This window comes from Prunus mume, linkage group LG2 (genome assembly GCF_029339155.1).
Source record: "Prunus mume cultivar Tortuosa linkage group LG2, ASM2933915v1, whole genome shotgun sequence".
NCBI lineage: Eukaryota > Viridiplantae > Streptophyta > Magnoliopsida > Rosales > Rosaceae > Prunus > Prunus mume.
This window is the reverse complement of record NC_142699.1, coordinates 39,511,683-39,574,344: the sequence shown is the minus strand read 5'-3', so window position 1 is coordinate 39,574,344 and position 62,662 is coordinate 39,511,683. Positions and strand designations below refer to the sequence as shown.

Sequence of the window (62,662 nt, the reverse complement as noted above, 5' to 3'; positions counted from 1 at the left end):
AAGTGAAACTCGAGGCGCTTCAGATCTTAGCCACCTACAGAACGACATCACTTCGATCAATGAAGAGAATTAAACTACCACCAACCAACAGAAACAGACCCCAAAACAAGAAGTCGACGATGAAGAAGAAGAGCATGATCGAAACCCTACCTTCGCAATTGCGGGCACATAATAATAGAGATCTTTTGCAAAATCCCAACAAAAATTCTTGTTGATGCTCTTTTTGGGAGGTCAACTTAGAGAGAGGTGGATCGTCTTCAGCAAGGTAGAAGGTGGGACCTTCAGACAAGAGAATAGCATGGAGAAGACAAAGCGAGAAGCATTGTTAAGCTCAACACCAGGTGGTGTCTGCGGAAGGCTCTCCGATGCTTAAGTCAACTAAGAGTAATAACTTTGGCAGAGTAACAATAAAAGTAAAAAAGTAGTTACCCCTTTTACTTGGGTATTATTCCCTATTTATAGGGAGGTGAAAGTGGGAGGTTTGCACAAAGTTTCGATGTGAGACTTTTGTGCAAGTCGCTGTGGTAGTGACATGTGTCTTGGAGATTAGGTTCGAGTTGGGACCTTCGGCAGTCGGGAGCTTCGGCAGGTGCTTGGCATCCTTAGAAGAATGTCTTCCTTTGGCAGGGAAGAAGACGTATCTGCCTTTGGTGCTAGTCTCTTTGAGGCTGGATATGCTCGGTTGATTATGGTGTAAACAATAATCTCCCAACACTCACACAACAAAACATCTTCCATGGTTGTCCACAAGCTTTCGGCTTCGATGGAAGATGTCATTTGTATATTTACACCAATGAAATTTGGAAAGTTAATAAAATTTGGTGTGGAAAGTGAATAATATTGGAAGGAGAACAAAATGTACGAATATTTTGTGTGGAAAGTGAAGAATATCGGTAGATATTTATAGAAAAAAAAATCGGAAATTTTTTTTGGTTTTTTTTTTAATTTTTAAAATTGAATTTTTTTTCAAATGTTTTTTTTTTAAGCACAAAAATTGGCAATTGTTGGATTGGAGGAAAAATTAGGATAAGAGACACCAAGACATGACACGTGGCTTGTAGCCATTGGTAGAAAGCAAGGCTGACGCTAGGATGGTGTCAGCGCATGCGATTTTGAAATTTCCATGCGCCAACGGTAAAAAAAATTGAATCATGTGCGTTGATGCTAGCCTGGCATCGGTGCTAACGTCATCAACCTTGAGCATAAGCTCGGGCTCGATTTACCTTTGAGCTTGCCTAATTTGTAGGTCCCCCCTACCAGCAGCCCGTTAGAGCATCTCCACCCACAAAGGCTAAGTCTAAGGCAAGAGCAAGTAAGGGCTGCCATTATTCACGTGAATAGTGTCAGCCTTTGCATTTGTGGTTCCACCCATGAGGGCAAAGTCTAGGGCAAGTCTAAGGTAATTACTATTCATTGTACTTTATTTCCTATTTTTTTATACTTTAAACCATTAATTTTGATAATCTTTTGTAATTAAATTTTCGGATAAGATTTTCACCCTCTAAAATTATGTCATGTGTCCCATGTCAGATACGATTTTCATATATTTAAAAAAAAATTATAATCTCAGATTTCAGATAAAATATATATTTTATTATTATTATGCTTTTATGTATGGTTTGTTTTGTGTGTTGTTTGCAAAAAATGAAGGTTTTTTTTAATTAATATTTGTTTTGATGCTCAAATGTTTTTAATAAATAGTCATTTTATTTAATGCTTTTTTTATTGAATAAAAAGGAAACAATACAACAAATTAAAGGATAATACAACAATACAACATATAGCAAAGGTGTTTCAATACAACCTAATGGTTTTCATCATTTAACCAATCCGTATTGCTAGGTCCGTCGTCATGGAAAAGTTTTCTTCTCATCACATCTCTTCGTCGTAGCTTCCAATAAGCCTTTGTTTCGGGAGACATATGGCTCGTATCCATGGCCATGATTTTCATCTCTCTATCCTCTATGTCTTTTTCTTGTGCCTTTTGCTGTTGAATAACAAATGCTTCCTCTCGTGCCACGTCCATTTCATCTCTTTTCAAGTCTTTCTCCATTCTTAGTGAGGTGCTCTTAGCTATTTGCTCTAATAATTGTACACATTCATTGGTCGAAGTGCCCCCTCTCTTGGCCTTTGCCGCCTTTCTCCCAATAGGTCTCGGCGGACGTGGCACAAATGGTGACTCCGTTTCCATTGGGGAGTCCAATGGAGAATCGGTTGATGTCGAATCGTGGAGTGGCGTCTCATTTATCACAACCGGTGGACCGGTGGGAATAATTTTGAATCTCGAACAATCCTTCACAATTTCCCAACAATGGAAATGCACGAAACTTTTTTTGCCTTGCCCCATGGCACCGAACCACATTTGTGCTTGTATCATCTATTAAAAATAAATAATTGGAAGTGCAAGAAACAAAAATTAATATGCAAGAAAATATAAACTATTTTGAAATGCAAAAATAAAATTGATTATGCAAGAAAATATACACAAATTAAAGGTGCACCAAGAAAAAAAAAATTATGCAAGAAAAACAAATAGAATATGAAATAAAAAAAAAGTGACATTGAATTGATTAAAATGGCAATTATAAATATTTTACCTCATCGGTCAAATTTTGACCGCTTTGAATGTTCGCCTTTCCTTTTGTTAAGACATTTCTCCATTTCCCTAACTCTTTATTCAGAAGTTTCCATCTACTAGACAAAGCTATTTCGGTCCGAATAAAACCCGATCTTTGACAAAATTCTCCATGAATTTTGCTCCACATGTGATGAAACTTCATCTCATTGCCCGTGATAGGGTCATGACTAATGTTCACCCAAGATTGACACAACGCAATATCTTCATTCGTTGACCACGAGCCTCCGACTTCAACAGAAGATGCCATTCGTTTTTTTATACAAATGGAAAGTAGTAGAAAAATGTGAGTGGAGAGTAAAAAATATTGGAAGGAAAAGAGTTTGTATGGAGAATTGGTGTGAAAGTGAAAAATGTGAGTAGAGATAAAAAAATATTGGAAGGAGAAAAGTTTGTATGAAGAATTGGTGTGGAAAGTGAATAATGTGAGTGGAGAGTAAAAAATATTGGATGGAGAAGAAATTGTATGAAGATTTAGTGTGGAAAGTAAATAAAATGGTTAGGTATTTATAGAGAAAAAATATAGAATTTTTGGGTATTTTTTAAAAAAATTCAGAATTTTTTCGATTTTTTTGCAATTTTTTAGCCAAAAAAGCGAGGACCGTCGGATTTCTAGAAAAAGCCATCCGAGAGTCCTGTCACACCACGTGGCAAACGCCCGTTGGAGGATGTCGGTGGTGACGCTAACGCCGTGTCACGCGGAAGTCAATTTTTTATCGCATTTGAGTTACCGTCGGCGCGTAGCGCTGACGCTACTAGACTCGGGCTTCAGGCAAGACTTGCCCTTGGGCTTCCTCGCTCGTGGGACCCACCATGAAACCGCTGGCCCTCGCCTGAGCCATCTCGGGCTCGCAGCCTTTCACCCGATTTGGGTTGGGGACTTGCTCTTAGAATGCAAAGGACCTCAGGCCCTTCGCCAGCTAGCCCAAAGCGGAAGTGCTCTTAAGCCTAGTTTGGGATTGCTATCACTTTTTAAAAAGTTGATTATGCGGTGCTTTAAAAATAATTAGTAAAGTAAACCACTGTGTTTGATAAACAATGTTTTTAAGTACTGTTAGTACAAAAAGCAGTGTCAAAACCGTTTAGTAAATTTTAATATAAAAAGTGTTGTAACTGTGAATAATGACTAAAATAAACATAATGTTGAAAGTGTTATGTACTAATTATGTGGTGGTAGTGGTAATGACGGAGTGGAGGTGGTGGTAGTGATGGAGGTGGAGTTGGTGATTGTGGTAGTGGTTGTGGTGGAGATGGCTGTTGTGGAGGTGGTGGTGGTGCTTATAGTGGCAGCATGGAGGTGGTGGTGGTGTTGGTTGTGGAGGTGATGATGGATGTGGAGGTTTTGGAGGTGGTGGTGGTTGTGGTGTTAGTGGTGGTGGTGATGGTGGTGGTGATGGTGATGGTGGTGGTGGAGGTGGAGGTAGTGGTTGTGGTGGTGATGGTGGTGGCGGTGATTGTGGAGGTAGTGAATGTGGTGGTGTAAGTGATGGAGTTGGATGAGGAAGTGGAGGTGATGTCATTTAACAAAAAATTAATGATGATATTTTGGGAATTAAAAAAATTTATTAACGGTGCATTTGGATAAGGGAAATAAACTTGAGATTTTGACAAAACTCATAATTTCTAAATTGACATGAACCAATTCCTGTGTTTGGATAAAAAAACATAGACATTTAGAAATTCCACGTGGGAAAAAACATGGAATTTGAGGGTCATAAATCTCAACTTTAAATTATATCTAAAAGTCGTCATTTCTAAAATCCTAAGAGAGATTGAGTTTTTAAAAAAGATAACTTTACAAATAAAGGTTAAATTCCGTATTTTAAATCTATCACCCAAATAAGAAACTTTACAAATTCTATAACATTAACTTCCGTCATTTTAAATTCCATCATTTATGAAATCCTTTGTACTTTTAAATTTCCTCATTCAAAAGCACTGTAAAAATTCATCTATACTTTTTTGAAAGCACTTTGAAAAGTAATGTAGAATCTGTTTTTAAAAGCTGCTATTAAAATACCAATACTTTTAAAATAATTGGGATATTTTATTTTCACTAAACAACTTAAACTGCTGGTTAAACAGATTTGAGCTAATACCCATTTTAGCTCATTTCAGCTCTTCGGTTCTAACGAAGCTTGCGTTGAAGAAGCGTTCTTCAAGCTCAGACTCTGAGTCTCTGAGTGAGGTGCTTCTCCGATCTTAGCCAGCCTACCGAAACGACACCGCTTCGATCAATGAAGAGAAATAAACGACCGCCAACCAACAGAAACAGACCCCCAAATCAAGAAGACGACGTCGATGAAGAAGAGCATGATCAGAAACCCTACCTTCTTCATTTGCCAGAGCACATAATAATGGAGATCTTCTGCAAAATCCCAACAAAAACCCTCATCCAATGCAAGGGCGTGTGCAAGTGCTGGCGTTCTTGGCTCTCAGACCCTCAATTCACCAAAGAACTATTTTCACGAACACCCGCTTGCCTCTTGGTCACTGGCGTCCGCTCGCGCTGGGGCCACTTCTTGGTCGACCTCGACAGGGCCGGGTGGCAAAACGACGTCGCCTTGAAGCTTTTCAGTATAAGAAGTCTCCGAACTCTTTGTATGACCATTGTAGGCTCGTGCAATGGCTTCCTCTGTCACTACGAAGTCCATTTTGACTTGAGCCGTCATCTTCACATCTCCAATCCAGTTACTGGTGAGTTTTTATCTCTCCCAACACCTCCAAATCCTGATACAAGTGACTGTTATGGTTTTGGGTTCAGCCCCATCAGTGAGGTCTACAAGCTAGTTAGGGTTTTGTCTCCATACGGAAAGCCTGACCAAGTAATGGTTTTGACTGTTGGCTCTGGCATTTGGAGAAACATTGGGAATCCTGCCTACTCTTTTGATGGTGTAACTCCTCATGGGATTTATATCAATGGGTTTCTTCATTGGACTGGTCACAGTAGTAGTGACTGTTCCCGTTTGGTATGTGCCTTTGATGTCGAAAGCGAGCAGTTCCAAGAGTTGCCACTGCCCCCTTGTATTTATGATCTGGATGAAACTTATTTTAAGCTCGGAGTATTGAAAGGTTGGCTCTCTGTAATTCTTAACTTGAATGATGATATCATTGTCTGGGTGATGAAGGATTATGGAGTGAAGGAGTCTTGGACTAAAGAGCACGAGTTTAAAAATCCAGTTGGTTTTTTTGGCATTTCAGTATTGAATTTTACTGAGGAAGGGCAAGTCTTGGCGTTACATCGTAATCAATTGCAGGCTTATGCTCTGGTAACAAAGGGCCTTGTGAGGGTTGAGGTTGATCAATTACCTTCAGTGGTTTCGGAGGCATGGGACCTTGTTCCGAGCTTTGTTTCACTTAAGGATGTCGCCAGAGGGTTACAGCTTGAAGGTACTATATGTAATCCTAAGGCATTTTGTATTTCTTGGTCTGTGCAATTGAACTTTTCAAAGTCATTTTTTATTAGTGGTAGTGATAGAAGGCCTAGTTAGTGTAGTTTTGTTTAGTTTTTTCCATTTAGTTGCACATCACCCCTTCTGTTATTTTGGATCCATCCAATTACTGTTATGTCAGTTGTTACTGAGAAATGGCTCAACATTCTAACTTGTGACACATGTTATTCTAGATAGGAAAGGTGCAGTGTTATAATTAATTTTGCCTTCTTAAGCTAGATGTAGTTTGTTGAATTAATGCTCTTTCTCTTCTGCTGTTGGTGGATTAAATGTCCACTAAACTGCAGTTTTCTCTTACAAAATAAAATCTTTTCCTCTAAAAAACACAAAAACAAACTTCTGACAAATGGTAGTTTGGATCTTGTAATTTGAATTGGTGGAGAGGAGAGTATTTTGGAATTGTTTTCGTTGCCCTTGTTCTTTAGAATTGTGGTGGAAATTGTTTAGGGAGATGAAGGCCGGTTGGGTTATCCCTAAGGGGTGTTTTGAATTTCTGAGCACCAAGTTTGAGGCTTTGGGAAGGGGGAAGAAAGCCAAAACATTACGGTGGTGCATGTTGTTGGCATTTTCCTGGAACAATTTAGATGGAGTGCAATGAGAATATTTGAGGATTATAAGGGCGCGAGGGTAGATGAACTCTGGGACAGAGTGAGTTCCTGCGAAGCTTTAAGGGCATCGCTTTCAGCTGAGTTTATGGATTATTATCATTCTTCTATAATGTTGGATTTGTTAGCAGCTGCGAAGTGATACTAGATCTTTCAAATTTTGAGGTTTTTCTTACTTGCCTTTTTTTAAGTGGTCTTTTTTTGTGTTTTCTTTTCTCCCTTCTCTTTATATTGTGGATTCCTCATCCACTCTTTCTAATCAGATTTTCTATAATAAACTGTTGTTTCTCGTCAAAAGAAACAAAAAAGTTCTTTCAACATCTAGTTGATGGGATTATTCATACATTCCTCCGTGTTAGATTATAGTATCTAATATTAAAAAAATGGGATATGAAGTGTCACAAATGCTTATTAAATAATACCTGGAAATTTTGGTTGGGGTGGGAGCACCTGTAAATTTATTGTTTTAAGTAATCTTTTAGACCATTGCATTCTAATATTTTCATTCTATTTCATGCAGGACTTCAGGGTGTGCATCGTGAATGAGCGAGCCCTTTACGGTAAAATATCCATACCTGCATTGTCACACAAGGTATAGATGTGACCGTCTGGTTGATTAATAATACCTTGTAATTGCAGATCAATAGTGGTTTAATGACTCCAACTATGAAAGTTCGAAGGAACAGATTTGTTGCTCAGTACGAGGAGAAAATAGAGAATCTGTACGAGTAAATTTCTTATCCAGGAATTAACAGAAGCATTTTGAAGGGCAGGCAATTTGAATGAAGTAAGTATTGCAAAGCATAGGTAGGTAGCCAGTCCAATAGTTTTTCGATTCTCCTTTGTTTTTTTTTTTTTTTTTTTAATGCCTCTCATAATGAAAGGGTCGATAAATATCTACAAACTCACACACACGTCGATGCGGGGGGTCAAGCCTAGGACTGCTCCTAGGAAGGGGCAAAGCCCCAGCCACTGTACTGTGGTGCCCATTCGCTTGATTCCCTGTTTAGGCAAGTTCCTTGCTGTCCTGTCTCTTCAAGCATAATATACTATTTAAATTTTTTGGATTTATAGTCTGTAACAGTGACGGGCAAGAATTCTTGAAATTTGTTGTATTTCTTACTTCATTCCTGCAAGGAAGGTAATAGTGTGAAGCAGCAGTTGGGCAGTGCACACCGCATAAGGTTGTAATATTGTCTAGGATTGAAAGTTCAAGTTCGTGTCGTGCTTAGCCTGCTTTGGCTCATTCGAGTTCCAACTTGAGAGAACCAAATGAAACATGAATAAAAGATTAGGCTCGGTATTGAATTTGGTATATTCAGCTTCTAAAGCTTATGTATAGCCCATGAATAAAAGGATGAGGTGAAGAGAGAAGGTGTATAGAGAAAGATGAGGCAGATGGAGTGGGAGGAGACTTGAGCGAAAAGTGTTGGACAAAAATGCTGTTAAAAAGGTGATAATGTTGTGTCATCTGTGAAGAATTTTAACATACGATGGTTTTATTTATTTATTTATATATATATATTTTAAATTTTTTATAATTAAAATCAATAAGAACATATTCGTAACTGAGGAAAGGAAGCTGATTCTATAAAGTGATATATTTATTTAATTTTTTAATCAAATGATAGGGAGATTGAATTCATAAATTAAGATTTTTAATCAATAAGAACATATTTGCAATTGCCGGTCAGTTCCTCAAACTGCAAATTACGATCAGTTTTTCCGCATGTTCGGTTCAAATGCAGTAATACCTCAGTAATACCACGGAGGGCCTCAGTATCTCCGCAGCTGCTTCTACAGGCCGTATTATTACATCGATCTGCTTTTATTATTTATTATTTATTATTTATTATATTATATATATATATATATATTTTTTTTTCTTCCAGTTTTGCAGTTTTTTTTTCTTCCAAAATGCCACCCCTAGTAGGGGTACATAATTTGAGTAAAGTTTATTTATTCCTTTCTTTGTTGTGTAAGATGTGGATTCCGTATTGTTGGTTGGTTATTTATTTATTTAATGTTACAGTATTAAATTTATTTTGGTACATGTGATTGGGAAAATGAAGTTTGCACAAATATTCATTCGGTGTTTTGGTTTTTTAATCTCTACTTGTAAGAGAGTGAAGGTGAAATAGCTCAACCAAATTAACTATACTCACTAGTATGCTACTATCTTAAATTTGAGTACATATAATATTTTCTCAAATTTCTCACTATAAAAATAAGGGTCATGCTAGGGAGATCAACTTTAAATACCAACTTATGTACCATCTTTCTAATAGAGGTGCAACTCATCAATACAATGGGTCTCATACTCTATTAGAGAGATGGTACACAAGTTGATATCTAAAGTTAGTATCTCTAGCATTTTCCTAAAAATAAATCGCTGGAATATACATAAAAGATTGAGGTCCGCATTTTTATGGGACGCCAAGGGCGTCCAAAAGCACCTAGTAAATAATATACTAGACCGGCCCATTGGTGATGCCCATTTTGGTTGTTTTCAACTCTTCGGTTCAGCTTGGCTTGAATCTTCAAGCTCAAACCCTGAGACACTTCTCCGATCTTAGCCATGTACCGCAATAACAATGATTCGATCAATGAGGAGAATTAAACGACGCCACCGCCATCGACCAACCAACAAAAACAGACCTCCAAAACAAGAAGACGACGATGAAGAAGAAGAAGAGCATGATCAGAAATCCAACATTCTTCAATTGCCAATCCACATAATAACAGAGATCTTTTGCAAAATCCCAACAAAAACTCTCATCCAATGCAAGCACGTGTGCAAATCTTGGCGTTGTTGGTTCTCAGACCCTCAATTCACCAGAGAACTATTTTCACGAACACCCGATTCCCTTTGGGTCACGGCCACTAGCCACTTCTTGGTCGACCTCGACAGGATCGGAGCCAAAGCGACGTCGCGTTGCAGCTTTTTAGTAATCTCAAAGCTCTTTGTATGACCGTTGTAGGCTCGTGCAATGGCTTCCTCTGTCACTACGATTTCAATTCTGACTTTACAGTCATCTTCACATCTCCAATCGTTACTGTGAGTTTTCTCTCTCCCAATACCTTCAAATTGTGATAATGAAGACTGTTATGGTTTTGGGTTCAGCCCCATTAGTGATGTTTATAAGCTAGTTCGGGTTACGTCTCTAGGCGAGAGCCCGACCAAGTAACGGTTTTGATTGTTGGCTCTGGAATTTGGAGAAACATTGGGCACCCTGGCTACTCATTTTATAGGGTAAATCCTCGTCATGAAATTTATCTCAATGGGGTTCTTCATTGGATTGGTCGCAGATGTAGGGACAGTTCCCGGCGTTTGATATGTGTCTTTGATGTCGAAAGTGAGCGGTTCCAAGAGTTACCACTACCGCTTTCTTCTGATAATATGCGAAGAACATATTTTAAGCTCGGAGTACGTATTAAAAGGTTGGCTCTCTGTAATTCATAAAGTAAATGATGTTATCAGTGTTTGGGTGATGAAGGATTACGGGGTGAAGGAGTCTTGGACTAAAGAGCATTGTTGATGCTCTTTTTGGGAGGTCAACTTAGATAGATATGGAATAGTGAATGATGGGTGACTTCATTTCCTGTGCAAAGATTTGGACAAGCGATAAATATACAGAAGACGCAATATACGTGGTTCACCCTTAATGAATGGGCTACGTCCACGGAGAACGATATTCTCATTATGATAATATTTGTTTACATTTGTACAAGGGGTTGGACCCAAATATAAAGATAACAAATGAGAAGCTCAGCCCAGTCTTGGGATCCAAAAGAGAGAGTCAATTTCTCAGGGAAGAGTAGTCTTCTTTTATAGGTAAGGGGGAGTTTTCATCTCTTGTAGTTTTCCGATGTGGGACTCCTCTTACTTTGCTTAGAGTTGTGACTTGTGGTAATGCTTCTTTGGCTAAGGTGATGACCTCTCAAGGCATGGCACTTGGATGATTTAGCCTAGCTAGTTGCTCGGTCAGTTACGGTACCAACAGTAGTTCCCCAAGTTCGCGAGTAAGAAGGTACTTCTTGATTGGGGGCTTGTAAGTTTAAGTCCACTGGTCGAGCAACACCATAGTTCCTCTTCCAAGCTGTATAATGCACTGGTCGAGTATCACCATAGTTCATCTTCCAAGTTGTATAGTGCATTGTCCATAGTTCCCTAAGTCCCCGGGTTAGAAGGATATTTGGAAGGGAGAGAACTTGGCACGAGGGTGCCGAAGACATAAAGTTGCATGTCGTAGGGTGATGTGGTGGGCACGAGGGTGCGAAGGCATAAGAATTGCATGTCGCAAGGCGATGGGCCTAGGCACGAGGGTGCCGAAGGCGACACAAAACTTACATGTCACAAGACGATATAGCTAGGCACGGGGGTGCCGAAGGCAACACAAAGCTTGTATGTCACAAGACGGTGTGCTTAGGCACGAGGGTGCCGAAGGTATAAAACTTGCATGTTTGCAAGGAAATGCAGCTAGGCACCGGGATGCCAAAGGCAAAGGGAGATGTCGAAGGCACAAAGCTTGCATGTCGCAAGGCGATGTGCCTAGGTACGAGGGTGCCGAAGGTGACACAGGCTTGCATGCCGTAAGGGGATGTGCCTAGGCACGAGGGTGCTGAAGACGACACAAAGCGTGCATGTCGCAAGACAATGTGGCTAGGCACGAGGTGCCGAGGGCAAAAATATGTCTGAAGGCGACACAAAGCTTGCATGACACAAGGCAATGTGGTTAGGCACGGGGGTACCCAAGGTGACACAGAGCTTGCATGTCGTAAGACAATGTGGCTAGGCACGGGGGTGCGGAAGACGACAAAAAGCTTGCATGTCGCAAGACAATGTGGTTAGGCACAAGGGTGCCGAAGGCAAAGGGGATGCCGAAGGTACGAGGGTACTGAAAGGAAGAAATGCATATGTGCATTTTTTATTATTATTTTAAGAAATAATAATAATAATAATATATTTTTTATTCTCTTTGTGTTTAGCAAGATCTTTCTTGGAAGGAGGTTGGGTTCGGGCCTTTGGTAAAAAGGAGGCATGGCGCAACTCCGTGGGCCTCCAAGCTTGTGTATGGAGCTTGGCCTTTTGTTGGGCATCTCAAGCTTCGGTAATGAGGTGCTAAAATGAGAAAAAACATGGCCCAAGAAGGTTCAGCATGGCCCTTGCCATTCAGCAGGGGTAAATTGGAAAAAATTCGGTCGTGAGTCCGCGAATTCTTCATCTCGGGATGTCGTTCAGTCACTCGGCAAGCACTGTTAAAATTCTTAGTTTGTATATGTATTTTCAGATTAGGAAGAGATGTATTTTCTGGAGATTTCAGCTAGAGAGAATGAAGAGAAATGAGGAAGGCACTGTTCTATTGAATTCTTACAATCTGCAGCTTACATAGTGTGTCTGACAGAGAGAGAAATGTGATTCTCTTCTAACAGAATTACAACTATCACCCTATTAGGTGCTTACACGTGTCATACCAAATCTAAGCTAGAGAATCCACCTAGACTATGATCTAATGGTTCTCATTACATCATTTAAAATAGACATAACAGAAAATAGAAAATGACTTCTGCTCTAAGAAATCAAAGGCAGATTATATTTCAACACTCCCTTCTAATCCTTTAGTGATTTCACTCCAAGCAAGCTTCTCAACCTCACAAACTGATCCTTAGGCGAGCCTTAGTCAAAATGTCGCTATCTGATCTTTTGTCTTGCAGACACCAGTTCGATTTCTTTTGCTTGAATGGCTTCCCTTATAAAATGAAATTTCCTGCTGATGTGCCTTGTCTTTTGGTGATGAGCTGGATTCCTTGCCATTGCAATTGCAGAGGTGTTGTCACATAGAATTGGAGTCCCTTCTACCTGTTCTTCACCAAAATCTTCAAGCACAAATCTGAGCCACTTAGCTTGTGAAGTTGCTTCTGCACGCTCACATACTCAACTTGGCTGTAGATAAAGCAACTGTGTTTTGCTTGATGGAAGCCCAAGAGAACATGCCTGAGCCTAGTGTGAAGGCATATCCTGAGGTGCTCCTCATATCATCCTCACTCCCAGCCCAGTCACTGTCACAATACCCAATTAGAGTAGCTGTTTTCCCCTTTGCAAACTCAATTCCAAAATCTAATGTGCCTTGTATGTATCTCAGCACCCTTTTAGCAGTTCCCATGTGTTTCTTTGAGGGATTGTGCATAAACCTAGCAAGCAAGCTAGATGCAAACATGACATCTGGTCTTGTGGCAGTCAGATAAAGCAGACTCCCTACAATCTGTCTGAATTCATTTTCATCTGCTGCTTCACTTCCATCTTCTCTACACAATTTCTCATTCATCACTAATGGAATTGCCACTGACTTGCAGTCTCTCATTCTAAACTTCTCAAGAATTTTCATGGCATATTTCTTTTGATGAATGAAAATATGCTTATCAGTTTGTTCCACTCCCATGCCAAGAAAATGGTGCAACATACCCAAGTCTGTCATCTCATAGTGTTGCATCATATCTTGTTTAAACTCTTCAAGCATTTTAGGACAGCTTCCAGTATATATAATGTCATCTACATAGAGTGAGACAATGATAATACCTGAGGTGTCACTTGTTTTGATATAGAGAGTAGCTTCACTTAAGCTCTTCTTAAAACATGCAGTGTTGAAATAGGCATCTATTTCATCATACCAGCCCTTGGGGCTTGTTTCACCATATAGAGCCTTGTTCAACCTGTACACCTTGGTTTCCTTGCTCTCTTAAACATATCCTTGAGGTTGTTCAACATAAACTTCCTCCTTTAGAATGCCATTGAGAAAGGCGACTTCATATCCAGTTGAAATAGGTTCCATTCCTTTTGTGCTGCAAGGGCTATCAAGGTTCTGATGGTGTCAAGTCTTGCCACAGGGCAAATGTCTCATTATAGTCGATTCCAGGCTTGTGAATAGCCTTTAGCCACAAGCCTAGCTTTATTCTTCCGCACAGTACTATCTAGGTTCGTTTGACCTTGTAGACCCACTTAACACCACCATCTGGGTTTGTCAAATGGCCTCAACTAATTCCATGTATTGTTCTTCTTAATCATCTCGAATTCAGCCTCCATTGCACTTCTCCATGATTCATCCAAATCTGCTTCTTCAAAGTCTGTCAGGTTCTACAATGCACATGTTGCATTGTGTCATGATGTCATTAATACTCCTCCACTTGTGAGGTGTGTGATCAACCCTTTGAGTCTCATCAAGCATTTCTTCCCCTTGAGGTGCAATTTCTTCTTCCATCTGCATTTGAGTATCCAAAAACTGAGATTGTTCATCTAATACCTTCTCGTTTCTGCAGTACCTTGATTTCCATCCGCATAGGCATTCTCACATCTGCATTGCTAGGATTCTCCCATGTCCATGAGGCTTCTTCATCAAAATAGACATCCCTAGACAAGATAATCTTTCTAGCCTTAGGATCATACAGTCTATAGCCTTTTTCACACAATCCATAGCCCACAAAAATGCATTTGTGACTGTTTTCTTCCAACTTGTGTCTCAAAACAGAAGGAATAAGCACATGACATAGGCATCCAAACACTTTCAAGTGTGCAATACCTGGCTTTCTTCCTGTGAAGGCCTCAAATGGTGTCATTTTCTTAAGAGACTTAGAAGGACACCTGTTGAGAAGATAGACTGCTGTATGAACACTTATGCCCAAAACTCATATGGAAGTCTCTTTTCATGTAGCATAGACTTTGCCATCTCAATTACAGTCCTGTTCTTCCTCTCAACAACTCCATTTTGTTGAGGGGAATATGCTACAGTCAGCTGCCTTTGTATTCCAGCCTCACTGCAGTATGCAAGAAATTCATTTGACATGAATTCTCCACCTCTGTCACTTCTAAGTGATTTCACCTTGTGTCCACTCTGCAATTCTGTCATTGCTTTGAACTTCTTGAAACATTCAAAAGCATTAGATTTATTTCTGAGAAAATAAACCCAAGCCATTCTTGTATAGTCATCAATGAATAACATGAAATATCTGTTTTCTGACATTGATGCAATCTGCATAGGACCACAGATGTCAGTGTGGACTAATTCAAGTGGAAACGAGCTCTCAAGTAGATTCTGCAGAAATGAGTCTCTATCTCGCTTTCCCACTTGCAGCCTTCACAAAGCTGCAAAATCCTTCTCCGGACTAGGCAGTCCATGAACCATGTCTTGATTTGCCAGCATCCTGATGCTTTGATCATTAAGATGGCCCACCTTTTATGCCAAGTCTGCAAACTGTGAGTCACACTTGCTCTCAAGGCACCAACCGAGTAGCAGGTACCATTGTGAGAGAGAAACACCTATTGATAATCATTGGAACCTTAGCTATAGGATTTTGCGGTGACCAATCATCAAAAATTGTCACCATTCCCTTTCCAAATACTAAACAATACCCATGTTCCATCATCTGACCAACACTGAGCAAGTTCTTTTCTAAACCAGGCACCAACATCACTTCTTGAATGTGTTTTCTGCCTGTCTTGGTTTCTATCACAAGTGTGCCTTTTCCTACAACTTGAACTGTCTCTCCAGTCCCCATTTTCACCTTGGAAGTTACATCCCTTCGAATATCTATCAATAGCCTTTCATCTCCAGTCATGTGGTTACTGCAACCACTGTCCACATACCAAGAATTGTTCAATTTCACATCTATCACGGCATTGCATGCATAAAACAATGTTCCAGATTACTTCAGCCTGATTAGCATAATTCACCTTCTGCACAGGTTGATTTTCATGGCAATTTCTAACCATGTGACCAAACTTTCCACATCCTCTGCATTTTGGTTTTCCTTCAAACCAGCACTTGCCATAGTGCAGTTTTTCACAGTGCTTGCAAGGTGTTTTAGTTCCATCATTTGATGCATTTGGTTTGGGATTAGAATTGGACTTGTTATTCCAATTCTTCCCATTTCCCTTCCAGTTCCTCTGAGACTTGTTACCTCCAAGAACTTCCATTCTTAGAGCTTTTACTCTCTATGTTCAGGCTAGTAAAAGCCTTTTCTGTGGAATTTTCAGTGTGCCTATCCAACCTGAGCTCAAAGTTCTTGAGAGACGCAACCACTTCTTGAATTTCAAGAGTGTCAAGATCCTTTGAATGCTCAATCACAGAACATATAGAGTCATAAGATCTAGGCAAGCTAATAAGTAATTTCTGCACAACTCTTTCTCTAGGTAACTCTTCACCATAACTTTTCATTTGATTAATTAGATCAAATAGTTTAGCAACATAACTAGAGAATGACTCACTATCCTTCATACGAGTGTATTCAAACTCTCTACGTAAGCCTTGTAGCTTCACACTTCGTACCTGTTTATCGCCTCTAAACTCCTGCTTGAATATCCCATGCACCTTTTGAGGTTTCTTCATTCACTATTCTGGGAAAAATTTGGTCTAAGACTGCACCTTGGATCAGTCCAAGTGCACGAGCATCTTTCATCAAAATCTCAGCCGTTATAGACTTCTCTTCTTCAGCAGCTTTAGATCCTTCTTCCTTTCCTTTTTTTCTTTGGATCTGAAGCATCAAAACCATTTTCAACCAAATCCCACAGTCCATGAGATTTCAGAATGGTCTTCATTCGAATGCTCCAAAACTCATAGTTTTCTCCATTGAAAACGGTGTAATGGCTCGAGAAGAGCTTGATCCTGCCATGTTAGACATCGACGCAACTAGAAAAGCTTCGTGAAATTTTGAGTGAGCTCAACGTCACCAAACACCACGATCTTCACAGATTCACGCCCAACAAACAATCGAACCTGGCTCTGAGGCCATGTTAAAATTCTTAGTTTGTATATGTATTTTCAGATTAGGAAGAGATGTATTTTCTGGAGATTTCAATTAGAGAGAATGAAGAGAAATGAGGAAGGCACTGTTCTATTGAATTCTTACAATCTGCGGCTTACATAGTGTGTCTGAGAGAGAAATGTGATTCTCTTAATGAATTACAATCACACCCTATTAGGTGCTTACACGTGTCATACCAAATCTAAGCTAGAGAATCCACCTAGACTATGATCTAATGGTTCTCATTACATCATTTAAAATAGACAGAGCAGAAAATAGAAAATGACTTCTGCTCTAAGAAATCAGGCAGAACAGGATTATATTTCAACAAGCACTTGAGGAAGTCTACTGGAGTTGGGCTTCGGCAAGTCTCATTGACGCAGTTGGTTGCTAAGGTTTTTGTTAGGGGGAGTAAGTCGGTTTGAAAGTGAAAGCTATTCGGCAAGGCTATTTAGAACGGGGCGTGATGTTGCTGAAAGGAAAAGCTTCAGTAAGCAGAGAGTTTCACGGCCTCGTAAGCACAGCCGTTGAATAGTTTGCAGCACAGTCCCTGCCGAACGACAGGGTTGGTTTGGAAAAATTGGAAGCCTCCCTACCTCCTTCGAAACTAGAGAAAGCTGTCCTGTTTCGGCAAGAGTGGGGTGTGATCCGGAGTCGTCCTAGAACGCTTGGAGCAGCAACTTGAGTTCTCGGAGAATAAGATCCGGCCTCGGCAATAACCCTTGCCATTCGGCAAGGGAATTTGAGGGAGAATTTTGTAGGAGCCCATATCCACAGCTCCGGTAGGGTGGCTTAGGGAGTTGAGGAGTTGAGCCGTTGGAGCTGGAGTGCGGGTCGGGTCTCTGCCGTGGGTTTGGACAGCTTGGACTATGGTAAGATTTTTGCGGAACTGAAAGCATGCTTCGAATTTCACACGGCCCTTGCCATTCGGCAAGGGTGATTGTGGTATGATTTTCCATGAATCCTTATGTCTGCGGCGCAGGTTTAACGTGGGGAAGAGGTGGATCTTCAATCTTCAAGGAGAGGCGGTGCTTCTAATTCTGCGGGTTAGCAGGGAGTTCGAATTGCTTAAGTTCCTTCGGCTGTTAGCTTCGGTGGAGAGCCGTGAGTGGGTGTTGTGGTGCGTGACTTGGAGCCGTGACCTTGTGAGACTTCCTTGAGTTCGGAGGACTGGGTTCGAAGGGGATTGCTGGCAGGTTGCTTGCTTCGGCAGTGCTTGATTTCGTTCTGCAAAACTACTTTGCTGTTTTTTGTGAGTCCCCCTTTGTTTGAATTTTGTCATAATTTAGGAAGGTTGCATTGCCCTCCATTTGTTTCTGTACAACCCTTGCCGTTCAGCAAGGGTGGATTTGTAAGTTTAAAGACTTCTTTGCTTGTGCAGGTAGGCTGTGCACGTGGGTTGCCGTTCGGCAGTGTCTTTGTGCTGAGGTGTATGTCATCAAGCTTTGTTGCTTCGGCAGAGTTTGTGAGGGCTTTTTGTTGGGCTTGCTTCTGCAGCTGAAGTAAGTGCTCTTGTGAGCCTATTTTCTTCACGCACGGCAAGGCCTTTTGAATATACTCTGACGATTCTCTTTTGACAGTCGGCAAAGAGGTTGGGCATGTGATGTTTTGGCGTAATTTTGGAGCTGAGCCCCCCCGTTTTTCTGCATAGGCTGGTTCGAATATATTGTATGATTGTGGGTGCAGATGCTTTGGTATGGTGATTCTTGAAATATAAGACAGCTTCATTATTGTATGCTGGAAGGTGTTTACGTGAGCGCTTGCTGCACATTCGGCACGATGCTTGCCGAATGGTAGGGGCGGTGCTGTTTGGTTTGGATGGATGTGTTGTGCTGCACTGTTTTGGTTTCGAATGGCTTGTCTCTTTGATTGGGTGCCCACTGTCCTGCCTTTCGGCAAGCAAATAGGCAATCTTAGTGGGGCTTTGTGAAGCTTTTGCGCATGATGGCTGATGGTTATCAATTGTTGACGCAGAAAAATAGTTCGGCCATTTCCCGTGCAACTTAGTGATATTGGGCCTTCGGTATGCTCTGGGCCTCGGTAGGGCGTCCGATCCGCAAGATAGCAAACGCTCGGTAAGACCTAGGGCACCGGTGTGGTACCGGCCGAAGGCTCTCCGATACTTAAATAAGTACGGATTTAGTAAGGTTGAACTACATATCAATAGGCAGTATGCCGTAAGTTCTGATTACCTCCATTTTGGGATAGTTGTTCTCTTTTATTGACCTTGGGAGGTGTGCATATTGTTGAGAATTTCGATGTGGAACTGTGGACACCAATTGTGGGACTGCCACGTGTCCCTGGGGGAAAATTGCCCTAATTGCGGGATTAGTAGACTGGGTACCGAAGGCTATAAAGCTTCAGTTTGGTCCACGTGTCCGACGCTTATTGGCTGTCATCAATAACATTCTGTACTCCCAAATAATAAGAAAGTTTGCACTCTATTCATCAAATAATAATAAAGAATAAGCAAATATTCATGTTACTTATCTTTTGTAGATTGTGCACGTGACCTAGCCTTGGATTCCTTAATTCGAATGGTGGTCCACTCCTTCCAATATTAAAATTTAGCAAATGATGAAACGGTGGCTTCCTTCCGGGATTTGAGTCTTTTGTAAGACTTTGACAAAGTGGGTGTCTTCAGCACGTTGAATCCCCCTTTTTCTTTTTTTCTTTTTTTTTGTGTAATTGGCTCCAGCACATCCATGGGGAGTTGGTTTGTTGTTTAGCACTTGCAAGAAGGCATGGGTGTATTGATAAAATTCTCTGTTGGAGGTACCGAATGGTGAGAGGCTTCGACAGGGTGAGCTGAAGGGAGGACTAGTGTAGCTGCTTCCTTCTTGTCTTGCTGATTAATAATTTGCATATCAATTGGAGGTCTAAGCATATCACTTGGCTCAATCCTATCCTATCGAAAGGTAGGATTTGTGTCGTTGAGAGGGTGGTTCCCAGATGAGTCATGCCCAAAGTTACCATTCGGCAATTTAGAAGTTCTGATAGGAGACCACACCTTATGATGATGAAGATGACATGCGCGATACCTCCTTGGGTGTCTTGAGAAATTTTCCAACAAGTAGATGTGGTTTTGACAGATTAGTAAGAGTAGTGATTGGTGACAGATGTTGGCCATGCAAGCATTCCTCAATAAAAGCCAAGAGAGATGGTCTCTTAGGCAAGCATGGTATACTTGGGGCTTTATGATTGCCTGGAGATAAAAATCACATGTTTTTTTTATTGTCGTTCAGCAATTGCAGATGAGGTGGTGTTTGGTGATTTGCATGAGATTTGCTTCAGATGTATCTTGTCTAAGATACTTGGATTTGGTTGTGCCGAAAAGGGTTTGGGCATTGGGTGTTGTACAGCACTTGCAACTAGTTGTTTGTCTCTTGGAAGTGAACCACCATCTCTTGTAGTTTTTTGATGTGGGAATCCTCTTGCTTTGCTTAGAATTGTGACTTGTGATAATGCTTCTTTGGCTAAGGTGATGACCTCTCAAGGCATGACACTTGGATGATTTAGCCTAGCTAGTTGCTTGATCAGTTACGATACCAACAAGCATGAGTTTAAAGAACCAATTGGTTCTTTTGTCACTTCAACAATGAAATTTACTGACCAAGGGCAAGTCTTGGGGTTACATCATAATCAATTGATGGCTAATACTCTGGCAACAACGAGCCTTGTGAGGGTTGAGGTTGATGGATTACCTTCATGGACATCGCCGGAGGGTTACAGCTTTGTTTCACTTAAGGATATCGCCGGAGGGTTATAGCTTAAAGGTACCATATGTCAATCATAAGCATTTTGTATTTCTTGCTCTGTGGAATATGAACTTTTCAAAGTCATGTTTTATTAACAGTAGTGATAAAATGCCTAGTTCGTGTAGTTTTGATTAGTGTTTTTCCGTTTAGTTGCACATAATCCCTTGTGTTATTGGATCCATCCAATTACTGTTTTGTCAGCTGTTACTGGGAAATGGCTTAACATTCTAACTTGTGACACTTGTTATTCTAGATAGGAAAGCTGCAGTGTAGTTTTCTCTTACGAAATAAAATCTTTATCATTTTGAAAAAGCAAACTTCTGACACAAGTTAGTTTGGATCTTGTAATTTGAATTTGTGGAGAAGAGAGTAGTACTTTGGAATTGTGATGCGGACATCATTAGTTAGTTTCCTTATTTATTAGTTTTCCTAGATTCTAGGATTTGAGTTTCCAGATTTTAGTAACATTTGATAGGGTGTATTCAATTGAGATTTTGATAGATTGTTTTGAAGCTTAAAAATCCAATGGTATTTAATTAGGATTTTTAAGTCATCAATAAAAATATGTTAGTGTTCAATTAGGATTTTTAAGTAGTTAATAAAAGTATTGTGGTATTAAAAAACTTACCGATTTTGAATTATTTCATTAAATGGTGTATTGTGCGAGATTTTAAATGGGTAATATAGATACTAAATCTCATAACAAATCTCACCCTCCTATGCATGTTTCTTAAGTTCTTTTATTTTTTCTTGTGGGAGAAAATGAACAGACACCGTGAATGTTGTTGGTGGGTTCTTAACACGTTGTGGCCGGAATTCTACATTGGAAGGCATTTGTTCTGTGCCTTTGATCATATGGCCACTGTTCGGGTACCAATTTTTTATTATTATTGTTTTGAATTGGAATATTTCATTCATGAAAGACCATATTAACCCACGCACTGCCCCCAGCAAGAACCAATCTAAAAAGAACCACTAACACACATCAGCTAACCAATTGAAAAAATGACACCAGACTAGGCATAAAAAACAAAACGTACATCTTCAGACTGGAAGCACGTCAAATCACCTAGTCCAGCAAACTAACTCCTTGGGGGCATGGGAGTCATTGTTTTGAAGGACAAAGACCAACAAACTTGGGGGTCTGGTTGCCTAGACCTCCAAGTTATGAATTAGAAACTTGTTGAACAGATTCTAAAGATTACAGTGAGAGTTGGTATGGAATTTCAAGTGAAATGGGTTGAGGATGAGAAGATTAGGGTGGTGGTTAGAAAGGAAAAGGTGAAGGAGGCCATAGAGAAATTGATGGATGGAGAAGAAAGCCAAGGGAGGAGAGAGAGCTAGAGAGTTAGCATAGATGACAATATTGAAAGAAGAGAAGAGATAAAGGTGAAGTATAAAGGAGTACAGGTCCAAAAGTATCAGTTGCCCTAAAAAATTACAAGCAAGTATGAGATTATGCATAATCTTCAAACTCAGAGGGACCAAATTCTTAACAAAAAACCCTAGTAAATTCCTCCTAATTAGGATAAGTATGAACACAGTCGAGCCATCAAAACCACTTCAACTCTTCATTCTCCATATGAAAGGAAGCCATACAAACTTTCTAATTGTTCGGAATAGCAAAATAATCTAAATAATGCTCCCTTTTGTAAATCCACCCCAATGGACTGTCACCATCACAGAATTGAGGAAATTCGATCTTCATCAATGACGGTCGCATGGGGCTTGGAATCGGAAAATCATGAGGACGATCACTAATGTCGTCATTAACAGGCGAGTGCAAAGTGGAATCGAACGCTTGGAGAACTCCTTACAAAGCCGATCATACTCGAATCCAAAGAATCGAACTGGTTCAAAATCTCACCAACAAGGGCTTCAGTGCTCTTAATGTGATTATCCATGGAGTTATGGCGAGTCGACGCCTTACGAGTCATACACAAGCACGAGAAGGGAACGAGATTTCGACTAGGCTCTGATACCAATAATAGAAACCCTTCAACCCTAACCCAATGTCAAAGAATCAAAACTATTATTTCTTATTGAAACTGGATTTACAATTACATGCCTTAGAATGAGCATAAGCCCACTAATATAATCGCTTCCCAATTAAGCAAATAACAAAACAAATTGTCAGCTAACTAAACAATTGCTAACAAAACCTTGCCACCTCAACTAACATACAAAAAGACCATATTAACCCTGAGATTCCTATCAATTATCTATTAAAATCATAGGTAAAATTCTGTAAATTCAATCTATTAAAATCTTGTAATTACAAATCCCGCTGAAATCCATTACATTATAATCTTATAATTATAATATATTAAAATCTTAATTGATACACCCCCCTAAGGTTTCCAAGTTTATTTGAATTAGTTCCCTGGTGGATTAGGATTTCTGTTTTAGTAAAGGATTTTTATCCTATTGTCTCTAGGTTTTAATTTGCTATAAATATCCCTAATGTAGTTCTTTAAAATTCAGTTGTTTTCTTGTTCTTTACGCTGTTTGTCGAGTGATGGCTCCAACTAAGACTGGTAAGATAGACCAGCCAGTGATGGGACCTTGAGCGGATTGCTCAGATGATGGAAAATATGACAAAGCGGATGATGGCAGAACTAACCACTTGTCGTCAAGAGCAATCCACAGTTGGAACTTTTTATCTTCATTTCACGGACTTCGAAGGACAATTCGGAGCCATTGATCGTGCTAATTAACATGACGAAGCAAGTGTGAATGGTGGAATGATCGAGACGCAGAGAGACATCATGATAGGAGGCATAATATATCGAGACAAAAAGGACAAAATTTTCATCGTGGCTATGAGTAAGACCCTGATAAAAAGGTGATGAGATTAGTGAAACTTGGCGCTCCTAATTTTGATTGTGAGCTAAATCCTAAAACATTCCTCGACTGGTTAGCGACCATGGATCGCTATTTTGAGTGGCATGACATGTCAAAGCTCGAAAGGTGAGATTTGTTAAGATAAAATTGGAGGGTCAAGCTAGATTATTTTGGACCAATGTTGAGCACAACTAGAGAGAGCTGGTGAAGAACCAATCGTCCATTGGGATGAGATGAAAGAAAGGAGGAAGCAGAAATATGTACCATTATCCTATCAACAGTGTTTTGTTGGATAAGTGGTGTTTATACCATATTTGACCAAGCAACTAGAAACAACTCTAGGCAAAGCAAAGAGTCCCACATTGGAATATTACAAGAAGTGAAGGCTCCCCCTCACCTATAAAAGGAGACCACTCTCACCTTAGAAAAGGATCCCTTGGGCTGGGCTTGATCTTTAGTCATGACCTTCCTCTTTCTTACATTTAAGTTTGGGCCCAACCCCATGTACAAATGTAAATACACAACATTATAATAATGAGAATATACTTCTCCGTGGACGTAGCCCATTCATTAAGGGTGAACCACGTATATCTTGTCTTCTGTATGTTTATCGCTTGCTCAAGTACTCACACACTTGGTGAAGGTCCTCACCTTCACCCATCATCCATCACACCTCATCACTAGGTTGGCCTCAAAAGTGCTGAACCATTTTTGAGCGTCAACAGTTTGTGCCGTCTGTGGGAATCGACACAAAAAGCTTCATCATTCTCCTTCCTCGGTGCCCTTCGGCAGTGCCCTTCGGCACCCCTGCAATCAGCATCTCCTAAGTTGCCGTTCGGCAATCCCATGCTGGAGCAACCATGAATGATAAGGCAACAAATTGCAAAAGATGATATTTCAAGGAAAAACCAATCAGAATGTGGATGCCATTTTGCATAGCTTGCATGCCTTGCATGACCAAACCACCATCTCAATTCAAAGTGCCATTCGGCACCCCCTTTGAAGAGAAAGTTTGGCAACCTTGAGTCGCCAAGGCATCAAGATGTCGAAGATACTATTGCCGAAACCTCCGTCAGATAAGTGGCACATTCATTATTTTTATAAGTTATTTAATATGGAAGGAACTTGTTATTCTTGGGATCAAGCAAAGCCACGTGCATTGTTTCTAAGAGATACATCACATTGCCTTATCTTATATTTTAGTATATTCGTAAGCATGCAATTCAATGATTGCATATATTATTCAAGTGGCTTAATCGGTGGCCTAGCATTCATTCATTCTCATTTTAGTGCTATTTTGTCCTATTTGCCATATAGGAAAGCCTGGAACAATTTCAATGGCCAAGCCAAACGGCACACCCATATAAAGGATATTGCTCAAGGCACCCAAGAGCTTTGAAAGATCACCATCTCCATGCCACTTGACCAGCTTCCGAACGTGGCTCTAGAAAGGCACATGCACTTGGAAGTGGGATGGCAATAAAACATTGCTTCTGGCCATTTGGCAAATATGAAACATAAGGTATCTCTGCAGACACCTAGCTACCGTCCTGCGTCATGCTCCCCTTAAATACTAGTGGAAACCAAAGCTGCCGTTCGGCACCTACAGACTGAGTAATTATTCAAGTCACCCTGGAGGCACCTCATCATCAATGCAAAGGCTCACGGTATCGTTCGGCACCTCATCCTTCAAGCCAACTGATATTCCCAAACCTCCACCTTACTTATTTTTCATAAGCTACCGTTCGGCACCCATGCCAATAAATACTCAACACACCCACCTTCAAATCGGTGGCTATCAGAGACCACACATGTTCTTATCGGACGACAAGAATCACAACAATCACAAAGCAGCCTTAAGACTCTCACTACCAATACATTCCAGCTTCTACAATAAAAGGTGGGACCTATGACACACGGTTCAAAAGATGAAAATATGGGAGAAGCAAACCACACATGGGATGAAGAGAAAGCCAGCACAAGTGTTGATGCCTCCCAATGCATCATCTGCAAAGATAAGAAACAATCGTGGCTTAGGTGTCGTTCAACACCTGTCAATTGCCATTCTGCAATTTAGTAAAATCAGTATGCAACAATGAAGAGGTCTCATACCGTTTAGCCCAATCACGAGCTCCATGACCTTTCATCTTGCTAGTTCTTCGTCGCACCATGAACGACATTGCTGATTCCGAAGGGTTCCAATATACCAAACGGCACCCATGACGAAGATCTTATCAAGACACCCATGGCGCTTCCGTGTTGGCACCTACTCAGGCATCACCAACTGCTCTGCTTCCGCATCGACATCTTTTATTGAAGCAAAACACCCTCCGAATCTCCTTGCCGAACGACAACAACAGCAGAGAATGTGGCTTGAAATTTATCCACGTTATACAACAAAGCGGACGGTATCAGCTCAAGACTTGGAACGAGCTCAAAAAAGGTGAGGTACAATTTGCTCAAGGCACCCTTGCCGAACGGCAAGGGTTGAACAAACAAGTTTCCTCCACGGTGCTCCTGCCGATCGGCAGCCTTAAGCCAGTCCTTCCAAGTTTGCACGGAACCTGCCAATGTTTGATCTCACAAGCCCACCATGGTTTCAGGCAACACTTCCGAACACCACGTGCATAGCCTCCCCTGCCGAATGTGTGGCTAATGCCTCCCAACTTTCAAGGACGAACTCACCCTTGATCCTCACCCTTGGTTTTCTAGGAACCTTGCCGATCGACAAGTATGCTGAAGAGCCGTGACTGAACTCTTGTCTAAACTCAACCTCGCTGAAGGACCAGCTCAAGGCCACTCCTCCCCGACACTCGAGGACCCGCACCCCTTTCGAACCTGTCTTGCCGAAAGCACAGGGGGACTTCCAAGAAATTCTCAGCCCACCCTTACCGAACGGAGAGGGTTATGCTGAAGCAAAGAGAACCTTTATGAACCTGCCGAACCCAGCTTCGAATTCTTGGGCAGAAAATCAACCCAAGCACAAACTGCCGAACGACAGGTGTTATGTAGGAAGGACTCCACCCTCCTCCCAAATCCTAAGGCCTTGCCTAGGCCCAAAAGCGGGCCCAGCACATTGACTTCACAAAGCTCCCTTATCCAAGCCGCCCTTGCTGAATGGCAATGGCCATATCAAAGTCAAGACACTTCTGGAGGCCCACGAGTTGCTCCCCGGCTGAATCATTAAATCTCAAAGGCCCACTTATGGCCCTTGACGTTCATGCCGACACAACCCAAAACAAAAGAAAAAACCCAAGATTGTTAGCCATCGGCAATAACGATTGGAAAGCTTGTTCTACAAGATGAGAGCGATGCCTTGGCATCCGTCATCATCGACAAGCTATGCCTTCGCACCTGTCATTGTTGGACAAAGAGAGTTGCCTTGGCACCTGTCATCATTTGACAAGAGAGATGCCTTGGCACCTGTCATCATCCGGCGAGCGGCGCCTTGGCACCCGTCATCATTTTGACAAGAGGCGCCTTGGCACCTGTCATCATCCGGCGAGCGCGCGCCTTGGTACCGTCATTTGACATAGAGATGCCTTCGGCACCTGTCATCATCCGACGAGCGGCGCTTCGGCACCGTCATCATTTTGACAAGAGAGCGCCTTGGCACCGTCATCATTAGGCGAGAGCGTGCCTTCGGCATCCGTCATCATCGACAAGCGTTGCCTTTGGCACCTGTCATCATTTGACACGAGAGATGCCTTCGGCACCTATCATCATCCGACGAGGCGATGCCTTGGCACCCCATCATCACCTTCGGCACCTGCCATCATTTGACAAGAGCGCCTTGGCTGTCATTATTTGATAAAGCGATGCCTTCGGCACCTGTCATCATCCGACGAGCGATGCCTTGGCACCCGTCATCACCTTCGGCACCGCCATCATTTGACAAGTGGCGCCTTCGGCACTCTGTCATTATTTGATAAAGCGATGCCTTTGGCACCCCATCGGCATTCGCCATCGACCGACCATCGGTACCTTCCATCATTCGGCGCGTCGATGTCTTCACATCCCCAATGATTGAATCGGCCTTGACCTTGGCCGTTTAACCTTGGCCATCGACCTTGGCGTTGGACTTGACCATCGACCTTGGCCATCGACCTTTGGTCATTCGGCCTTATCGGCCTTGGCCATTCGCCGGCCATCGGTACCTTCCATCATTCGGTGCGTGCGATGTCTTCACATCCCCAATGATTGGAATCGGCCTTGACCTTGGCCGTTTAGCCTTCGGCCATCGGCCTTTAGCCATCACCTTGGCGTTGACTTGACCATCGGCCTTGATCATTCAGCCGGCCATTCGGACTTCGGCCATCGGTCTTGATCATTTAGCCCGGCCATTGGCGTTCGGCCGCCGGTACCTTCCATCATTGGCGCTTGCGTGTCTTCACATCCCCCAATGATTCGGAATCGGCTTCAAAGGCATTCGGCCGTTTAGCCTTGGCCGTTTAGCCTTCGCCATCGGCCTTAGGCGTTGGACTTGACCATCGGCCTTGGCCATCGGCCTTGATCATTGGCCTTGGCCATTCAGCCATTCGGCCTTCGGCCATCGGCCTTGGCCATCGGTCTTGGTCATTGACCTTCCGCCGGCCTTATTCCGCCGGCCTTGGCCATTCGACCTTGGCCGCCGGTACCTTCCATCATTGGCGCGATGCGATGTCTTCACATCCCCCAATGATTCGAATCGGCCTTGACCTTGGCCATCGGCCTTCGACCGTTCAGCCTTGGCCATCGGCCTTAAGCGTTGGACTTGGCCATCGGCCTTCGCCATCACCTTGGCCATTCACCGGCCATTCAGCCTTCGCCATCACCTTGCCATCGGTCTTGGTCATTGACCTTCGGCCATCAGCCTTCGGCCATCGGTACTTTCCACCATTAGCGCGTGCAATGTCTTCACATCCCCCAATGATTCGGAATCACCTTCACCTTGGCCAATCAGCCTTCGCCATCGGTACCTTCCATCATTCGGCGCGTGCAATGTCTTCACATCCCCAAATGATTCGGAATCGGCCTTTCACCTTCGGCCATCAGTCATCGCTTTCGGTACTCCGTCATCATACTACTTGGAAGAAGACTAAGGTGTTGCTCGGTCAATACATTGAAAATTGCAAGTCCTCAACCAATGAGTACCTCCTTGCTTGAGAACTTGGGGGACTTCTGTTTGTACCATATTTGACCAAGGAACTAGAAACAACTCTAGGCAAAGCAAAGAGTCCCACATTGGAATATTACAAGAAGTGAAGGCTCCCCCTCACCTATAAAAGGAGACCACTCTCACCTTAGAAAAGGATCCCTTGGGCTGGGCTTGATCTTTAGTCATGACCTTCCTCTTTCTTACATTTAAGTTTGGGCCCAACCCCATGTACAAATGTAAATACATAACATTATAATAATGAGAATATACTTCTCCGTGGACGTAGCCCATTCATTAAGGGTGAACCACGTATATCTTGTCTTTTGTATGTTTATCGCTTGCTCAAGTACTCACACACTTGGTGAAGGTCCTCACATTCACCCATCATCCATCACACCTCATCACTAGGTTGGCCTAAAAAATGCCGAACCATTTTTGAGCGTCAACAAGTGGCATATCCTATCAATAGTGTTTTGTTGGATAAGTGGCAAACTCTTCGTCAAGACAACATGTCAGTTGCTGAATATATTGCAAAATTTGAGGAATTCATGTTGCGATGTGACATAAGGGAAGATTGAAGGATGACTCTTTCTCGGTTTAGATCAGGTTCGCCCAGAGCTTCAAAGAGAATTAATTCCTCATAACGTGAATACTTTAGAGCACTATCTAAAGTCCTCCAATGTAATCAAGCAAACTGATTCTCAAAGATCTGATTTTCATGTTGGCACATCTATGACTAATTTAGTAAAAGCTGCCAAAGGAAAATGAGTGCTAGTTGATACACGTGGTGGTGGAGCACAGAGATGTTACAAATGCCAAGGTTTTGGACACTTTGTTGTCCAATGCCCAACGAAGGTGAGGCAATAAGAATACCTTGTAATTTCATATTGATAGTGGTTTAATGACTCCAACTATGAAAGTTCGAAGGGATAGAGTATAGTTCAGTACAAGGGAAAAATAAAGAATCTGTGCAAGTAAACTTCTTGGCAAGGAATTTAGAGAACCACTAGTGCAGTCAATTTATATGAAATAAGTGAAAGTTTTTGGGTTTATAGTCTATAACAGTGAGCAGGGTGGCCTTGACTTTTGGGTGTCCCAAGGCTAGAAATGAAAACGAGACCCATTTCTCTTTCATTCTCGGGAATATAATAAACTAACATGATTTTTTTTTTATGCAATTAAACACAATTTGGATAAATAAACATGGCTTCTGTATTGGTCATATAATCTCTGCCCCAATCTGAAAATAAACAAGAATGAGGATACAAATAATTTGCACTCCTTCATATTTCCTCGCTATAAAATCTACTAACAAGAATTTTTGGATAAATAAAAGAATTTCTAGTCCTTATTGGCTTTCTTTCATTGATTACTACTGAATTGTAGTTTTCACTTCCCACAACTCTATACAAATTTCTCTCCTCATATCATGTGAATAGTTGTTGTCATGGCAATTGGTGGAAACACCACAACCTTTTGCAAGGGCAGCAACTATTCACGTGAATAGTAGCTGCCCTAGCGCAGTCAATTTATATGAAATAAGTGAAAGTTTTTGGGTTTATAGTCTATAACAGTGAGCAGGGTGGCCTTGACTTTTGGGTGTCCCAAGGCTAGAAATGAAAACGAGACCCATTTCTCTTTCATTCTCGGAATATAATAAACTAACATGAAATTTTTTTTTATGCAATTAAACACAATTTGGATAAATAAACATGGCTTCTGTATTGGTCATATAATCTCTGCCCCAATATGAAAATAAACAAGAATGAGGATACAAATAATTTGCACTCCTTCATATTTCCTCGCTATATAATCTACTAACAAGAATTTTTGGATAAATAAAAGAATTTCTAGTCCTTATTGGCTTTCTTTCATTGATTACTACTTAATTGTAGTTTTCACTTCCCACAACTCTATACAAATTTCTCTCCTCATATCATGTGAATAGTTGTTGCCATGGCAATTGGTGGAAACACCACAACCTTTTGCAAGGGCAGCAACTATTCACGTGAATAGTAGCTGCCCTAGTGCCGCCCCCCCCCTTCCTTGCCATGGCAAAGGGCAAATAGGTGGAGTTGCTCTAAGTGACAGACAAGAATGCTTGAAATTTGTGTGCATTTCTTACTAAAATCTTGGAAGGTAATAGTGTGAAGCAGCAGTTGCGCAGCACACCCTGCATAAGGTTGTAATCGTGTCTAGGATTGAAATCTGCTTCATAGTTCAAGTTCGTGCGTGCTTAGCCTGCTTTGGCTCATTCGAGCTCAAACTTACGAGAACCGGATGAAACATGAATAAAAGATTAGGCTCGGTATTGAATTTGGTACGTTCAACTTCTAAGGCTTATGAATAGCTCATATTGAACTTTAGAAATGGTTTGGAAGGAAGGAACAAACAAGAAAGAACCAGTGCAGGGAAAAAGGATGAGGTGAAGGGAAAAGGCGTATAGAGAAAGATGAGGCGGACGGAGAGGAGAGAGTTGAGTGAAAGTGTTGAACAAATATGCTGTGGAAAAGGTGATAATCATGTGTGTCATCCGTGAAGAATTTTTACAAAATTTCAGATGGAATGTATATGCATATGTATGTAAATTTGAAGGTTTCGTAAATGATATATTTAAAAAATGTTTTTCTTGGTCAAATGGTATGGAGATTGAATTCATAAATTAGGGTTTAAGGAGATTGCATTCATAAAAATAAACATAAAATAAAATGAAAAAAGAAAAAAGAAGGAAGGAACTAAAGAAAATAGAAAACATAGATTGCTATGTGCCCCTCCTCCAAATTGAGAGTAATGGGTGTTTTGTCCCTGATTTTCATCTCGGATTTGGAGCTTATGTCTCCTTTTTTCTCTTTGCTTTCACCTTCTTCAGTTTGCATGTACTTATTTGATTATGGTAGGACTTTTTGCGTGGGTGGTTTGTCCACCACTATTTCCTATTCAAAGCATTAGTATGTCCGAGTACTGGTTACCCATCTTTTGTGGTTGTGCATCTGCAATAGCGGCGAGGCAAGTGGGAAGTGGGTGCAGCAGCTCTAGCTTCTTAGATTTAGGGTTTTTTCCTTTGTGTTATATTGGGCTAGATGTTTCTATTTTGATTTATGTTGGGCTGAGGTCTTGTACTAGGTGATGAGCTATTTTTACTTTTGTACTTTTTCTGGCTGGATAATGCCTTTCATTGGAATGAATTAAACTACTTCGATAAAAAAAACAAGAAGAAGACAGTTGTATTCATAAATTATGCGACACTAAAAACTACCCACAATATAGAACGAGGCTTTATAAATTTAAAATGAATAATGCTACTCTTATCACATTTATATATCATATTCTTACACTATTTTATGTGGCAGATGAAGTGGACATCCATATCAATTAAAATTAATTTGATATTTTATTTTCTTTTAAGATATTTGGACACTTTTTAATTGATATGACTGTCTACTTATCTGTTACGTAAAGTGGTATGAAAATGTGGTATACAACTTCAATTTTTCTTCAGACAATAAAAAAATCTATATTTCGAAAAAAAATTATTTATGAGCAGCAATAAATAAAATTTTATTTATTTATTTAAATGAAAAAACGTTAAACAGAAAAAGGTAGAAAGTTGGGCTGAAGTGGGACGGGTCACTGGTAGAGCAGCTTCTTGCTTCTGCTCCAGCGAGCACTTCTAGCTTGAACGCTCCTTCTCTACTACAAGGAGGCTCTTCTCCGACCTAGCCCTAGTCCGTACAGAAACGACACCGCTTCAACGATGAAGAAAACTAAACTGTGCTGCACAAACAGAGCCCCAAATGATGAAGAAGGAGAAGAAGAGCACGATCAGAAACCCTACATTCTGCAATTGCCAGACCACTTAATGGTGCAGATCTTCTGCAAAATCACAACCAAAACGCTCATTCAATGCAAGCGTGTGTGCAAGTCTTGGCGTTGTTGGCTTGCAGACCCTCAATTCACCAGAGATCTACTCTCACGAACGCCCGCTTCCCTTTTGGTCTCTGGCTACCGCACACCCACATCCACGGACACTGGGCACTTCTTCATCGACCTCGACAGGGCTTCGACCCTGAACCGGGCTTCGAGCGACGTCGTGTTGAAGCTTTTCAGTATAAAGCCAAATGTCCAGAGTAGTAGGGGTATACACATTGTGGGTTCCTGCAATGGCTTCCTCTGCCACGAGTTGCTTTCTCACGTCAGCAACCAACTGTACATATCTAATCCCGTGACGGGTGAGTCTTTATCTCTTCCAGAACCCACTAATCCTTGTAGAACTTCTCCTGGTAAGTATGGATTTGGGTTTAGTTCCATCAGTAATGTGTATAAAGTAGTCCGGATTATGTCTCCAATCAAAGGGTCCGAGGTGCAAGCAATGGTTTTAAATGTGGGGTCTGGGATTTGGAGAGACATTGGGGCCTCTGTCAACTCTTTTGGTATAACTGGTAATGGGATTTATCTCAATGGGTTTCTTCATTGGATTGGTCGGCGGCGTAGTGAGGGTTCTCTTTTGATATGTGCCTTCGACATTGAAAGCGAGCACTTCCGAGAGTTGCCACTACCGCCTTGTTCTTTGGACCTGAAAAAAACTCGTGTTCAGCTTGGAGTGTTGAAAGGTTGGCTCTGCCTCATTATTAGCTCCAGAGTTAAAATCAATGTTTGGGTGATGAAGGATTATGGTGTGAAGGAGTCTTGGACTAAAGAGCATGAAATTAGAGACCCACTTGGTTGTTTTGGTACTAAAATATTGAAATTTACAGGGAAAGGGAAAGTCTTGGTGTTACATTTGTCTCACTTGCACGCTTATACTCCGGCAACAATGGGACTTGTGTGGGTTGAGGTTGATGAGTTACCTGCAATGGTTGTGGAGGCATGGGACCTTATTCCAAGCTTTGTTTCACTTAAAGATATTACCAAAGGGTTAGAGCTCCCAGGTACTTTATGTCAAACCTTGCTATGTGCATTTTAAACGTTTCAATGTTATTTTTATCATTGATACTAGTAATAGGATGCCTAGTTAGGGTTTTTTTTTTTTTTTCTCTCCATTTAGTTGCAGATAAACCCTGGTATAAAGTTGTCTCCAGGGTTGATTGTTCTTTTTGTCTTCTGTTACGAATTGATTTGTATATTTCTAAATAATAACTCTGTATTATGAAAGTTGACTCACAAGTCAGAATACAGTGATCATTAATTGAAAGAAAATCATTTGTAATATTTTTAGAACCATGGATTTTGAGTTCTCTTTCCATTCTGCTTGCAATTTGTAGGTTTAATTCCTCTTTTTTTTTTTATTGGAAACACAATAGTTGTACTAATAAGGTGAAGAGTACAATCAAAGTGGACTAGCAGCCCATAGAAAGTACCCTCAGCTTACAAGAACAGAACATAAAAACTAGTAGACATGAACAAAACTGTTAAAGAGCCAAATATCAGAAGCAGGAAAACTAGAACTTAGGAACTGCAGGTTTCCAAGATACACTCAGTCCAACACTCCACCCTCCATCAAGAATAATTTTTTTTCCTTTTTTTTTCAAGAGGGATCAATAAGAATTTCTCTAAGGGAAAAGTCTTCAAAATGTTTAGGCAAAGATACCCACAGAGAAGCAAAGCGTCTAATCGTCTCCCAGATTGGCTCCACAACCTCCTCCTTGGCTTCAAAGATTCTGTTATTCTGTTTCAGCCACACACACCATAAAAGAGCCAAGATGGCACATCTCCAAAGAGCGTTCTCCTTCTTCTCAGTGCCTTCACCGATGAAACCCCTGAAAACACACATAGCAGTTTGTAGTGCCTGTAGGATTGATATTTTGTGTTTCTAAATCTAATAAAGGTGTCTTTGTCTTGGAGGTTATTTTAAGGTATTTGAGGCCTTGATGATACTTCTGTAATGATGTTTTTTGGTATCTTTGAGTTGTGATTTTTGAGCCCCGACTCTAGCATTGTCTTTATGGGTGATAGGAATACATTATATGGGAATTGTACATAGCTTCCTGATAAGAATTAAATCTTAGCAATGAAGTTACCAGATTTAAAGATCTTGAATGCCAAATTTTTTATTTACTTCCCACAATAAAAAGTTGTAATCTTATTTTCACAGGCACTTCCCCTTTGTATGGTTACTGAGGATGGGAATTAGAGGACAAATTTTAAATTTCCCCCTCTCTTTTTATGCACTCTGCGTGGCGAAATTAGTCTTTTAAGTTTGTTCGTCTCATATGATCCTTCATTGTGGCCAAAGAATGCTCACACCACCCTTGCTTGATTAGTCTATTAGATTACAATTATCGTACATATTAAATTTTTATTTATCATTCTGTTATGGACAAGTTGATCCTAACATATGCCCCTTTGTTTGTTTTTGTTTATGTTTTTTTTGGGATTAATGCAACAGCGGGGGTTTCGCAGACAATGTAGAATCACGGTCATACATTATTTAGCTCTGCTGGTGTTCTGTTGATGCTAATCGAAGTGAGTGTAGGTAAAAGAGAACGGTAGTTCTTCATGCTTGGGACAGTATGACATGGTAATAGTTTATGAGGAAGATGCTTCAGCTCATGATGTTGCGGTTATTTTACTTAAATGTATTTTTGAGTTTGCCACTTTGTTTATATTCGAACAGATCAGACGCGGTGTGTTATTTGCAGGCGTGAGACTGATGGACAAATGAAGATTCACATGTGAAGCGTGCATTCCGTGTTTTCTTAACTACTTTTAGTTTTATGCTTTTGTTTAGGCTTAACGATTGATTTGCCCCCAATTATAACTTCGTTCTCATTTTGCCTCAATTAATCATCCTGAACGGATCTGAATTCTCAACTCGATTTTCTCTGCCATGATCTGCTTGACTTCTTCCCTCGATATAGCATACTCATAAAATTATAGTTTCGTAAGGAGTAGTGATGGGCTATATTTTTACCGTCACAAGCAGTGTTAGGCTAAATCATAGCCGCCCCAATTTTTTATTAGTTTTTAGTATGTTCTTTACATATATTGTATAATTTTAAAACAACTAACAAATTAGAAAAGATAAGCATCATCTCTTGGCATTGTTGGATGGATGAAAAAATTGTGGGAAATTATGTAGAAGGATGAAAAGAATGTGAGAAATTATGTAGAAATGAGATTGGTATTTATGGAAAAAATTTGGGATTTTTTATAATTAAAATAAAGAAAAAGCAATTTTTAGGATTTATATATATATATATATATATATATATATATATAATATGGCTAGCTGACATCATTTGAGTCAGCAGTATGAGAGAACCTCATGGGCAGGCGTTGCATAATTTGTGGAAAGCATGGTCTAAAATATCGATGATATCAGAAATATCGGTAGTCTAAAAACATAGAAATTTCAATAGAAATATCGGGATATTATCGATATCTATAAAAATTGAATAAAAACCGCGGAAATTGTAAGAAAAACTTGAAAAATTTTATTGAAACTTTGGAGAATGTTTATTTAGTAAATTATCTATTAGTTTATAAATAAATAAAAATTAGAAGGAAATGCATTACATGATGAATTTAACTAATTTAAGTTGATTATACAGCGAGCTGGCAAACACTGTGAGTGTAGAAAATATATAGTAATTAATGAAAAAAGATTAAACACACCATAATCATTTATACAATGATTTACTGCAATATTTTACACTTTATACATTGCATGATAAAATACATGAGTGACTTAGCACCACATAGAGTTCTTATGAGGTTCAATTTTTTTTACTATCTTCATCATCTCTATGTGTAGAGTAAGTGTATTGTGAAGAGTATTCATCAAATGATAAATCCCCAAAATAGTTTTGCATATAATTGTTAACATGCCACCAATAAATATAAATATTTTAGCATATTATCACTAAAACATAAGTGATATATGGTGGTTAAGGTGTTGGAGGAATAAGTGATATTATATCGATATTTTGACAAAATATTGTTGAAGTGTGAGCGAAATTATCGACATCGATATTTTCCGATATTATCGTCGATATTGTCGATATTTATATGATATGTACATGGATATGTTCCGAAATATCCGTGATTCAAAAAAACTGAAATATCCTCCATATTTTCGTTGATATTATCGATATTTCATACTATGGTGGAAAGAGCCTTAGGCTTTTGAAGAATCCAAAAGGCTTGCTTGCTTTTGAAAAAATAATAATAAAATAAGATATAACCCACTCAAGAACCATCCTACATTTGCCCTAGCATAGAGCCCTTTCGCTCTGCTGACTGGATTTGACCAAGTTACATGGCACATATAGCCCATTTACTAGAGATGGATTTTGGGTTTTGGATGTGAAAGGGTAAAAATGAGGATTTAGCCCTCTCTTAGTGATGACCTATGTTAGACACATAATCTTTAAAACAAAAACACAATTTCTTCATAATTTAGAAATAAAAACTCTTGACTGAACTAACGTGAAACTTTCTTCCTATCTGCAAACATCTCCCCCAATTCCCTACTTATTTTCTCTACAACGTCTCCCCCAATCAGTTTAGTTTTTTTTGTTTTGTTTCGTTCTTTCTCTTTTACTCCACCAATCCTATCGGTTTTTTTTTCCCTTCTTCCTTTCTGCCAAGTCTCCCCCAAAAATTACCTTTCTTCCTTCCTTTCTCTGGAATAAAATAATAGGTTAATAGAAACCAAAATTACCAATTGCAAGCTCACCATGTTTTGGATTTAAAGATGGAAGCATATTAGTCTCCTTTTGTTCGTTTTAATATTATTAAATTGAATCCTTTTAATAAATTACCAATTTCAAGCTCACATGTTTCCCGTTAAAAACAAATACTCTAACTCATCTTGGAGGGATCCAGAAAATGAATGCTTACAGAGACTTTAAAAAATAAGGGAGAAGAGAGACCAACCATGTTAAGTTTCACGTTAGTTTAGAGTTAGTTTTTTTTATTTTATTTATTTTTTTTTATATATAAATATATTTATTTTATATTTATTTATTTTTTATAATTATTAGAAAATTGAGGTTTTATGTTAAAGAGGATGTGTATAACTTGAAATCCCTTCGATTAAATTTTAATCAGGTGGCACATGGAGGGAAGAAGTCAAACAGATCATGACAGAAAGAATCCAAACAAAGAAACCGGATCCCTCATGAACTCTCTCTGTGCAGTTGTGCCCAATTTCGTCAACTCTGTTACAAAAAAATCTGTTCAATTTACTTTAGTTGCATAAATTCTCTTACTGAGTATTAGCTACCATAAAATTAAATTGAACAGATTACGTATGATTTGTATTGATCAGGCATGCAAGTAAGGACTCCACTGAAATAGGCCTTGGAGGAAATCTACAGCTTGCCTACCTTTAATGTGATGTGGGAGGAGAGTTTTCAGTATGAAATATGGTGAACAAGGCCTAAAAAAAAATAATGGATCTCTTACATAATTAGTTTGGGGTTTGAGGTCCCTCTAATTGATAGCTCAATTCATCAATTTTAGGTTGATGATGAATTGAGATATCCATTACACAACTTGGCAATTAAGTTTTCGTTTAAGATCACTTGTTTAGGCCCAGTTTCTATAGGGTTTAGGTTCCTTTAAAATAAGAGAGGTCGACTTTGCTCAAAGGATCATAGAAAAATCGCTATTCACTCCTGGAGCGAGGAAGAGTGGTCGTGACTCTCTATCCTTTTTATTTTCTTTGTCCATGTAGTTTTGCTTGGTTCCAATGACTATGAGTAACTAATTTTCTTTTACTAAGACACATTGTAGGCATTTTCTAATTATTCAAAACTGAGTTATGTTATGCCATAGTTTCCTCTTGTTGAAATTTAATCATTGTGCTTATTGTTTTCTTAACAATCTTGTGGCCCATTTGGTTCGCGGATTGAATTTCTTAAGAATAAACTTCCATATCTAATCCTACAAGATAAAAATGGAGGATGTTCATTCACACGTTTGGAAATGCTGGGAAATGTAATTATCTCTCATTCCCATGTTTGATTAGTTCAGTATCAGTAATGAAAAGTTATCAAGTTTCCAGCAATACCTTTGATTTTTATTATTGTTAAAGGTTATTAATATGAAATTTTTATAAGGGTCAAAATTGGTATTTAAAAATAATAGAAAAGTTGATAGAGGTTCAAAAATCCAACCAATAGTTGGGTCTAGTCCTCGAATTATTGTTTGTTGATACAAGTCCTATGACTAGTTTGTCATATAGATTACATTCCATTTTTGACATACTAACTCAATCTTTTGTAACTGATTTTTATTTAAATTTTTTGTTCTTATTATATCCCTATTGTCTAAAACGGGTAAGATGAGGATTTATAGGCCATTAATGATTAGATCTGATCATGTAATTACAAGAATAATTACATTTTGAATGTAAATGTCGGAGCTTTATTTTTTTTTTTCTTCTTGTGCTTGATTTGTGCAAATTCCTATTTAACGTGGATTTTATTAATGCACATATTGTGCATAAATATGTTAATCCATTGCCACTTATTTTATTGCGTACTCCTTTTGTTATTTGTTGACAGTACAATTGTCTACTAATTTACTATTATTGTTTTTTTTCCCCATCTTTTATGTTTGTTTTAGGTTTTGTTATTCGTTGACAATACAATTGTCTACTCATATACTATTATTGTTTTTTTCCCCATCTTTTATGTTTGTTTTAGGTTTTAATTTCATTGTTGTGTAGCTTTTTGTAGTATAATGTTTTTTTTTCCACTATATCTACCTAAAGATAATAATGATTAAAATTTTCAATTGTTTCTCACCAATTGTCAAGTTGTACTATTTTTTAGTTTGGGTTATTTATTGTAGACGTCCCTGAACTTGGCTCTCATTTGCAATTGGGTCCGTAAACTTTTTTTTGAGGCAATTACATCTTTTAACTGGACAAACAGTTGCAATTAGGTCATGTCGTCCAAATTTGTCTTGTCCGTCAAAATTAGGGGTAAAAGCATCATTTTGAGTTCCAAGAGTCTCCTTCATTGGATTATCCCGCATGTGAGGTTCAGTAGGAAACCAAATGTTAAAAAACAACAATAATAAAAAGAACATCAGTTCCACTTTGTCTCTTAAACCAAAATTCATTTATTTTTTCTCACTGAAAGTAATTTTCAATCAATATCTACCAAAAAAGTCTCATCCTTTCTCACTTTTTCTACTTAAAACCCTCTTTAACAAACAAAGATCATAAAAAATGGGACAAAATGATTCAAAGGCGGTGAGGGGAGAGATAGACCTAGCCACCAACGACCGCAATGGAGGGCAAAGCTTCCCACAAAGAGAAAGAATTATCACCGCCTCCATAGTCACCCAGCACAGTACACGCCCTCTATATCCTATTCACCAACCCGATCAAGCACTCCATCGTCGTCATTCACCCCCATTCACCAACACGCCCTATATATCCTATTGACCAACCTGATCAAGCACCGCTGGGATTTCAATGCATTGAAATTTTAGTAGGAACCTCAATACCCATCTCTCTCACAGCTACCAAGACCTCCTCAGTCAGACCCAAGTTGAAGATGAAAACCCATATGCTATTTCTACACTAGAAGAAACAAAAAAGAAAAACTTCAAATTCTTCTTTTCAACCACCAAGTACCAGATTTCCTTTCTTTTTTATTTATTTATAATGATCTTTCTTAGAAAATAAGGGCAAAAAAAAAAAAAAAAAAAAGGAAAAAAGGGGTGCATTATTGAGATTTAGAGGCATAAAGGGGTGGATTGAATGATCATCACCACAAACCTCACCGAATTTGAATAAATCGAGGTCATCCATCATCGGGGACAGCGACAGGTTGAGATCGAACGGCAAAGGAGACACTTCGAAATGACGACGTCATGACGCAATCATCGCAGTCGTCAACGACGGAGGACGAGGAGTCGCAGTCGCTTTGGCAGTCATCGGGTGGGCAGAGTGCACGGTTTCCGCTGTCGCTGAGCATCGGAGGTGGGTATGGGGAAGGGGAGGTTGGGATGGGGGTTGGGGAAGATGAGATGGGGGTGCCTTTTTCTGGGTTTGGTGCGATTGTTCTTGTTCTAGTTTTTATTTTTTTGAATTTTTTGTTATTTTAGTCTCTAAGATATATTTGTTCTCCAGCACAGTAAATAATTCTAGAAGAAGGAGCAGTTCATCCATGCTAAATGAAAGGATGTTTTTACCCTTAATTTTGACGAACAAATTGACAGATTTGGACGGTATGACTTAATTACAACTGTTTGTCCAGTTAAAGGATGTAATTACTTCAAAAAAAGGTTTATGGACCCAATTGCAAATGGGGGCTAAGTTCATGGACGTCTATAGTAAATAACCCTTTTAGTTTTATAACTTTGCGAAAGGGATTAATAATTCACATGTTGTTTTTTTTCCCCATCTCATTGTACTCGTTTATTTCTTCATGAACTATTAATATTATTCTTAAGTTTGATAATCCTATGCTCCAGGTACAATACCCTACTAACCATTGAACTTGGTATGCCTAGCTAATAGGTATAGTACATATTTGATGCACCTCTGTACTAGGCAAAACACATATTGGATGCACCTCAATGACAGGTAAAACACATGTTTTTTTTTTTATTTAAAAAAGTTATGCTTCCATACTAGGTATATTAAAAAATTAAAATTATGACAAAAAAAATTCCATCAAAGAATTTTGAAAAACTCAATATATAAATTTATAGCCAAAAGGTAGGTATATGCTACCAATTTAATAAAGCTTCTAAAAAATATAGTTTCCATGTGTATATAGCTGAAATTTGAATTAAATAGGTCTTTAATCTGTGAGCTATGAAATCATCATTTAAAGGGTTTACGCTCTTATTTGGCATTTTGACAAAAAAGGTCAATTCTCTGTCAAAAGTGCTTACAAGGTAGCCCGTACGGTTCTTGATCCCCAGACTCTGGCGTCGTCATCAACTGGAAATGGTTTTAGTAAAGGGTCGACTGCTATTTGGAAGGCAAAGATTCCAAGTAAGATAAAATTGTTTTGGTGGAAAGCTTGCACTGGCATTCTACCAACCAAGGACAACTTGTGGAAACGAAAGATACATTTGGATACATGCTGTGACTTATGTGGGGCTGAAATGGAGTCTACTTTGCATGTGTTATGGCATTGCCCATTTGCAAGAGGAGTCTGGGCCTGTGCTTTAATTGGCAGCGGTGGCATCTCTCAACAATATCACCATGTGCATGATTGGGTCCTCTCACGTATTGACCATTTATCATATGCTGATTTGGACCTCTTTTTTGTTACTGGTTGGGCAATCTGGGAGGCTCGAAATGGCAAGATATGGAATAACCAAACACCCAAACCAGAATTCACAAGCTCTAGTGCTGCTGTTCGTCTACTTGATTTTGTTCATGCTCGGCCCTGGGGCTGCTCTTGGTCGGGCTGTTATGCGCCTCAGCCTTGGACAAAACCATACTGGAAGTCTAAAAATTAATGTGGACGGCTCTTGGACAGAAGGTAATACATATGGGGGTGTGGGAATAGTGGTGCGCGATTCTAATGGCAAGTTTGTTGCGGCAGAGCGTTGCATGTGGAAAATGTTTTCTCACTTTACAGGTTGAAGCAATGGCAGCTCGCGAAGGAGCAATTTTGGCGGTGGAAGGATTTTAATAATGTAATTTTTGAGAGTGATTCTCTCCAGATCGTGTCGCAATCCGAAGTTCTTCTTGATAGGTCCAATGTGGGCCTCAGGGTGGAAGACACTAAGGCACCGCTAACCCAGATCACTTGGGGATGGTTTTACCCATATCCGTCGGGTTGCAAATGGAGCGGCTCATCGTCTGGCACGTTATGCTTCCCATATTGGCACTATGACTACTTGGTTTGAAGAACCGCTAGATCTTCTAGTTGATGTCCTGTACGAGGAGTGTAACTTGTAGTTTTTTACGGCCGTGCTACTAGGGGGACCGGGGACTCTATCGGAGGCAAGGTTCCTCCTCCGCTATGTTGAGGAGGTAGGCTACTGTAGCCGACGACCACTACGCTTCGCTCGGTGTAGAGTACTCGCCTAATCCTCTAGGGCTTGTGCCCGATTTTTGTACTTGTTACTTTTTCCCTCATTAATAAATACACTATCGCCCTTGTGTTTCAAAAAATTGAATGTTATAAGCTTGATTGTAGGAGAAAACTGATATTTAAAAGTGGTATTTGCATGTACTTGCCATTTTCAACCATTGTCATATATTGTAAATGTTTGAATATGGTGGCTACAAGGTTTGCTTACCTGGCCATACAATTGATTGGGGAGGACTGCAATTGAAGAGAGTCCAATTAGTGTCCTGCATCCATTGTATCTAAATGAAAATAGATCCATATCTAAGAAGCTCTTTTAATAACATGGGTAATTCAAGAATTGCATTTATCATACATGGGAATGCAATTTGAAACCCATGCTCATGCTTCTAAACCTTGAACCAAACAGATGCTTACCTACTCAAAGGTAGAATCATAAATTTTTCAATGGATGAGCTAGCTAAATTTTTTAGCTTAAACTCTAATGATCTTTTTATTTTATTTTATAAACTAACAATTTTTATTTATGTATTCATTGATTTATTTTTATCTAAAAGTTTCAATATTAAATAGGTGCCAAATTAAAAAGAATTAAATCTAAATGCTGAACACAAGGGATTTGACAACAAAGGTAGATGCCATAGTGTGTAAATATTTTGTAATATTTGGACAAGTATTAACCTATATTCAAATTTGTGTTTTTATTTTATTTAATAATAGTTTAAAAATAGATAATTTTATGTTTAGGATATAAGAGAATCCACAATGGACTCCCTAAACTACCTTCTTAGACAAATTTTAGGGAGGAATCGTAAAAATGCAACTCCAATCACGCTCCCTATCCACCTCCTAAAATAGAGAGTCATCTAGGAGCTCCTAAATCTGAGGAGAGAGAAAGGACTCCTAGTGGCTCCCTATAATTTAATTCTGCTTTATTTAATGAGTATTTCAAAACTTTATTTAATGCTAACTATTTTTTATTTTATTTTTTAATAGAGATGGGCCAATCAAAAAAGAGTCATCTAGAGAGCTCCTAAAATAGCTTTCTTATATTTTTAGCCAAATTTTAGCTAAGAAAAAGAGAGCATCATTGTGGATGCTCTAAGAGTTGCAAGGGCCTATCTCATAACAACCTAAAAAATAAAAAGACAAATATTTCGCATTGTCTATTGATCCTATAACATGTGCACCGTCTTTTTAATTTTTAAATTTTTTATAAATAATAAATTTTTTAAAATTTTAAATTTTTTTATATAATATTTTTTCGATTATTACAACAGTGGAGGTTTCGTAGACTATGTAGAATCACGGCCAGATATTAATAAAAGAGTGGTAGTTTTTCATGCTTGGGAGAGTTGGCTTGGTACGTACGTATTAGTTTCTGAGGAAGATGCTTCAGGATATGATGCTGCTGGGGTTATTTTACCTTTAATATATTTTGAGCTTGTCCCTTTGTTTACATGTAACATAGTGAAGGCATGCAGCATAATATAATGAGAATTGTTATTTGCCGATGTGTGACGGATGGACAAATGGACATTAACATATTCAAGCATGCATAATGCTGTTGTTTAGGCTTCAATGATTGATTATTGCCTCCCATATTATAACTTCGGTCTCACTTTAGCTCATTTTACGTCACCTAACACCCATGGACTTTATCTTTGTGTCCTTTAAATTTACTTTATTTAAGCATAAATTATATTACTCAATTAGTACTAGGTAGCTACCCTGAAATTAATTAATTATACTTTATTGAGATTATATTTATGTACCCGCTTATTGGGGATTCTTAAAATATGAGGGACACGTTGCGAGGTTCACTAAGTTTTCTATTTCAATGAATTAAAGTGTCAATTTGTTTTTTGTTTTTATTTTTAGAGAAAAATAATAATTGTATTCATATAAATTATAGGCACAAAGACCATACGACGCAAGTACCAGTACAAATACTCTAAAAGGTTAATACAAGGATGGAATGGAAACAATGCAATTCATGTCGTGCCTCACGACCAATATTCCCTCTCAAATATTGTCAGAATTCATCACGGGTGCAAACTATTACCTTCCTAGCAGAAATTAAGCAAGAAATGCACACAAATTTCAAGCATTCTTGTCTGTCACTGTCAACATATTATAAATCTAAAAACACTTTTTCACTAGCATATTACAAATCGAAACAGAAATTTGTTAAAGTAGAAGCGCTAATTAGAAAGAGTGGACAAAGGAATCCACAATCTGAAGGGAAAAGAGAAAATACAATAAAAGACCACTCAAAAAAAGGTAAGAGAAAAAGCTCTAAATTCGGAAAATCTAGTCTCGCTTGGCGGCTGCTAACAAATCCAGCGTCAAATGTTCCAGAAAACTGCCAACAATCTCAAACTTGGCGCTCAGAAACTCAAAACACCCCTTCGGAATAGCCCAACGAACTTTCATCTCCCTGAACAATTTCCACCACAATTGTAAAGAATAAGGGCAGGGAAACCAAAATATTATTCAACTCCGCAACAATGGAAAACAACTCCAAAATACTTTCCTTTTGCACTAATTCAAATTACAAGGTCCAAAAACTAACGTTTGTTACAAGTTCCTTTTTTGAAATTAAAAGATGAAGTTTTATTGCACTTTCGACCAAAAAAAGTTCAAATTGCACAGAGCAGGAAATACAAAATGCTTAGGATGGACATATGGTACCTTCAAGCTGTAACCCTATGGTGATCTATCCTTAAGCGAAACAAAGCTCAGAACGAGGTCCCATGCCTCCGAAATCATTACAGGTAGTCCATCAACCTCAACCCTCACAAGGCCAGTTCTTGCGAGAGTGTAAGCCTGCATTGAATGATCATCATAATTTAACCCCAAGACTTGCCCTTCCTTAGTAAATTTCAATATTGAAGTGCCAAAAGAACCAACTGGGTCTTTAAACTCATGCTCTTTAGTCCAAGATTCCTTCATCTTATAATCCTTCATCACCCAAACACTGATATCGCCATTCAAGTTAAGAATTACAGAGAGCCAACCATTTAATACTCCGAGCTTAAAATAAGTTTTATCCAGATCATAAGAAGGAGGCGGTAGTGGTAACTCTTGGAACTGCTCTGTTTCAACATGAAAGGCACATACCAAATGCCGAGAGCTGTCCCCACAAGTGCGACCAATCCAATGAAGAAAACCATTGTGATAAATCCCATGACAAGGAGTTATGCTACTAAAAGAGTAGGCAGGGTGCCCAATGTTTCTCCAAATCCCAGAGCCGACTGTCAGAACCATTACTTGTTTAGGCACTATCCGAACTACTTTATAAACACAACTGACGGGACCGAACCCAAAACCATAACAGTCTCCAAGTGTACCAAGCTCTGAAGGTGTTGGAAGAGGTAAAAGCTCACCAGTAACGGGATTGAATATGTGAAGATGATGTCTCGAGTAGTGACAGAGGAAGCCATTGCACGAGCCTACCATGGTAGCTCGTGGACTTATTTCACCGGAAAGCTTCAAGGCGACGACGTTTGGGTTCCAGGTCCCGTCGAGGTTGACCAAGAAGTGGCCCCACTGCCAGCGGAAGCCAGTAACCAAGAGGCAAGCGGGTGTTCGTGAAAATAGTTCTCTGGTGAATTCAGGGTCTGAGAGACAACAACGCCAAGACTTGCACACACGCTTGCATTGGATGAGAGTTTTTGTTGGGATTTTGCAGAAAATCTCCAGTATTATGTGGTCTGACAACTGCAGAATGTAGGGTCTCTGATCATGCTCTTCCTCTTCATCGTCGTCTTCTTGTTTTGGGGTTCTGCTTCTGTTGGTTGCTGGGTGGCGGAAGCATTGTATAATTCTCTTCATATTTTTGCCCACTCAACACTTTGACACGCCAAAAGAGAGAATGCGGAAGGTGGTGCAAGTACCCGTGTGCGTATCTTGTAGCCCATATTATGTGGTTTGTTTTGTTTCCTGTTTATCCCTTCGTCTTTTTTAGTTTGTAAATTCACCTACTTACTCTTTTTTGGTCAATAATTCATCTACTTACTAAAAATAAAAAAAAGAAACAAATTTTATTTACAAGAATGTTAACTTCCTTCACATCTTGCCTTTTTTTTTATTCCTCATTTTATGCCATATGAGTGGCATAAAGTGAAAGAAAAATATAGATAGGGGAAGGCAAGATTGAGGAGGAAGCAGGAAGCTCGTGGGAGCTTTTATACGTTTTCTCTTTCTATTTTTCATGTAGAAATAAAAATATAATAACATTTAATATTAACTACAAATAGCATGGTGCCACGTTTTTTTTTATTCCCTTCCAAAAAAATTATGATTTAAAGGGTGAAACTCGGTGAACTACACAATGTGTTTGAATGAGGTAAAATAACTCGGGATTTTAACAAAAGGAGGGATTTAGAGCGTGGAAAAGAAAAAGTTCAGAGTTTGGAAAAATCAACTCAAGATTTGCCAAATTACACGCAGAAAATGCCAGATTGTTGAAGAAAAAAAAATGTTGTTACTTCTAATTAAATTCTAATTCTCTTATGAGTATCTAAACAGGTGAAATTGTAATTTTTATAATTTCTTACATTCCACATACATGACATCCAAACACTAAAATGTGTAACTGATGGAATTTTAAATGATGTAATTGGAAATCCCATCATTTATAGTTTCTATGGAAATTAGAATTACTTCATCCAACACACTAGGGGTAGTTGCAGTTTGGTAACCACGAATTTTTGCCCAAACCGCAAACCGACCGACTATTTGTCATGTTGATTTTTGAAACCGCAAACCGACCGCTTTTTGCTCGGTTACCATGAATTAACGGTTTAAAACCGCAAGTTCTTTTTGTGTCATAAAAATCAAATCTTCCACATTTTAGGCCTAATTTTGATGCTTCTTTTGAAGCCTTTTGAGTTTAAGCATACTTTAACCCAAAAATGTAAATTCACAACCTAAATAAATAAATTCACAACTTCTCAAGCATATATAAATTCACAACCTCCTCAACTTCTCAAGCATTCACAACCTAAAGAAAATTAAAGTTACAATTCCAAGCATTCCAATTAAAGTAAAACTTCTCAAGCATTCACAACCTCAACTTCTCAAGCATTCCAATTCCAAATCCTTTAAAGTTACAAACCAAAAGGAAAATGCAATGCAAAATGAATTAAAGTTACAACCCAAAGGAAAAATCCAATTCAAAGTTAATTAAACTTACAAACTAAAAGGAAAATGCAATGCACTAATGTTACAAACTAAAGTGTTGGTGGTGGTGAGTGGATTTGAAGGACCCCGTTGTGTTGTTTGAGCACCAATGCTGTCTACAAAATGCAATTTATTTTTTTTATTTTTAATATAGTCGTGGTTTGCGGTAACTGCAAGTTTTGAAAATCAAATACCTTAAATGCGGTTTGGTTTTTCATACAGCAAATGCGGTTCGGTTTTCCGCGATTGCAGTTTCATTATGCGGTAAATTGTCGGTTGATTTTTGCGGTTCTTTGGTCTAAACTGCCTCCCCTACAACACACTGTCAAGGTACTAAAATGAAAATTACCCCATTAGATAATTCATAAGAAATTGGGTATTTTTATAAAAGAAAGGAATCTGAAAAAAAAAAGGAAAAAAAAAGAAAAGAAAAGGAAACACGGTTGAAGTTGCAAACCTTACCCAACCACACCAGGGTCTATAAAAGAGCCCCATGACAACCCTGGAAATGGCTTCGAGGTCCTTGGTTTGCCCTTGCAACCATGGGAGACGACCCTATAGGAGCAATTGCTCCAAAACACTACACTAGTGGGTCCCTAAACATTCACACTACTCTTAATTAGTCTATTAGATTACAATATTCCCTAATTAATGATAATATCCCCAAAATAAGATAATATCCCAAATTTGTGATATTATCTTTAATTGGTGATTATATTCTCAAATAAAGATAATTTCCCAATTCTTGGTCTTAATTAATTGGCCAAATAAATGGGCCCAATTAATGACCTAAGTGATATTCTTCTTGTTCACGTGGCGCCTTGTGATTGGAAACCGAAACATTTGCTTCCTGACCATGAATTTCCTCTTAATCTTTAATGGATATTTTTTACACAGAGAGTTCATGGGTGTTAGGTGAGGCAAAATGGGATAAAGTGAGACTAAACTTATGTAATATTGGGAGGGTGGGGCGGGAGAATCATTAATTAGTTAAGCCTAAAAAACATAAAACTAAAGTAGTTTAAAATTGAAGTTTAATATAACACATGCTTCATATGAATAACTACCACTCTCTTTCACCTACACCCAGGCTAATTAGGTTGGATGATGGATGATTAGAAAAAGTATATATGTAAATGGGCCAACTATTGGCATGGTCTTTTCCTGTTGATCTCATTAACTCTATCCAGGTATGCATGCATGGTTTTGGTCCTCCTTTTCTAGAAATTTTAAGTATATGAGGAGGACAGCAATACTACAAACAGCTTAGCACGTTCTAGATAGAGATTTAGTGATGAATATTCTTAAGGCTAAATAGCTTACTAATTATAGGATGTAAGGCTGAACTAGAATGCAACTTCGTATGAAAATAGTTAGTGATTGGTTGGATAGTTTGATGGTGTTGAGCCTTCCCAATCGGACTATAAATTGGCCTCAACTCAAAATGGAGTTGCATCATCCTTACAAAGAAAAAAGAGAGAAGAAAATTAACAAAGTGGAAGGAAAATCAAAATGGCTCTGAAATTAAGATTCTTGGCAATGCTTTTGTTCTTATTGTTAGCATGTACAGCTAAAGCTAATCCTAGTGTGTTTGATGTGACAAGTGAAACATACGGTGCAAAGCCCGGCTCTGATGTCACAAAGGCCTTGGCCAAGGCTTGGAGTGATGCATGTGCATCTCCATCGGCAAGTAAAGTTGTTGTTCCGAGCGGGACATACAAGTTAAAAGAAGCAACTTTCAGAGGCCCCTGTAAGGCTCCTATTGAGATGCAAGTTCGAGGCACATTGCAGGCTCCAGCAAACGCTGGCCAATTCACAAGACCGGATACTTGGGTTGGTTTTCAATACATTGACAAGTTCACCTTATCAGGTGGTGGGACTTTTGATGGCCAAGGAGCACTTGTTTGGGGTCAAAATGACTGCCACAAAAACAAAAATTGCAAACCGATTCCCATTAATCTGAGGTTCGAATTCATCACCAATTCCAGAGTTCAGGACATAACTTCACTCAACAGCAAAAATTTTCACATGCATGTTTTTAGATGCAAGCATACTACATTTCAACATCTTACCATCACAGCACCTGAAGAGAGCAGAAACACAGATGGAATCCATATCGGGGCTTCGACTGGTATCAACATTACTCATGCAAAGATTAGAACTGAGATGACTGTGTTTCTATTGGTGATGACTCACCAAATCACAAGTGATCGATGTTACTTGTGGGCCAGGCCATGGCATAAGCATTGGAAGCCTTGGAAGATATAAGGAAGAAAAGGCTGTGACCGGGATCATAGTTAAGAACTGCACCCTGACTAATACGCAGAACGGTGTGAGAATCAAAACATGGCCAGATTCTCCTTCTAGCAGTACTGCCTCAGATATACACTATGAGAATATTATCATGGTTAATGTCAGTAACCCTATCCTTATAGACCAATTGTACTGCCCATATACTCGGTGTGACCAAAAGCCTCCGTCAAAAGTTAAGATCAACAATGTCAGCTTCAAGAACATTAAGGGCTCATCTTTCACTCCACTTGCAGTCAAGCTTGTATGTAGCAGGGGCCTACCATGTGAGAATGTGAAGTTGACTGACATTGATCTCACCTACGGTGGAGACCAAGGCCCTCTTACCTCTCTGTGTTCTAATGTCAAGCCCACAATTACTGGCATGAAAAAGGCTCTTGCTTGTGCTACATCGTCCTTGGCACCTCTTCCTTTATCCAAGAAGTAGAAAGTACTAATTAATGTTCTCTATACATAAATTTATGTGTTCTACTTTGCTTTTGTGCTACATGTTCTCTCCTTTGTATCAAGATAAATAAATAACATGTATACCATGTACAAAGGAGAGAAGCATTAATCCGGAGCAATTAACATGGAATAATGCGTCATATTTCAATTCATGTGATGTATAAAGATAACTCGATCGTACAAGGACAGAGAATTAACAGACTACAATCAGAAAACCAGAAATGTACAATCTTGACCTAAATATTCAAGCAAGCATGCACAAGAAACTACCATTACTAGAGACTAAGAATCCACATATGAATTACATCTCAAATAGAAGTAACAGGAATGGCATTACAGATTCTCTGGGTTTCAAATCCCAAACTCAACTACCCAGAAACGAAGCACAGAAACAAAGCAGCCATGGCGAACAACAATACCATGCTTAACCAAGAAACAGATACAAAATCCTTAACCACAGACAGAGAAACGATACAAGAGGACCACACCGCACTTGAATACTTGATAGTTAATACAGAAACCGGATAATGGAAATAAAGCAATATTACATACATGATACAACCCTGGGATTTCAGTTGGGTCAAAAATTACAACATCTTAGATTCTTAACATTGGGATTTCTAAGCAGCTCGATTTTTTTTTTCTTTCTATTGAAGGGGAGAGAGCCCTCCATTGATGTTGATTTGGTTCGTTGTTTGGATTCTAATTCAATTTGCTGTTATGTCACTTTTGGGTTGTATGTTTGCTATACTAATCGATATATATATATACATATATATTCTAAGAATTTTTTGTGCTGCAGTTGGCTAAGTGGGCATGGCAAATTGGCAAGTTAAATGACCTTGTTGAATTCTTTCTGTGATTAGTTGGGGAACTGTGTATATAGGTAGTCAGTTTCTAAGTGTTTTATTATTTTTATGATTGAAGTGCTTCATGTTCATGTACCAAGTTACATATATTTGGTGTTGTGTGCATAGAATGTGGTATCAGAGGAAGGTGCTTATATATGTTGAATCATGGATAGTTGAAAGGAAGGTGCTTGTGCAGGTATATGACCTATAAGGTCATTAACAATTATAAAAGATTTCACTTTGCTCCTGCTCTCGTTTATTGCAGAATGTAAGACTTCCCATTTTATCTTAAATAATTTTCATTATTATGGTCATTTTATCTCACTCCAAGCCAATTGAGTGAGAGTTGGTTTGTTTGCAGGCTAAATTGGTACTACAGCAACTTCAGTGTATTTGCAAGAGACCAACAGCGTACATTTAATCTCAACCAGTGGAAGGTTGTGAAAGAATGAACAGGAACAAATAAACTCAACCCACAATTGATAGGTGAGCAGTTCATGTGTTTATATAGAACTCATGTATATATATATAGAACTCATGTATAGAGGGTTAATAAGTTTACATGGAGACAAACTCTTTACAAGATAATTATCAATAAGGTATTTATCCTATACAAGATAATTATAACCTATAAAAGTAAACACAAATAAGGCCGGCTTAGCAGCAGGAGATCACGTCAAGTCTGGATAAGGTTCATCATGCCCCGCAAGCTGAGCGGGCGACAAAAAAGGGGAAGCTTGGAGAGTAAGTAACGAAACCGAAGAGTGGAACCTTGGTGAGAAGATCAGCAAGCTGATCCTTAGAGGAAATGTAATCAACCTCCAGCTCCTTGTGAATAACTTTCTCCCGAACACAGTGATAATCAACCTCAATATAACGAGTGTGGGACTGAAATATCGGATTAGAAGTAAGAGAGATTGCACTGACATTATCACACCAAATATGTGGAGGAGTGAGGGGAAGATAGAGATCATGAAACAATGAACGTACCAAGGACAAGGCAACAACAGTATTGTGAACAATTCAAGCAGAAGTAGAGAATGCCAATATATTCACAAAACAATAAAAAATACAGCAGCTGTAAGCTTACAATATATAGGCATATAAAGATGCCCTAGATAAGTAAAAGACCTAACTACCCTCAAATATATATAAATATTGGCTATACAATTGTCACATCCCCTGTCAAACTCACAATGTTACAGTATTAAGCATCGAGAGTTTGCTAAGAAGAAAGCGGAAGCGAGCAAGAGTGTGAGACTTGGTGAAGAACTCGGCCAATTGCATGGTGGAGGAGACAAAAGGAAGAGAGATAGTGCCTTGCTGGAAATGATGGCAAACAAAGTGACAGTCCAACTCGATGTGCTTTGTGCGCTCATGAAAGACAGAGTTGTGAGCAATTTGAATGGCACTTTTATTATCACAATACAAAGGAGTAGGCACAGAGAGAGAAACACCCATATCTTGAAGCAACCACCGAAGCCAAACAATTTCAGCAGCAGTAGAGGCCATAGCACGATACTCAGCCTTAGCAGAAGAACGAGAAACAACTGATTGTTTCTTACTTTTCCAGGAGATAAGAGAATCACCAAGAAAAATGCAATAACCAGTAGTAGATTTCCGATCAAAAGGATCGCTAGCCCAACTAGCATCAGAAAAGGCTCGAAGCTCCAGAGTGGAGGTGGAAGGAAGCAATAAGCTTTGAAACAATGTCCCTCGAAGATAGCGTAAAATACGAATCACAGCAGCCCAGTGAAGAGTAGTGGGAGAAGAGACAAACTGACTAACAATATGAACAGCATAGGCAATATCAGGGCGAGTAATAGTGAGATAAACCAAGCTCCCAACAATAGTGCAATAAAGAGTAGGATCATCCAAAGGGGTACCATCAGATGGAGAATAATGCACATTGAGCTCAAGAGGCGTATCAGCCACTCTAGTATCTATAATACGAGCTTTTTGAAGAACGTCAGCGGCATACTTAGACTGAGAAAGGAGATAACCTTTAGGGGAAGATGCAACTTCAATGCCAAGGAAATAATGTAAGGGACCTAAATCCTTCATCTCAAATCGATCATGTAAAGCCAATTTTAATTGGGTGATACCATCCAAATCAACACCCGTAAGAATCATGTCATCAACATAAAGGAGGAGAAGGATACGACCAACAGAGGTAGAACGAACAAACAAGGCAGGATCATGAGCACTTGATTGAAAACCAAGAGAACCAATAACAGCAGAGAATTTCTCAAACCAAGCACGACGAGCTTGTTTAAGACCATACAAAGCTTTTCGTAAACGACATACCTCCCCGGGATTATGAAGAACACCTAGAGAGGGAACCATATACACCTCTTCGAAAAGATCCCCATTCAAAAAAGCATTTTTAACATCCATCTGTGATAAACTCCATTGATGAACTGAGGCAACAGCAAGTAAAGTATGAACAGAAGTCATCTTGGCCACTGGAGCAAAGGTCTCTTCATAATCAAGGCCATATTCCTGTGTAAATCCCTTAGCAACCAAATGAGCCTTATATCTCTCAAGAGAACCATCAGACTTAGTCTTAATTTTATAAACCCATCGACATCCAACTGCATGTTTACCGGGAGGAAGAGGAACCAAATCCCATGTGCCAGTTTTACGAAGAGCACAAAGTTCTTCATTCATAGCCTGTTGCCAAAGAGGATTACATATAGCCTCCTTGTAGGAGGTGGGTTCAGAGAGTATGTATAGAAGATAAGAAAGAAGAGAAATTATGAGAATAACAAGAATAACTAAAATCAGTAGAAGAATAACCAAACCGATGAGGGGGCTTATGAGTGCGCGAAGGATAACGAGGTGCTATTGGATCCACATCCACAGAAGTTGAAGCAGGCATCAAAGGAGAAGAAGGATTATTAGTGTCAGAACTGATGACATGTTTCCTGCGAGAATACACTTGAGTAATAGGAGGAGAAGTAACACAAGGATTAGAAGGGGAACTAGAAACAGGAGAAATGTTAACATTGTTAGAATAAGAGAAATCATCATTAGTAGGTGAAAAAGGATCGATATACATGAGCTCATAATTCGATAAAGTAGGAGAACTAGTAGGAATGGAGACAAAAGGAATATGCTCAAGAAAAACCACATGACGAGAGACATACAATTTTTGTGCACTAGGATCATAACAACGATAACCTTTTTGTCCTTCGCCATAACCAAGAAAAACACACATAGCAGAGCGAGCAGATAATTTTGTATGTTCAACAAGAGGACGAAGAACAAAACAAGTACAACCAAACACTTTCAATGAGAAATAATCAGGACAGTTACCATACAATCTTTCAAACGGAGATATGCTAGAGGTGAGAGATGTGGGAATACGATTAATACTGGAGTGTGAAACACCTCGCTGTTTCTTAGAGCTCTAGGAAACAAGATTATCACAAAGATAGGCATAATACCCTCCAGTAGAGTGACGATCATCAGGATCACTGGCATAATCAGCATCAGCATATGCAGTAAGACTTAATGAACTAGGCTTATATACAAGGCCATCATCAGAGGTAGACTTCAGATAACGAAGAATCTATTTGACAGCAACCAAATGAGTCCTCGCGGGCTTGTGCATAAATTGGCAGACTTGATTAACAAAAAAGGCAATGTTTGGATTTGTGAACGTAAGATATTGAAGAGCCCCAACCACACTATGATACTCGAAAACATCATATAACGGGTCACCATCAAGCTTAACCGACAGCCACCAACAGCAGGAGTTGGCAATGGTTTGCAGTCTAACATCTTTGTGCGTGTCAATAGATCCAGGATCTATTTGGATTGAGATAAATGCAGGCCGGTGGAGGTCCATACCGCTTCCATGCCCAAGAAGTAATGCAAGGGACCAAGATCTTTCGTAGAAAATTAACGGCTCAAATCGAGAATTAGTTGAGTAATGAGACCCAATATTCCCTGTAACTAAAATGTCATCAACATAAATCAATAAGTAGATAGTAGTAGACCCATGAAAGTACATGAATAATGAGGTTTCAGTCTTGGAAGCAACAAATCCCAAATGCTCAAGATGAGTAGAAAAACACTGAAACCAAGCCTGCATAGCCTATTTAAGGTCATATAAAGAACGATTGAGCTTACAAACATGTGTAGGATATTGAGAATCAAGAAACCCAACAGGTTGCTTCATGTAGACTTTTTCAGTGAGGGAGCCGTGGAGAAATCATTTTGGACATCGAGCTAGCGAATGGGCCACCCAAAGTGAACGGCGATGGCTAAGATAAGACAAATGGTGGAGTGATTGACCACAAGGCTAAAAGTCTCAGCATAATCCAAACCCTTCTGTTGATGAAAACCATTGGCCACCAAACAGGCTTTAGACCGTTCAATGGACCCATAAGAGCGGTTTTTGATATGAAAGACCTATTTGTTGGGAAATACATTCATAATGGCCTTACACCAGTCTTCAGATTTTTGGGCCTAACTAAAACATGTGGGCTCAACCAAATGATTAATAGCAATAGTAAGATGAGCATACTTAAGATTAGGTTTACAAATACCTGCCTTAGCATGTGTGAGCATATGATAAGAATCATAATCACAATTGTTCATTTGAGAAATTGAGGCAAGGGGGAAATAATGGGAGAAGGATGGGTTGATGTCCTCCACGTTTCAGATTATATATATATATATATATATATATATATATTGGCCTACAAAGGTATTTTGGTAATTTTCACACATAGGGTTATTTTGGTCATTTTGGCCCAAAATTCAAAAACAATTTCCTATGTGTTCGTTGAGTTGACTACTATCGTCCTACCTAAGAATTATAATGGTCTCACTTCAATTTCTTAAATGTCCTTTGAAAAATTCACAAAATGTTACGTAAGGGCATTTTTATCCAACTTGAAATTACACACTTAATCCAATAGTCTTGATAAAATACTCATAATCATTCTTCACTATAATATTATTTTTCATTGAAATATAAATGTCCACCTTGATGACTCTTGGTCAATGTACAAGTATTACATTTGAAGTTGTAGTCCTTGAAACTTGAGAATAAATCTAGTATAAGATGCTTCAGATAACTAAAAGGCAGATGTTCTAATTGACAGTGCTGTGGGAGTATATATTTTCGTCTCCAATCAGGACACGCCACGTGGAAAAGAAGATTATCTCTTAAATTAATTAATTGAACTAGTTTATCTAGCCAATTAATTAATTGGGATAAATATCTTAATTAATGGGATATTATCTTTATTTAATAAGATAATACCATTAATTTAGATATTATAAGAGAAGATAATCTCATTTATTCAGATATTATCTTCATAAAAAGAGATAATATCATTTAATTAAGATATTATCTTCAATAAAGAGAAGATAATATCATTAAATTAGATATTATCTAAGTCCGACTCGATCCCTACGAATTTGGGTAGAGAATAAACTCAACATATTCTCTACGAAATCCTAGCCCCGAGGCTCCTATAAATAGACGACCTCATTTATCATTCAAGGTACATCTAAACCTACTCCTAAACCCGAAAAAAAATACCTGAAGCTTTCTCTCCCTCTCCACTCTCCATATTTTCTCCACACGGCTCCGACCACCACACACAGCTCCAGCCGCTCGGTTCACACCATACATACAACTCCGTACCCTTTGCCTAGCTATTGTTTTCCTACAAACACTTGAACTAACTTAGGCATCGAAGGGCCTTTGGCCAACACCCCCCCGGGTGTGGTCTATTTACTCCAGTCTTTTTTACATGAAACGAGGAAGAGAGAGAAGGAAGATCGAAGGTTGAAGGATCTAGAAGCGAATATTCTCCCGCGAGATTATTTGCACAAACATTTGGTGCTTTCATTGAGAGCACGAGTTATACTCAGCGAGTGCTTAAGGAATTCGTTCCTCTTATTTTCCAATCCACCGAAGCCTTCCAAACAACCATGGTTGGAAGCAAGCACACAAGGAGCAAAACGGCATGGATGGATCAATCCGTGACAACCCAAAGCTACTCCTTTACAATCCCACGATCGACATGGTGGCTTCACCGCCTCTCGCCGCTGTGAACCCGCAGCAAACCTTAGCTGCCGCACCACACATCCACCTAGTGTGACTGGAACCAACCGCTGGCTTCTATCGCGCGTACCATCTCAAGGTCCCATGGCCGGATCTAGCCACCTTCATAACATCGCTGTCGAGCATGGTGGAACCTCTCATCAAGGCGGGCTCACTACCATCGGTGACTTTGGCCCAATCTTAGAGCAACTTCAAGCATTCCTTCATTGCCCTCATGCTCGACGCACGCTCCCGCATACACATCCAATGAAACCCTAGCCCGTGTGCAATTGGGCTTCACACATTTCTCTCCTTCCGATCCATGAAGTCAAGAAGACCTTAATCTAAGAGTTGACCAGCTAACTCAGAGAATGGTCGACCAAAATAGTTTGATGAAGCAGCTCCTCAACCAAATAAACTTGGCTCAAAACCCTGGCCTTGGACAATAGGGCGAAGAAAGAAGGATGCACGAACGCACCGATAGGCAGTTCGATCCAAGCAGGTCGAGCACGAGTAAGTAGACAAAGAGATGCACAATAAAGTGATCAGCTTGCCGACATATCGCAAGCATCAGCAAGCCACACTCAGAGCATACGAAGTCTCCCATCCGATTGAATTTAAGGAACAACGTGCGCAATAGGCTGGGCCTAAGATCCGACATCCACGCTCGCTTAGGTTCGTAGGGAAATGTTCATGAAAGGCTAGGCTCCTAGGGACGTCAAACTGACAACCATCACAATGAGGATCGTGAAGAAAGGCACTCCGCTGCACGCTCACAGAGAAATATTCACGAAAGGCTAGGCCCCAGGGAGGTCAACTTGATAACCCTCACAATGAAGACCGTGAAGAAAGGCGCTCTGCTACTTGTTCTCGAAGAACCACTCGTCGCCAAGTTATAAAAAATCCCTAGCAAGTGCAGTCCACCAACACGTCGCGTAGGCAGTGCAACCAAGAAGGTCGACCATTGCAAACCAACGAGGAAGTTACTCAGTCTCGCCCAAATCGTAAAGGTCATTGAAGTGACCGACCAGCCATGTGTGCAGAAGACGTTGAGAAGCTTGTGAATAACCGACTTCGAGACTTAAAGATTGACGGAAACTTCGAAGATACACTGCGTGTTAAGGTAGACCGAGCAAACTCCTCACCTTTCACCGTCGAAATCGAGCAGGCTGCTCCCTCGAAACGATTCTTAACGCCTTCTTTTACATGCTTGAAAGGCGATTCCGATCCCGAAAGCCATTTGAAGCATTTCAAGAGCCTTATGATCCTCTACAAAGCCGAAGACGCGCTAATATGCAAGGTGTTTGCAATGACTTTGCAATGAGCAGCTCAAGACTGGTTCCATACTCGCTATCCGGCCGACTCAGCAGCCTTCAATGAGCTTACTTACGCCTTCACTAAAGAATACAATTTTATCTGGACGATCAAGAAGAACCTCGACCACTGCATACAACCTGTGCAAGAAGCCCGACGAATCCTTTCGAGATTACATCAAGATATTCAATGTAGAAAAGGCCAACATCGTAGGATGTGATGACCTAATCGCATCATCTGCATTCAAGAAAGGTCTTCTAGCAGAACACAACTTATACCGCGAGCTGACTATCATTCCCAAAAAGACTTTGGCAGAGGTCTTTGCGACTGCAGAAAGCTACGCGCTCTGGGATGACGATCGAATCGCGCAAGAAGTCATCGAGTAGGAAGATCACCACCAAGCAGTGCACTAAAGAAGTAATAAGCTTGGCAAAGATGGACAAAGACAAACGCAGGCCGAGCCCACAAAAGGATGCTACGACAAAAGAGAACTGCACCAAGTTCTCCATCCCTATACATCAAATTTTAGCCCAAACGAAGGACAAACCTTGGGTAAAAAGACCGCCACCCTTGAAAGGAGATCCGGACAAGAGGGATACCAGGAAGTATTGTGCCTTCCATGCGACACACGGACACAATACGAATAATTGCTTTGCTTGGAAAGCACACCTCGAAGAACTCGTGAAAGCTGGTCATTGCACGGAGTTCATCGCGAAGCAGGCCATCTAGCAGATAGAAGACCGCGATACCACCAAGGAACCACCCGAAGGTCATAAGGATTAACACAATCGTAGCCGACTCGAGGGGTCCGGACTGACCAACAAAGAAAAGAAGAGAAAGATCAAACATGCGACCATGATCTCCCACAGCACCGTCAATTAGAAGACGGTGTTGTGATCGTCTCCACTAGTCTCCCAGAGCGAAGACGATGTTGTGATCGGCTTCCAGAGGAAAGATCTAATCGGCCTCGATCTACCACACAACGACGCCCTTGTCATCGCATTCAAATTGCTCGGCCATGGTCGATCCGAATCCATGCAGATTTAGGCAAGTAGCCACCTCATACAATTGATTATCCAACAGATGGGCTTATAGACAAAGATTAATAAATCAGCTAAGTCGTTGACTGGTTTCAATGGCGTAACAACGGTTACCGTGGGCACGATAGATCTCAAGTCTACTCCCCACCTAAAATCAGCTCGCAAATGTTCATGATCATTGATGAAGTCTCACCCTACAATGGCATTCTAGGCAGACCATGGATCGGCAAGATCAACGTCATCACCTCCGCTACACATCAGAAGATTCACTACCCAATCCTTGAGGGTGGTATCGGCTAGATCAACAACGATCAAGCAATGGTGAGGAAATGCTCACTCAAGGGTGAAGAAAGGCAAGCAATACAGCTTCCTCCCTATGAATCAGCAGATCTAAAGGAGTAGAACAAGCAGGAGAAAGCAAATCCCGCTTCTGGCGGCCGAGCGCACTGTAAAGGAAAGGGAATAACTACTCCCAATAGCAATCAAAGAATAAGACCAAGTTGAGGGAATCCGTCGAGGTCTCTCCTGAAGAATGATGGAAGTCCGAGGAAGACGTTGAGCTAGTACCCTTGATCTTGACAAGCCAGAAAAAAATCCAAATCGGCTCGCGCCTAAGCCAGAGGAAACGGCAGAGCTTGCAGCCTTCCTCCGGAACAACAAAAACGTATTTGCATGGTCTCCATCTAACATGCCCGCATCGATCCCGGATCATCTACCATCGCCTACACGTCAACCCAACTATTAAGCTCAGTAGCGCAGAAGAGACGCAACTTCGCCGAGAGGGTAGCCATCATTGAAGTCGAGATCGACAAGCTTCTAGCTACCAGTTTCATTGAAGAATCCTACGCAGAATGGCTGGCGAACGTCGTTCTAGTAGCGAAGAAAGATAAAGGTCTATGGAGAGTGTGCGTCGACTACACCGGCCTCAACAAGGCATACCCTAAAGACAACTTTCCACTACCTAGAATTGATCACCTCATCGATTCAACTTCCGGCAACCAACTGCTAAGCTTTATGGACGCCTACTCTGGCTACAACCAAATCATGATGCATGAATATGACAAGGCAAAGACCTCTTTCATCATCGAAAGACGTACATACTGCTACAAAGTCATGCCCTTTGTCAAAGCTCCCGAGCGAGCATACCACATTAAGAACCTTGTTGAGGCATTCAGCCTACTCCAAAAATACAACATAAAGTCACCTACCACAACAAAGGAGATACAAAGTCTAACGGGTAGGGCGACTGCTCTCAACCGATTCCTCTCAAGATCTACCGACAAGTGTACGCCATTTTCAAAGCCTTGAAGAAAGGACACAAAGACAAGTGGGATGACAAGTGCGAAGTAGCTTTTCAAAACTTGAAAACCTACCTCACTTCACCTCCCTTACTCTCAAAACCAATACCAAAGCGAAGACTTGTACATCTACCTGTAGTGTCCGACAGCCGACTTAGCCCTTATCCGAGAAGAGCTGGAGGCACAACATTCGGTATTTTACACTTCAAAAGCTCTCCTCGATGCAGAGACTCGCTATCCGAAAATGGAGAAGCTCATTTTAGCGCTTGTAGTGTCTGCGAGAAAACTAAGGCCTTACTAACAAGCACACCGGATAATTGTCATGACATAATTTCCTTTGAGATCGATCCTTCACAGCCCCGACGCTTCTCATCGACTCATGAAATGGGCTATCGAACTCACAATACGACCTCCTCTACCCGGCGAAGACTGCTATAAAGCCCAAGATTTAGCAGATTTTGTTGTAGAGTTTACTCCGACAACCGAAGAAAAGGAGATGGTCACGAAAAGCAAGGGAAAAGCGGCGACATCTCCCCACCGATTCGAACCTACCTAACAACATGTGGCAGTTGCATGTAGACGGAGCATCAAATCACAAAGGAGCGGAAGCAGGAGTCTTCATAATCCCCCCAGATGAAACTTTGTGGGAACAAGCTATCATACTAGGCTTTTCTGCTTCAAACAACGAGGCAGAATATGAGGCATTGCTTGCGGACTACGCCTAGCGAAAGAACTGTCGATCAAGAGATTGGCCATCTACTCGAATTCCCAGCTGATCACAAATCAAGCCTCAGGCGAGTACATGACAAAGCATCCAAGAATGGTCTAGTACTTCGACAAATTCCAAGGACTTTTGAAAGAATTCCCTACTTTCACCATCCAACAAGTTCCATGGGCAGAGAACACTCATGCAGATGCATTGGTGAGCCTAGGATCAGCATTAGACACCCAATTCAGACGCTCCATCCCAATTGAACACCTTGACCGCCCAAGCATCGAAGAAATAGAGCGTCAATGCAAATCGATGAAGACCCCATCATCGAATACATAGTGAATGGAAATCTGCCAATGGATAAGTCTAAAGCTAGGAAGGTCCATCAGAAAGCCGCGAGATATTACATGTAAGGCAACAGGCTTATTCGCAGATCATACTCGGCCCTCATCTCACTTGCATAAAATACCCTCAAACACTTGATGTTCTCTGTAAAATTCAAGATGACGAGTGTGGCAACCACTCTGGGAGCAGGTCACTCGTCCAGAAGGCTCTAAACGTAGGCTATTTCTGGCCTACTATGCGCCATGACTCCACTTAATATTTTAAAAGATGTGATCGCTGCTAACAGTACATACCAGCTTAATCTGCGAAATCTACCATCCGCAGAACAGTCTGTGGCCTTTCATGCAATGGGCCATCGACTTAGTAGGCCCAATGCCAACGGCACCTGCTAAGAAAGAAATGATGATCGTCGCCACTAATTACTTTACTAAATGGATCGAGGCCGAAGCTCTATCTTTTACTAAAGAAGCCGATGTGGAACGGTTTATCTAGAGAAACATTATATGCCGGTTTGGCTACCCATAATCGCTAGTTACCGACAATGGCTCACAATTCATTGGCAAGCAGATCACTGCATTCTTCAAAAAGTATGGCATCAAGCAACATCTCTCTACCCCGAGATATCCTCAGGGCAACGGCGGCAGAGGCATCCAACAAAATAATATTGGAATGTCTAAAAAAGAGAAGGAAAATGGGTAAACGAGCTCCCAGAGTATTATGGGCTTATCAAACCACCAAGCAAAGATCAACTGATGAAACCCTGTTTTCCCTCACCTATGGAACTAAAGCGATAATTCCTCCTCACGTCACTATCCTCTCTATAGGCATTGAAGTGGGCAATATTGAGTAG

General features: G+C 40.0%; 3 protein-coding genes, 2 long non-coding RNA genes and 4 pseudogenes across 7 annotated transcripts; 6 read left to right on the top strand and 3 right to left on the bottom strand.

Annotated features, from left to right (window-relative positions):
- The first annotated feature begins 4,711 nt into the window (after nucleotides 1–4,711).
- Nucleotides 4,712–8,228, top strand: LOC103322590 (F-box protein At3g07870-like). The gene is made up of 3 exons (XM_008224518.2): nucleotides 4,712–6,025; nucleotides 7,213–7,252; nucleotides 7,332–8,228. Exons 1-2 carry the CDS (start codon nucleotides 4,873–4,875, stop codon nucleotides 7,236–7,238), a joined length of 1,179 nt encoding a protein of 392 aa, XP_008222740.2. The 5' UTR covers nucleotides 4,712–4,872; the 3' UTR covers nucleotides 7,239–7,252; nucleotides 7,332–8,228.
- A 452-nt stretch (nucleotides 8,229–8,680) lies between these two features.
- LOC148920317 (putative F-box protein At3g16210) lies at nucleotides 8,681–10,155 on the top strand (annotated as a pseudogene).
- A 2,464-nt stretch (nucleotides 10,156–12,619) lies between these two features.
- Nucleotides 12,620–13,210, bottom strand: LOC148920316 (secreted RxLR effector protein 161 pseudogene; annotated as a pseudogene).
- A 3,518-nt stretch (nucleotides 13,211–16,728) lies between these two features.
- Nucleotides 16,729–18,708, top strand: LOC148920315 (uncharacterized). 2 transcript variants are annotated; one of them, XR_016123668.1, is made up of 4 exons: nucleotides 16,729–17,359; nucleotides 17,470–17,739; nucleotides 17,869–17,989; nucleotides 18,068–18,708. It is a non-coding gene; the product is annotated as an uncharacterized LOC148920315 (long non-coding RNA). The 2 variants fall into 2 exon arrangements; XR_016123667.1 differs by having other exon boundaries at nucleotides 16,740–17,739.
- A 13,093-nt stretch (nucleotides 18,709–31,801) lies between these two features.
- Nucleotides 31,802–35,005, top strand: LOC103322591 (F-box protein At3g07870-like). 2 transcript variants are annotated; one of them, XR_513477.2, is made up of 3 exons: nucleotides 31,802–33,154; nucleotides 34,612–34,743; nucleotides 34,840–35,005. XR_513477.2 is itself a non-coding variant. In XM_008224520.2 (2 exons), the coding sequence occupies exons 1-2, from the start codon at nucleotides 31,981–31,983 to the stop codon at nucleotides 34,632–34,634; spliced, it is 1,197 nt and encodes a 398-aa protein (XP_008222742.2). In that variant the 5' UTR covers nucleotides 31,802–31,980; the 3' UTR covers nucleotides 34,635–35,005. The 2 variants fall into 2 exon arrangements, 1 of the variants encoding a protein (XP_008222742.2); XM_008224520.2 differs by having other exon boundaries at nucleotides 34,612–35,005.
- A 4,208-nt stretch (nucleotides 35,006–39,213) lies between these two features.
- Nucleotides 39,214–40,551, bottom strand: LOC148920314 (uncharacterized). The gene is made up of 2 exons (XR_016123615.1): nucleotides 39,964–40,551; nucleotides 39,214–39,765 (listed from the first exon to the last, which is right to left on the bottom strand). It is a non-coding gene; the product is annotated as an uncharacterized LOC148920314 (long non-coding RNA).
- Nucleotides 40,552–40,756: 205 nt separating this feature from the next.
- LOC148920313 (uncharacterized) lies at nucleotides 40,757–42,056 on the top strand (annotated as a pseudogene).
- Nucleotides 42,057–44,406: 2,350 nt separating this feature from the next.
- LOC103322612 (F-box protein At3g07870-like) lies at nucleotides 44,407–46,762 on the bottom strand. Its single transcript, XM_089046481.1, has 2 exons — nucleotides 44,936–46,762; nucleotides 44,407–44,681 (listed from the first exon to the last, which is right to left on the bottom strand). Exon 1 carries the CDS (start codon nucleotides 46,076–46,078, stop codon nucleotides 44,951–44,953), a length of 1,128 nt encoding a protein of 375 aa, XP_088902607.1. The 5' UTR covers nucleotides 46,079–46,762; the 3' UTR covers nucleotides 44,407–44,681; nucleotides 44,936–44,950.
- Nucleotides 46,763–48,940: 2,178 nt separating this feature from the next.
- Nucleotides 48,941–50,165, top strand: LOC103322614 (exopolygalacturonase pseudogene; annotated as a pseudogene).
- The last annotated feature ends 12,497 nt before the right edge of the window (nucleotides 50,166–62,662 follow it).

Excerpts from the sequence above, each read along its gene's own strand:
- LOC103322590 (XM_008224518.2), top strand. The coding sequence starts at position 4,873 with ATGAAGAGAAATAAACGACCGCCAACCAACAGAAACAGACCCCCAAAT. Across the intron at positions 6,026-7,212 it reads CAGAGGGTTACAGCTTGAAG|GACTTCAGGGTGTGCATCGT; the intron begins GTACTATATGTA and ends TATTTCATGCAG.
- LOC103322591 (XM_008224520.2), top strand. The coding sequence starts at position 31,981 with ATGAAGAAAACTAAACTGTGCTGCACAAACAGAGCCCCAAATGATGAA. Across the intron at positions 33,155-34,611 it reads CAAAGGGTTAGAGCTCCCAG|CGGGGGTTTCGCAGACAATG; the intron begins GTACTTTATGTC and ends TTAATGCAACAG.
- LOC103322612 (XM_089046481.1), bottom strand. The coding sequence starts at position 46,078 with ATGAAGAGAATTATACAATGCTTCCGCCACCCAGCAACCAACAGAAGC.